At 50.0% G+C, this 60,143-nt stretch overlaps 2 protein-coding genes across 2 annotated transcripts; both read left to right on the top strand.

The window, feature by feature from the left end:
- The first annotated feature begins 15,328 nt into the window (after positions 1 to 15,328).
- On the top strand, positions 15,329 to 16,398 carry LOC115835861 (glutathione hydrolase 1 proenzyme-like). The gene is made up of 3 exons (XM_030815168.1): positions 15,329 to 15,541; positions 16,068 to 16,204; positions 16,393 to 16,398. Exons 1-3 carry the CDS (start codon positions 15,343 to 15,345, stop codon positions 16,396 to 16,398), a joined length of 342 nt encoding a protein of 113 aa, XP_030671028.1. The 5' UTR covers positions 15,329 to 15,342.
- Positions 16,399 to 26,719: 10,321 nt separating this feature from the next.
- LOC100599221 lies at positions 26,720 to 43,298 on the top strand. The gene is made up of 11 exons (XM_030815167.1): positions 26,720 to 26,747; positions 31,166 to 31,224; positions 31,693 to 31,717; positions 33,815 to 33,901; positions 34,418 to 34,479; positions 34,945 to 35,029; positions 37,499 to 37,788; positions 38,318 to 38,339; positions 38,616 to 38,657; positions 42,578 to 42,755; positions 43,172 to 43,298. Exons 1-11 carry the CDS (start codon positions 26,720 to 26,722, stop codon positions 43,296 to 43,298), a joined length of 1,005 nt encoding a protein of 334 aa, XP_030671027.1.
- Positions 43,299 to 60,143: the final 16,845 nt, after the last annotated feature.

The raw sequence follows: 60,143 nt of genomic DNA, 5'->3' as shown, positions 1-60,143 counted from the left end.
ACTCAGCAGGGCCAGCGGGCTTGCTTACTGACTAGGAAATGCCAGCTGGATGGCTGAGGTTGGAGAGGGAAATTCAGAATGAGCTGAGCTGGCTGAGGGTTGCCAGGCCTGAAGCACAGCCCACCTCCTGCTGGTGCTGAAGGGTTCACCTGTCAATCGCTGGCGGGGATCCCTTCCATGGGGCCAATAAAACAGTCAGTGAGACATGGACAGAGGGTGAAGGGAGAACCACCCTGCAGGGTCAGGCCAGATTCCAGCCAGGCTCAGGGCAGGCCATAGACAAGAGGGAGGAGAGAGCTCCAGGCTTCAGACACAGGACAGCACTGCCTGAAAACAGCGGCCCCTCCCTTCCGGCGCCCTCAAGACCAGGGAGTGTGTGCCAAGACAGGGCCTCCCTAGGGCCACGGCAGGAGAGGCTGGCGTCGGGCCAAGGAGGAAGTGGGTAGGGCCTGAGAGATCAGCATAAGGAGTTGTGATGGGTGGGCGGCGCCCCCGCCAGGTCCTGTTTGTACAGAGGAGGGGCCACAGCAGACAGGACAGGGCAGACAGATGCCTGGGCACCACCCCAGTGACCTGCCAGGAGGGGACCCAAAATATCACTAGGCCAGTGAGATAATACTGCAGGCCTTCTGAGGCAGCATCGTGAGGACCTGCAGAGCTGGAGGTTCTCATCTTCTTAAAGGGCAATTATTTTTATCATGGCCAAGGTTGGGCTGCCACTTATGAAGACATTTCCTGTGCTAGGCCCACATGAATCCAAGAAACCAAAACACTGAGCCAGCCGTGGTGGCTCACACCTGTGATCCTAGCACTTTGGGAGGCTGAGGCAGAAGGACTGCTTGAGCCCAGGAGTTTGAGACCAGCCTGGGCAACATAAAGAGACCCCAGTTCCAAAAAAAAAAATTAGCTGGGCGCGGTAGTACGTGCCTGTGGTCCCAGCTATGTGGGAGGCTGATGTGGGAGGATTACTTGAGCTCTGGAAGTTGAGGCTGCAGGGAGCCATGGTCACACCACCGCACTCCTGCCTGAATGACAGAGTGAGACCCTGTCTCAAAAAACTGAGTCCCTTTCCCATGCTGCCCGGCACCGGAAGACATGGTGTGAGACGGGGGTGTCTTCTGTTGTCCTACAAAGAGAGGAAAAACCACCCGACAGCTCAAACGCTGCAAGGCACACAAAGTTCAAAGGGAAAAGAGGGAGGAGCCACGTAGGAGAGGTCCCATGAGGGAACTCAAGGGACCAGTTCCTAAGAGTGGGGGACCTGTTCCCAGCCTCAGAGATGATGAACCTGCAGAGTGGCTGGGTGCGGTGGCTCACTTTGGGAGGCCGAGGTGGGCAGATCACCTGAGGTCAGGAGACCAGCCTGGCCAACATGGCGAAACCTCATCTCCACTAAAAACACAAAAATTAGCTGGGCATGGTGGCACATGCCTGTAATCCCAGCTACTTGGGAGGCCGAGACAGGAGCATCGCTTGAACCCAGGAGGTGGAGACAGCAAGGAAGCTGAGATTGCACCACTGTACCCCAGCCTGGACAACAGAGTGAGACTCCGTCCAAAAAAAAAGAACCTGCAGAGCCAGGGGACCCAGGTCTCCCACCACAGTGATGCCTCAGTAAATGACACTGCCAGGACTCACAGCTGGATGGCTGAGGTTGGAGAGGGAAATTCAGGATGAGCTGAGCTGGCTGAGGGTTGCCTGTCCTGCACGGCAGTCAGCCCGCAAGAACACTCTGGCCTCCTCCCTCGACTGGAATCTGACAGCTGGTGCACTCAGAGCCCACAATACACCAGTGCCTCCACAGCGTGAGGCAGGTGGATGACAGGTCCTCTGACCTGGAATGAGCAAGCCCTGTCGGCAATCCCTAGTCTCTCAATGGCCGGTTCCTGCACCTGAGATGGAATCTGCCATGGGACAGGGATCCTCTTAACTGTAGAACGAGACTGGCTTGCAAATCCTCATGTGTTCACCCAGATGTATGGCTTCTACTGTGCTCCCAGGAAGACCCAACAGCTGTCATTAAAACAGAACACAGTTCAGCTATCTCTTCTTCCCCATCCCATAAAGCCAGAGGAGTGAGAAAGCACTGACCTGCTTGTTTTACCACAGCAAGACCCTAAGGTGTTCCATCAGTGGCCTTACACATACATACCCAGGCTCTGCGGCCCCAAGGACGTTCATTATCACCGTAGTCAACAACTCAGCATCTGGTATTCGGTACCTTACTGGTTCTTCTCCCTATGCTTTATAACAGTGCACTGCTCTCTTTTTATTGAGCGCTTACTATGTGCCGAATCCATCAGACACACTACCTCCTCTAATCCCCACAACAGCTAGCATAAGAAATGTGTGTCTGGGGCCGGGCACGGTGGCTCCCGCCTGTAATCCCAGCACTTTGGGAGGCCAAGGCGGGTGGGCCACCTGAGGTCAGGAGTTCAAGACCAGCCTGGCCAACATGGTGAAACCCTGTCTCTACTAAAAATACAAAATTAGCTGGGCATGGTGGTGGGTGCCTGTAATCCCAGCTGCTCGGGAGGCTGAGGCAGGAGAATCGCTTGAAGCTGGGAGGTAGAGTTGCAGTGAGCCGAGATTGTGCCATTGCACTCCAGCCTGGGCAACAAGAACAAAATTCAGTCTCAAAAAAAAAAAAAAAAAAAAAAAAGGGAAAGAAATGCATGTTTGGTTGCTGCTAAACTTCCTGGCACAAGTTTCAAAAACCCTTGGAATCTCCAAAGGGATAGGGGCCTTTCTTGCATGCTAAGATGAATGAGGACCGGGGGCTGCTGGAGAGCCTCAGGATGGGGGCTGGTTGCCAAGGGAACCAACCATGTTATTAGAGAGTTGAAACTTACAGGCCTCCCCTACCTCCAGGGAGGAGACAGGGGCTGGAGGTTGAGCTAATCAAATGGCACATGATGTAATCAATCATGCCTATATAATGAAACCTCCATAAAAACCCAAAAGGACTCGGTCAAAAAGTGTCCAAGTTGGTGAACATGTGGAGGTGCTGGAGGGGCACCCACAGAGGGCAGGGTAGCGTGACACCACTCCCTGCACCCACCACCCTGTGCATCTGTTCCGCCTGTGCCTTGTATACTTCGTCATAAACAAGGAATACTAAGCCATCTAGGCAATAGCGGAGCCCACAAAGGGAGCGGTGGGAACCTCTGATCTACAGTCAGCCGGTCAGAAGCACAGGTGACAATCCGGACTTGGATTGGCACCTGAAGTAGGAGGCAGTCTGGTGGGACTGAGCCCTCAGGCTGCTGGGTCTGTAGTGTCAGAATTGAGTTAAATTGTAGGATACCCAGCTGGTGTCCCCCGAGAACTCGAGAATTGCTTGATATGGGGAAAACCCCACATCCCTGGTACAAGCAGTGAGGTACTGGGAGCAGTGGCATGGAAGAGAACAAGGGAGTTTTCTTTTTACAGGAAGGCACCCCATCAACCCCATTTCACAGATGAAGACAACGAGGCACAAGAAAGTCACATGTCTGGGTCATCCTCTAAAGGCAGCAGAGCAGGGACAGGGCCACACTCCCTCTGGCTCTCCCCAGTCCTCACTCCCGTTCCTATTATAATCAGTGGTGACTGCACCTGGATTCTGCCCACTGCCTGACACCTGTATGCTCTACCTGGCCGCCTCCTTGTCCGTGCTCCAGACAAGCACTGGGGAGGATGGGAGGGTGCCTGAGGGCTCTGTGCCTCCCCGCTGACCTAAGGAGGCCAAGGTACCTTCTTGCTGAGCTGGTGGTTCTCCTTCTCCAGCTCCCCGCACTTGAGGCCGCTCTCCTCCAGCACCAGGGACGCATCCCGCAGCCCCTGGATGGTGCTCTGGAGGCTCTGGTTCTCCTTCTCCAGCTTCAGGATGCGGCTGGGCGCACATTCGTTCAGCTCAAACACAAACGACTTCCTGGAGGCTGAAGACAAAGTCCAATCAGAGCCCAGTGTTCTGTGGGCCTCTGCTTCCACTCTCTGCCCCAAGCTCTGAGATGGTCATCAGTCCCGGAGTCCAGGGTCTAAGGGGCTGGGGAGGAGCTCCCACAGGTCAGCTGGGGACCCTCCCTCCTGCCCCTCTGCTCCCAGTGCCTGAGGGTTCCTCTGCAGGCTTTGCTGGGGTCTGTCAGGGCAGCAATCCAGGTCTCAAGAAGGTGGCAGGTTACAGTCCAGGAGCCAAAGCAAGGGCTGTGTCACTTACGGGAACCATTTGGCTATCAGGCTGCTATCCTAACTGTCCAATCAAGGATTTTAAGATGCTAATAGAGATGGCACATAGGTGACGTTTTCCATACCCCCCAGAGCATAGTGGACATCTCGGCTGCTCAGCAGGTAGGGGCACATAACTGACCACTCCCGTTGGCCACGGGTGGTAGAAAGCTACACTGGAACACGTGCCGGGCACTTGTCAGCCTGGATGAGACGCTATGCAGAGATTTCTTTCTGTGACTTCACAATTATGTTGAAGAAAACTGTGATAGTAAATGCAAATTTCTTTTAAAATTCTAAGTGAGATGAAAAATAAGCTAAAAATAGTAAAAGGCAGACTATCTACTCTGCTTTTAAACAGCTCAGATGCAAATGGAGAAGGGAACAGTGTCGAGTCAGGCATGGGAGTTCCTGGCCCCCTCCTGCCACAAGCAGGTGCATGATTTTAGGTAAGTCATGGGGTTGTTTCGGGAAGGGGGAAAAAAAAGGTATGCAAAAGCCCTCTTAGGAAGGGAGCCAGGTTCTTCCACCCCTCATTTACCCAACACAGTGCCACATCCTCATCTCTTGGGGCCTTTCCACACTGTTGCTAATATGGCTATTCCTCCCCCTACCTCTTCACCCCAGGGGCTGTGGGTACAGGGGGGTGATGGCTTTCACAGCAAACACATAAATCTGCAAATGTGTGTGTTCAGATCCCCCGGGTGATCATAAAGACTGAACAGCGTCTCATTTCCCTCTGAGTCTTCATCCTCTACCAAGGATAACGACACGGACCACCCAACAGGCCAGAACGCCCTAAAGACCCAAACCAACAACAGGTGAGAAGTGGAGGGGACAGTGTGTCCCCGGCCCCAGCCCAGCGCTGACACACACATAAACACACACGCACTCCACATACAAGGATGGTTGGAGGGCTCCGTCCCAACTAAGCTGTAAATGAAACTAACCTAACTTCAACACCAAGCCTCAAATAAGACTCCGTTATTTCAAAACCTGTGGTCATCTGGACAGTGCCTCTGCAGAATTCATGGGGGGGACCCATTTTTAAAATTACAGAAAAATATATTTAAAAGGTACCATTTTAGCCATTTTAAAGTGTTTGGATCTGTGGCATTAGGTACAGCACACTTTTCTGCAACCATCACCACCATCCCTTTTCACGTTCCCAACCTGACCACAGAGAATAATTTTTAAGGTTCTATGAGTTAAACAATGGAATCGATGTTTCATTTCCTCTTCCATTAAAGTCAGTGGCTTGAAGACTATTAAAATGACACGGTGGTTTACTACTAAAACGCCAGTGTTTCTCTTTTTTTTTTTTTTTTTTTTTTGAGACGGAGTCTCGCTCTGTCGCCCAGGCTGGAGTGCAGTGGCGCAATCTCGGCTCACTGCAAGCTCCACCTCCCGGGTTCACGCCATTCTCCTGCCTCAGCCTCTCTGAGTAGCTGGGACTACAGGCGCCCGCCACTACGCCCGGCTAATTTTTTTGTATTTTTAGTAGAGAAGGGGTTTCACGGTGGTCTTGATCTCCTGACCTCGTGATCCGCCTGCCTCGGCCTCCCAAAGTACTGAGATTACAAGCGTGAGCCACCGCGCCTGGCCTTTTTTTTTTTGAGACAGAGTCTCACTCTCTCACCCAGGCTGGAGTGCAGTGGTGTGATCCTGGCTCACTGCAACCTCCACCTCTCAGGTTCAAGCGATTCTCCTGCCTCAGCCTCCTGAGTAGCTAGGATTACAGGTGCACACCATCACGCCTGGCTAATTTTTTTACTTTTAGTAGAAGGGGGGTTTCCTTCATGTTGGCCAGGCTGGTCTCGAACTCCTGACCTCAGGTGATCTGCCCACGTTAATCTCCCAAAGTGCTGGGATTACAGGCATGAGCCACTGTTGCCCGGCCCAGTGTTTCTTTACTAGTGCAAATCTCGTCAGCACCCCGCAGCAACCAGAGTAACTGGGTATGTCTTAGTAAGAGAGACAAGAAGGGCCGCCCTGTACGGAACACACCAAGGGCCAGAGCCGGGGTTCATGCTCCACTGTTTTCTCTCACTCATCCTCACAGTCATCTTGCGAAGCAGGTTCATTACCCCTATTTTGCAGGTAAGGAAACTAAAGTTTTAAGAGGTTAAGTACTTGCCCTAGGTCACCCAGCTAACCAGTGGAGGAGCCAAGGCTTTATGCCAGGTCTTTCTGGCTCTCGAAGCCACTGGCCCCATACGCTCAGGCTTTGCTTGCACGATGCCATCATTCTAGCAAACACTAGAATGATGTCAGCTCCTAGCTAGGCACTAGGAGTTGACAACACTAAGAATAAATCACGGTATTAACTTTAAAGAGCTCACACATTATACAAAATGGTCTAAATCGGTGAGGCCTTCTCACCAGCCACTATGGTCTCTAACAAATATTTAGTTGATGGGAGACCATCCTAGCTGCTTGTACCACCTCTCTTCTCCACCAGGGGGCACCCCCAACTTGGACTTCCAGAGGCAAAGGATTTGGGGGATCCCCCTTGTGCAGCCCTCAGGCCCTAGAGCTACACACAGATATCAAAGCACAGACAGCTAACTTCTCACACAGATTCACAGAGAAACTGGTTTTAGGCTCGGAACTGATAGGAACCCCAAATACAAGAAATATTCACCTATTTCCAATAACTTTTCCAGAATGCTTAGATGTCTATCAGAATTTTTTAAAGCCACCCCCTAAACAAGCCAAAAGCCCCATCACACCCTGGGAAGTCGAAGTAACTATGAACTTGCACTATCACGTGCACGGGAACGGTGAGCGTGTGCTATTTTCTTTTTTTTTTTTTTTTTTTTTTTTTTTTTTTTTTTTTTTGAGACGGAGTCTCGCTCTGTCGCCCAGGCTGGAGTGCAGTGGCGCAATCTCGGCTCACTGCAAGCTCCGCCTCCCGGGTTCATGCCATTCTCCTGCCTCAGCCTCTCCGAGTAGCTGGGACTACAGGCGCCCGCCACTACGCCCGGCTAATTTTTTTTTTGTATTTTTAGTAGAGACGGGGTTTCACCGTGGTCTCGATCTCCTGACCTCGTGATCCGCCCGCCTCGGCCTCCCAAAGTGCTGGGATTACAAGCGTGAGCCACCGCGCCCGGCCAAGTGCTATTTTCAAACACAGGAACTGGCTCATTGTTTGCCGGAGCTGAGGCTTCCTGCGCAGGGGGCTGAGTGCAGCCCCGCCCACGCTTCCCATGACCGACACCTCTCGGGGCGCGGGGCGGTGGGCAGCAGAGCAAGCCCAGGAGGGAGAGGGAAAGGGAGAGGCCCGGCAGAGGCGCTGAGAACCTGGGTCTCAGAGGCAGCAGCCACTTAGCACCCTCCCCACCCAGGAGGCAGAAAACAGGCTGCCTCCATCTTGCCCAATTATGCAAATGAATGGAGGAAATGACGCCCTGGGTACATTTATAGCAGGGATTCGTGGCCACTGGTGATGGCTTCTGCCATCCAGGGCTTTCAGCCATCCACAGATGGCCTAAGAGAGCCTCTGGGTGTCAGTGCACTATAATCTGGAAGCTCCTGGGAATGTCCATATGGGAATTGGGAAACCTGGCAACACTTAATTTTTGTTTTGCGTCCTGACATCAAGGCTGCCAGACCCCTCGTGTCTTCCCTGGGGAGAACTGTAATGAAACAGTTCCAAGTGGAGCTTGAAGGAAATCATGTTTGCCTGGGATGAATGGATGGGCTAACATGGCAGATTCAGAGCCCAGGACTCAGCTCCCTGGAGGCAGCGGCGGCCACGGCCAGGCTGGCTCTCCGGCACCAGGCGCTACCTACCATCTGACAAGTCTGCATTCTTGGACAGCTGCTCCAGCTCCCAGCCAAGGTGGGCAGATTCGTTCATGCTCTGCTTCTGTGCAATCTCAAGGACCATGTTTTCTTCCAGCAGCTCCTCAATTCATTTCTTATCTGTGTCCCGGTCCTGGGGCAAGCAAGAAGAGGCAAGAAGTGAGGCTGCACAGCTGGGGATCCCTCTGGACAAGCCTCAGCCCCTGTACAGCTACCGTCATGTGCTGTGGATGAAGACGTACTGGCTCACTTCCAAATAAACAGAGCTGCATAGAAACATCCCAACACAGGGCCCTGCTATGAGAGGTAAAGCCACTCAAAGGTACCCTGACCTGGCTACCTAGGTTATGAAGAGAGACCCGAGGTCCCTAACGGAATGCTGTCTGAACAAAGTGACACATTGCACAGGGCTTAAAGCAAGTGTGCAGTGATGGGCAGCTTCGTGGCTCTAGCGAAGCCCTAACAGGCCTCTAAGGCTGTTAAGAGGCTAACAAATCACAGCTCACCCCCACCATCAACACCAGCAAAGACCCTTCTTGCAAAAGACACACACATACACTCATTCCTACAAAAAAGCAATACGGAAGTCAAGTGCTGTTTGTGGGTGTTAAGTGGCACCCACTCAAGTCTGCTGATTTTAGCAAGCTACTCCCCACAGTCAACAAGTCATTGCGGGTAGCGGTGGCAGCAGCAGCGGCAGTAGCAGCAACAAACTCAGTAGCTAAACTATCAGAGAAGGGCACAGCATAAACCTGAACCTGCCCCAATCAGTTTTCTTTCTTTTTTTTTTTTTTTTCTGAGACAGGGTCTTGCTCTGTCACCCAGGCTGGAATGCAATGGTGTGATCACGACTCATTGCAGCCTCAACCTCCCAGGCTCAAGCAACCCTCCCGCCTCAGTCTCTCCCAAGTAGATGGGACTACAGGCTCACACCACCATGCCCAATTATTTAGTTTTTGTAGAGATGGGGTCTTGCTAGCTTGCCAGGGCTAGAACTCCTGGGCTCAAGGGATCCTCCCACCTTAGCCTCCCAAAGTGCTGGGATTACAGGCATGAGCCACTGTTCCCGAGCCCAATCTGTTTTCAGTGCAGTAACAACACAGCCTGCAGTACCAATTCCAGGTCGTGAAGCTTGGATTGCAGCTGCAGGTTCTCCTTTTCCAGCTCATGGACTTTATCGCCCCGGGCCCGAGCAGCAGTCAGCTGTTCCTCCAGCATGGCCTTGGTTTCAATTAAAATGATATTATCTTCTCTCAGCTCCTGGTTAGCAAAAACATACATGAGAACCATCAGATAAAGGCACCTGGGTCATTAGGATGGAATTCTAAAACCAAAACTCTTTCAGGCATCTGGACCCAAGCAAACAATCTAGAGGGAAGTCCGAGGCAGGGAGTTTTTCCTCCACTTTTTTTTTTTTTTTTTTTTTTTTTTGAGACGGAATCTCACTCTGTCACCCAGGCTGGGGTGCAGTGGTGCAATCTCAGCTCACTGCAACCTCCACCTCCTGGGTTCAGCAATTCTCCTGCCTTAGCCTCCCAAGCAGCTGTGATTACAGGCGCCTGCTACCGCGCCCAGCTAATTTTGTGTCTTTAGTAGAGATGAGGTTTCACCATGTTGTCCAGGCTGGTCTCGAATTCCTGATCTCAGGTGATCCACCTGCCTTGGCCGCCTAAAATGCTGGGATTACAGGCGTAAGCCACTGTGCCCAGCCCATCTTCACCCTTTTTAATCGGGCAAGGACAATGGACTTTCTCTAAGAAAAAAAATCCATGAATCAAGATAGGCTGGGAATAGTGCCAAGGCTTTGACGTGCCTAATCTCATCTGGACGGACAAGGGGACCCTGAGCCCATTTCCTTAACAAGGAAGGAGTGGGGTCGAGAGTAAATCCTGGGTTCCAGGTCTGAGTCTAGTAGACCTCTTAATGCAACATTCATTCTACAGATGTGGGGCCTGGAAAAAAGCAGCTATTCGGATAAACTTTCATTCAATACACTGCTCCTATCTGAGTATCTTACAAACGCTCTTAGATAACAAAAGTTCTGGCAGTTTCCTGGAAATGGGGGTCTTTAAGACAGTAAAGTTTCAGCACAGCAAACCACACAAATGTGAGCTCCACAAGTGTATACAGTTGAGGGGTCCGCTGGATCTATTTTTGACACAGGCAGTGATGTGCACAAGGGAAGAAGTCGGTCCGGGGCACACATCTCCACTGTTCCTTTGCTAAGGGCTTTCTTGGTTTCTCTTCTCCTGGGCCCTTCCAAGCACCGCTCGGTATCTGGTGGGGAACTGAGCTTCCCCCAAATGCCTTCGCAGGTTACAAACAGCACACGCCAGGAACCTGTACGCTTCTTTCGGTGGGCAGAGCTGTCTGAGGTTTGTCCCACTCACGAATCACACTGGGAACCAGGCTGGGAGTTTCTGCTTATCCACCATGTGCTCATCTTCCTATGTGGGCCAGAATCCAAGATTCCTGGTGGAGGGGAAGCCACACACTTTCCAGCCAGAGGACACAGCTTTGATGAAAGCCTGGCAGGCGGTGAGGGGCTTGGCCATTAAGTCTCTGGATTCACCTGCGTGCCCTCTCTCTGCCTGTCCGGCAGCCTGTCCGGCCCCAGCTTTGTACCTCACTAGGTTTGTGGCTTTGAGCTCATTATTTTTTCTGAGTTGGTCTTTCATCTGCAGGAAGGGACTGTCCCTGCCTCCCTCTGAGGGCCACTGTGAGTAAGGTAGGACATGTATTGCCTGGGGCAGGGCCAGCTACATAGTAGATGTGGTCTCTGCTGGGGACAGGCAGAGAGAGGGCACGCAGGTGAATCCAGAGACTTAATGGCCAAGCCCCTCACCGCCTGCCAGGCTTTCATCAAAGCTGTGTCCTCTGGCTGGAAAGTGTGTGGCTTCCCCTCCACCAGGAATCTTGGATTCTGGCCCACATAGGAAGATGAGCACATGGTGGATAAGCAGAAACTCCCAGCCCGGTTCCCAGTGTGATTCGTGAGTGGGACAAACCTCAGACAGCTCTGCCCACCGAAAGAAGCGTACAGGTTCCTGGCGTGTGCTGTTTGTAACCTGCGAAGGCATTTGGGGGAAGCTCAGTTCCCCACCAGATACCGAGCGGTGCTTGGAAGGGCCCAGGAGAAGAGAAACCAAGAAAGCCCTTAGCAAAGGAACAGTGGAGATGTGTGCCCCGGACCGACTTCTTCCCTTGTGCTCTCCTCACTGCCCTCAGCTCCTTGAAGTCCACCCTCGAGGGGCTTGTGTGGGTGAGAGGCCCCTATTGTACTAACGACACAAGCCAGAGCACAATGACCGGCTTCAAAGCAGAAAGAAGGCCTGGCCTTTTCTCTCTGGCTACTGCCCCCACTGTTCCAACCAGCATTCCAGCAGGGTCCACCGCCAGCACTCCCCAGCATCACTACCTTCAGGCCCTGAGCAACCACCGCACAGGCTGCCCACTGCTTCACCCTCACAACCAACTCCTATTCAGCCTTCAAGACCCAGCCGGAGTTGTCCCCTAGGAGAAGTGCTTGAGAATTCACTGTGTCCCACCCAAGTCAGGCTTCTGGGCTCCTAGTGTTCCCTGGGTCTGCTCTGAGGCCACAGCAGGCTGGCCTGTTCCTCCCCCAGACCAGGAACCCCAGGCAGGACTGTTGTGCTCTTGCTCTTGTGAGCCTCACATAAGTGTTCAATAACACTAGTTGGCCAAATCATGCCACAAGGAGGAATCAAAGGCGGCATGTGAGGTGGACCTTAAAGAACTCAGAGACTTCCCGGAATGAATGGAGATGGCCAGGAGTGGGAGATGGCATGGAACAGGAGATTTCTAACTGCTACTCAAACATGCCGTGGTTTTCTGGCCGTTTCAACCTCCACTATATATAAGGTAACAGAAACATCTCGAGTGCCCTGCACACCGCACCACCACCTCTGAAATGAGAAGCCAGATCCAGAAGCTGCACCCAAGCTCCCAAAGCCAGCCCAGAGTTCGCTCGGGCACCCGGTGAGGAGGAGTGGGAAGCCCAATTCCACACCTCTGGGTAGCTGTCCAAGGCCAGAACGCCCCACCATGGCCCTGACCACAATTGACCTAGGAGGCTATTTAAAGGCCCGACCCAGCCCAGCAAACAGCTGAGGGGACCAGACTCATGAAGTCACAGGCCAGGCCTGAGGGCTGGTCCAGGAGGCTCAAGAGTTCACTTCTAATCTGCCACTGCGACTTGGGGCAGTGATTAGGCATGGGAGCTAACGGGCCCCGATTCCCGTTACATACATTCTCAACACGGATTCCTCCTTTACAGGACAGGCCTGAAGGCAGGGTGATGCAGAGCTTGGATGATGCATGTGAAATACTCCATGCGCAGCGCCTGAGACCTACAAACTCGCCAGCGGCCATCGCCACCAACTCACACAGACAGAGCACCCCCAGCACTCCCCACGGAGCACCTATCATGTTAACAGCAAAGACTGGCTTCTAGGGTGCCTCCTGACCCCTGAGGAGCACACAGCACCAGAGAGGGTGCGGAATCAAACAAACAGGCAGTGTTCCGCCAGGGAGCTCGGTAGCGACCACGATGCTATACGGTTCCCTAAGGGGGCCACAGCAGGAGGCCAGCCCAGGGCATCCTCAGTCGGGAGGATCTGGGTCAGCTGACTCAGGCCGGGCAGACCTCCTACCCACCCAGGAAACATCACCCCCGCTCTGAACTCTACCTGCTCATCCAGCTTCATGGACATCCCTTGAACTTCACCGAAGACCTGCCTGTTTTTAAACTTCACCCGCTTTGAGAAGCATGGGGGACTTAAACCAAACGTCAGGTCTGTCCTGTTCAACGTCTTAAGTGTGCTGAACCTCATTACAACTCCTCAGCAGTTATTAAGGAACAAGGAAGACACAAAGTCCCAGGTGGGAACAGAAGACTTCCCTGAGTTCAAGGGGTCCTTAGTAAGTGCCCTGAATCTTGACATTCCTTGCTTAAGTATGACATGATGTGTCAGCTCTAACATGAGCTGCTGGAGGCTGGGGCCCTTCCTCAGGCCTCCACGGAGAGACAGTGGCAGCCTCTCACCTCTCCTAGGAGTACCCCTCTTTCAGCACTTCCCACACCCCCTTTTTCTTCCTTCCTGTGAAGGCTGAAGCTCACATTCATTCACAAGCAAGCATCAAGGTCTGGAGGCAGACAGTCATCCCCATCCCAGGTCCCCCTGCTTAGCAACTGCCATGCTGGGCAAGTTATTAATTAATCAATCGTCAGTTTCCTCATCTGAAAAGAGGGGAGGAACTGACAGTGGCTGCTAAACCTGCAGAGCCACCATGAGGCTTCAGTGCGTGGATGCAGTTAGGGCCTGACCCCATTCCTAGCAGGCGGGGAAAGCTCCACAGATACACAGGTCGTTACCACTCACTGAAAGACCCGATTGTGCACCTCATTTGGGCCAGACCCTGAGAATGTGAAGGCCCAGTCAGGCAATGTTTTCAGCTCTGCAGGTTTTGTGAGGCAGGGGCCTGGAGCTTGGCTGTGGCTTTCTTCAGGTAATTTTTGTCGCTGTTTCATGGAGGAGGATGATTAGCGTGTTGACCTTTACCACTGAGGCTGGAAATTGGCATGGCAATACCCTGTCTGTCTGGAGCTGACTCCAGGAGAATTAAGAGCCTCCCTCCCTCCCTCTATCCATTCATCATGAGGAGAAGAGGCCAAGCAGCAGGGACACCGGCAGGAATTCTCTACTTAGAAAAGGCCCTCTGAGGGCCGGGCGTGGTGGCTCATGCCTGTAATCTCAGCACTTTGGGAGGCCGAGGCGGGCGGATCACGAGGTCAGGAGATCAAGACCATCCTGGCTAACACGGTGAAATCCCGTCTCTACTAAAAATACAAAAAAAAAAAATTAGCTGGGCATAGTGGCAGGCGCCTGTAGTCCCAGCTACTTGGGAGGCTGAGGCAGGAGAATGGCGTGAACCTGGGAGGTGGAGCTTGCAGTGAACCTAGATTGCGCCACTGCACTCCAGCCTGGGCGACAGAGCCAGACTCCGTCTCAAAAAAAAAAAAAAAAAAAAGGCCCTCTGAACCAGGCGCGGTGGCTCACGTCTGTAATCCCAGCACTTTGGGAGGCCGAGGCGGTGGATCACCTGAGGTCAGGAGTTCAAGACCAGCCTGGCCAACATGGTGAAACCCTGTCTCTACTAAAGATACAAAATTAGGCATGGTGGGTTGTGCCTGTAATCCCAGCTACTTGGGAGGCTGTGGCAGGAGAATCACTAGAACCTGGGAGACTGAGGGTGCAGTGCGCCGAGATTGCACCACTGCACTCCACAGAGCGAGACTCCAACTCAAAAAAAAAAAAAGGCCGTCTGAGGCCAAGCTTGGTGTCTCATGCCTGTAATCCCAACACTTTGGGAGGCTGAGGTAGAAGTTGAGGCCAGGAGGTCCAAGACAAGCCTGAGCAACATAGTGAGTCTACAAAAAAAAATATTGAGAATCTACATAAATATAGTGGGGGTGGGGAACAAGAAAACATTAAAAATTCAAAGCACAGTGAAAAGAAATATAGCAAAACACAGCCGGGTGTGGTGGCTCACTCCTCTAATCCCAGCACTTTGGGAGGCCAAGGCAGGCAGATCACGAGGTCAGGAGATCGAGACCATCCTAGCTAACACAGTGAAACCTGTCTCTACTAAAAATACAAAAAAATTATCCAGGTGTGGTGGCGGGTGCCTGTAGTCCCAGCTACTCGGGAGGCTGAGGCAGCAGAATGGCATGAACCTGGGAGGCGGAGCTTGCAGTGAGCTGAGATTGCGCCACTGCATTCCAGCCTGGGCGATAGAGTGAGACTCCGTCTCAAAAAAAAAAAAAGAAATATCGCAAAACCCAACAAAAAAATTAAAATTTGCTGGGTGTGGTGGTGCCTTTAGTCTCAGCTACTGGGGAGGATCTGCTGGAGGATCACTCGAGCCCAGGAGTTCAAGGCTGTGATTAAGCCACTGCACTCCAGCCTGGTTGACAGAGCAAGATCCTATCTCTAAAGAAAAAAAAAAAGAAAACACTCTCTGGCCACAGATGAGAGAGGGCAGACAGGAAGCCAGTAAGCCAAGCAGGCAGAGGGCAGGTGGCCCCAGCCCGGCTGTGAGGTGGTGAGCAGTGTCAGGGAGACAGGAGTCCAGGAGCGGGTGAGAGTTCCCAAGGAGGTGAGGTTGCCTGTGGCCCCCTCCCAGGGCACAGTCCCACCCCTCCAGTAGTGCACTGTATCCTCCCTGGTAGGTACAGGCTTTTCCCCACCACCATGGTGCAGCCATGCCTGCCCCTGACACCACTGGTGCAGCTCCATCCTCCACGCGATGGTGCAGCCCCATCCCAGTGCCCATTCGAGCTGCTGTCCCATTGCAGGGGGCATTGTGACAGCTGAGGATCTGAACAACTACCGTGCTGAGCTGGTCGAGCACCCGCCGAACATCAGCCTGGGAGACGCGGTGCTGTACATGCCCAGTGCGCCGCTCAGCGGGCCCGTGCTGGCCCTCATCCTCAACATCCTCAAAGGTGAGTGGTCGCACCACAGCCCTGCGGTGGGGCCTATGACACTGCTTCTCTCTCCCCACGCCCCACCCCTGCTGCATCTCTGCTCGCCCCCCATGCCACGTCTTTCCATCACTGAGCTCCGGAGGAAGTGTCCCTGCGTCACAGCTCACCATGTCCTGAAGGAGGCAGTGCAGAGCGACAGGGCTGAAGTGGGCAATGCTGAAGGGTTGGAGGAGGAACAGGAGTCATCGGGAGGGAGAGAGGTGCAGGAGCTCAGGGCTGCAGGGCCTGGTCCAGAGGGCACCCCTGGTCCAGTGGGTGGCCCTGCCACTTGGTCATTGCATGGCCAGAGCTGATGCGTGATGCGAGGTCCAGGCTCGGGAGCCCTCACCTTACTTCACTCTCACCACAGCCTTCTGAAGCAGCTGCTGCTATTGGTTATTAAACGCTCCTTGAGGTGGGCAAAGTGGCTCAGGCAGGTGTTAACCCTCTGAGCCCCTCAGAGCCTCTGGGGCTCAGCAACGTGCACCTGGCTCTGATCAACCAGGGTACAACTTCTCCCGGGCAAGCATGGAGATCCCTGAGCAGAAGGGCCTGACGTACCACCTCATCGTAGAGGCTTTCCGGTTTGCCTGCGCCAAGAGGACCCTGCTTGGGGACCCCAAGTTTGTGGATGTGACTGAGGTAAGGGGCAGGGGCTGGCCCACTGTGGGTGTGGGGCCTGCTGTAGAGGCATCAGGTGGGCTCCCCAGGGCGGCTACAGCCTCACATATGCTTTATGAATCCATTCCTGCCACAAACTTTGATTGCGGGCCTACTGTGTGCTCGGATGGACTGGTGGGTGACCCCCAGTCTTGGCTTCTGCCCCACAGAACTGACAGTGTGGGGAATTAGTGGCCACCCTCCTACCTCAGGTCCTTTGCACATGCTGTGGTTCTCGAGTACTCAGTGCTGAGATGAGGAACGCATGGGGGCATTGCAGCCCTCGGGCATGGTGAGACGGATGGGTGAAAGGGAGAGGGCCAGGTGAACAGAGACCTCGGCCACCCACTCCCTGTCACTCCAAACTAACGCTTCCCAGATGCCACCCTCAGCCTTGCACCGCCTGACCCACTCACTCAGTAGTTGCCTCAGCTCCATGCTGGGTCCCTATGAGACCCTGTCATATCCCTTCCCGCTGAGGATCCTCACATCCCTCCTTACCTACTCGGGTCCTTGGCATTCCTGGGCAGATCTGCAGACCCCCCCACACTGACCAGTGACCTCCCAGGAGGGACATCAGCTGCCCGGGTGGTGTCTTCTCTTTCCCCGTGAGCATTCTGCACCTCTGACTCCCGCTGCAGCCAGTGACCTGGTGTCTTGTCTCTCTGAGGGGACAGGGCCACTATAGCATGTCCCTCTGCCCTCCCTTTTGGCTAAGGCCAGCTCCTTCATCCACTCGCTGGCTCAGGGTGCTGTTCCTACAATGCTCCTTTCTGCCTCTGACCATTTACTTCTTTATCACGGATTATTCCCGAAAGAAAGGCAGCTGTTGTTGCTCTAGAAACTTCCATCTGCTGCCTCCTTCTGTCCTTTGCTCCTCTTACAGCAAACATGGCTGGGCTATGTCCTCTCTCCCATCAGAGTATCCCCTCCTCTGCTCTATCCCCATGCCACCAGATCGCCATGTCCAGCTTCAGTTTCCCCATCAGGCCCCACTCAGCAGCATCTCACACAGCTCACCACACTCCTCAAGTTTTCATTTTGCAGCCGGGCGCGGTGGCTCATGCCTGTAATCCCAGCACTTTGGGAGGCCGAGGCGGGCAGATCACGAGGTCAGGAGATCGAGACCATACTGGCTAACGGTGAAACCCCGTCTCTACTAAAAATACAAAAAAATTAGCTGGGCATCGTGGCATGAGCCTGTAGTCCCAGCTGCTGGGGAGGCTGAGGCAGGAGAATGGCGTGAACCCGGGAGGCAGAGAGTGCAGTGAGCCGAGATCGCCCCACTGCACTCCAGCCTGGGTGACAGAGCGAGACTCCCATCTCAAAAAAAAGTTTTCATTTTGCAAATTTTCACACCTACAAAAATGTAAAAAAACCCCAAAACTGCCCAAGCGTCAATGATACCTTTCCCTGGAGTCTGTAGTGTAGACGTTTCTGCCGAATTTCCTAACTATCTCCATCTCCACCCACGTCTATTGGGATTCATGTTTTTCTGAGGGATTCCACAGTAGGTTACTGATGTCACACCTCAGGGTGTGTCTCAAAAGTGAGACTTGAACATAGCACAGCAGGATGTTGGGGTGACACAACCTGCTGTCCCTTCTCTTTACCTACAGTAGGCTCCCTTGGCTGTTTTGTTTTTGTTTGGATAGAGTCTCTGTCATCCAGGTTGGAGTGCAATGGTGTGATCTTGGCTCACTGCAGCCTCAACCTCCAGGGCTCAAGCAATCCTCCCACTTCAGCCCCCTGAGCAGCTGGGACCAGAGGCACCTGCCACCAAACCTGGATAATTTTTGTATTTTTTTTTACAGACAGGGTCTTGCCATGACTAGTCTTGCCCAGACTGGTCTCAAACTCCTGGGATCAAACTATCCTCCCACCTCAGCCTCCCAAAGCACTGGGATTACAGGTGTGTGTGTGTTTTTTTTTTTTTTTCAGACAGAGTCTCGCTCTGTCGCCCAGGCTGGAGTGCAGTGGCGCGATCTCGGCTCCCTGCAAGCTCCACCTCCTGGGTTCACGCCATTCTCCTGCCTCAGCCTCCCAAGTAGCTGGGACTACAGGGGCCCACCACTGCGCCCAGCTAATTTTTTGTATTTTTAGTAGAGATGGGGTTTCACCGTGATCTCGATCTCCTGACCTCGTGATCCGCCCGCCTTGGCCTCCCAAAGTGCTGGGATTACAGGCGTGAGCCACCGCGCCCGGCCTGTTTTGTTGATTTTTAAAGCCCGGGGCAGTAGTCTTGGAAAATGTCCCACATCCTGGATTTGCCTTTCTGTTTCCTTGAGGGCAGATTCAGACAGAACACCTTTCCCTGGGATTGGTCAACTAATCCGTGGGGTGTTGCGGAAACTCTTTTTTTTTTTTGAGACGGAGTCTCACTCTGTCCCCCAGGCTGTCCCCCAGGCTGCAGTGCAGTGGCGTGATCTTGGCTCACTGCAAGCTCCGCCTCCCAGGTTCAGGCCATTCTCCTGCCTCAGCCCCCCAAGTAGCTGGGACTATAGGCACCCACCACCGCGCCCGGCAAATTTTTTGTATTTTTAGTAGAGACGGGGTTTCACCGTGTTAGCCAGGATGGTCTCAAGCTCGTGATCCGCCCGCCTCGGCCTCCCAAAGTGTTAGGATTACAGGCGTGAGCCACCGTGCCCAGCGTTGAAACTCTCTTGAGGCATTTTCTTCGGCCTTCGGGTCCATCCTCTCTGTCTCCTCCTTAACCTCCTCATCTCCTCCTCGCCACTGCCTTGGGGACCTTGGCCAGGCTCATGGCATCCAGCAGCCACTCAATGTCAATACCTCCATGTTCATCTCTCAGCCCGCCCTTGCCTGTGAACCCATGCTTTTTTTTTTTTTTTTAAATAAGTGCACCCATGCTCTTCAGATCTGATGAAGTATCCAAAATCAAGCTCCTGACCATCCCCAAACCTGCCCCTTCTGCAGGGTTTACTTCCCTAGTCAGCACCATCTTTGATTCTTCTCTTTCTGCCACCCAGGCCATCATCTCTCGCCTGGTTCATACCCACAGCCTCCCCTTTGGTCTTTATCCTTATCCCCGTCATAGCTGCCAGAGGGACCCTGTGAAAACACTCCCCAGCCTGCTCATTCCTCTGCTCTAAGCCTGCATGGCACAGAGCAAAAGCCAGTTGTTATGGGACCTAGGAGGTCCTATGGGATGGGCCCCAGCCTGCATCTTCATCCTCTTCTCCCCCCCTACCCCATTCACTCTCTGCCTATCGCTCACCAGCATATACCACCTGCCTCAGGGCCTTTGCACTGACCATTTAGGTCGCATTCCAGGCTCTTTTCACACGTTGCCTCTTCCGAGAAGCCCTCCCTGACCACTCTGACCATACCTCATGCCTCTTGATTCCCCTTACCTGGCTTGTGGTTTCAGCATTTTCCCTGTGTGTGTTTGTTTTTCTTGGCATGAAGGCAGGACCTAAGTGTCTGTTCCCTGTTGATTCCCCAGTGCCAGGCATGCAGTGCAAACTCTAGAAATTATATATATATATATATATATATATATATATATATTTTGAGACAGAGTCTTGCTCTGTCACCCAGGCTACAGTGCGGTGGCACGATCTCGGCTCACTGCAAGCTCCGCCTCCCAAGTTCATGCCATTCTCCTGCCTCAGCCTCCCGAGGGACTACAGGCGCACACCACCATGCCTGGCTAATTTTTTGTATTTTTAGTAGAGATGGGGTTTCACCTTGTTAGCCAGGATTGTCTTGGTCTCCTGACCTTGTGATCTGCCTGCCTCAGCTTCCCAAAGTGCTGGGATTACAGGCATGAACCACCGCGCCTGGCCGTTTGTGAGTTTTATTTTTGTCTTTGTTTTTGAGATGGAGTCTTGCTCTGTTGCCCAGGCTGGAGTGCGGTGGCGTGATCTCGGCTCACTGCAAGCTCCACCTCCCAGGTTCATGCCATTCTCTTGCTTCAGCCTCCTGAGTAGCTGGGACTATAGGCACCCACCACCACACCCCGCTAATTTTTTCTATTTTTAGTAGAGACGGGGTTTTACCGTGTTAGCTAGGATGGTCTGGATCTCCTAACCTCGTGATCTTCCTGCCTCGGCCTCCCAAAGTGCTGTAATTACAGGCGTGAGCCACTGCAACTGGCTGTTTTATTTGTTGTTGTTGTTTTCGAGAGAGAGTTTTCCTCTGTTACCTGGGCTGGAGTGCAGTGGCACGATCTTGGCTCACCACAACCTCTGCCCCGTGGGCTCAAGCAATTCTCCTGCCTCAGCCTCCTGAGTAGCTGGGATTACAGGCATGTGCCACCATGCCTGGCTAATTTTTGTGTTTTTACACATGGTTTCACCATGTTGGCCAGGCTGGTCTTGAACTCTTGACCTCAAGTGATCTGCCTGCCTCAGCCTCCTAAAGTGCTGGGATTACAGGCGTGAGCCACCGTGCCTGGCCGCAGTTTAAAACACACTTAAACTACTTTTCTGTACTTCTCCTCATCCCTCACTGCACATCTACTTAGACACTTGCTCCTGGGCCCCAGAATTACCTTCCCAGGCCTGTTCCAGAGTCTGCAGTGTTCTGCCTCCAGTTCTCCAGCTCATCCTTCTAAAGCTAGCTCAGATGCCAGCTCTTATTTTTTCTCACCAGAAAGAACCTCTCCCTTCTCCCTGCCGCGACAGAAGCTATCACTGCACTTGCATGCAAGGGCCTGAACTGGAGTCCTGGCTGTCAGGCTTTAGGCAAACTGCGACTCTCTGGAAACCAGTCCTCCGCATTGTTCCATAAGCACAGCGTCGTGGGCCCCACCCCCAGAACATGTAGAGTAATACTTGGGTAAAAGTGAGCAGTGGCCAGGCATGGTGGCTCACGCCTGTAATCTCAACATTCTGGGAGGCCAAAGCAGGCAGATTGCTTGAGCCCAGGAGTTCAAGACCAGCCTGGGCAACATAGTGAGACTCCTATCTCTACAAAAAATAAAAATAAAAATAATTGTTTTCATTATTCTGGCGCGGTGGTACACACCTGTAGTCCAGCTACTTGAGAGGCTGAGGCAAGAGGATTGCTTGAGCCCAGGAGGTTGAGGCTGCAGTGAGCATTGATCACCACTGCACTCCAGCCTGGGTGACAGAGTGACAGCCTGTCTCAAAACACAAACAAAAACAAAAAAAGTAACCTGTGGTGTGTGAGGTGCCGCTCGATTCCCACTGCTTGATGGCAATAATAACAGCAGCCCCGTGGACAGGCCCTCTGCTAAGGGAGTCTTACAGCTCCAAAGGACGGGAAAATGGAGTTATCCTTTTTCTGTTATAGGTGAAGAAGTTGAGGTTTAAGGAGGTGAAATTACAAGTTTGGGACTTCCTATTAATTTTTTTCTAAGAGATAAAATTTTAATTTTTTTATTTTAATGAACATAACAATTGTATATGTTTATGGGGCAGAGTGCGATGTTTTGATCTGTGAATACATTGTGGAATGATAATATCAAGCTAATTAACATCTCAATAACATCACAAATGTATCATTTTTCTGTAGCGAGAACATTTAAAATCTACTTTTTGCCGGGTGCAGTGGCTGACACTTGTAATCCCAGCACTTTGGGAGGCTGAGGCGGGAGGATCACCTGAGGTCAGCAGTTTGAGACCAGCCTGGCCAACATGGTGAAAACCCATCTCTACTAAAAATATAAAAATTATCGGGGCATGATGGTGTGCACCTGTAGTCCCCAGCTACTCAGGAGGCTGAGGCAGGAAAATTGCTTGGACCTGGAAGGTAGAGATTGCAGTGAACTGAGATTGCACCACTGCACTCCAGCCTGGACAACAGAGCTAGACTCTGTCTCAAAAAAAGAAAAAAGAAGGCCAGGTGCGGTGGCTCACGCCTGTAATCCCAGCACTTTGGGAGGCCGAGGTGGGCAGATCATGAGGTCAGGAGATCAAGACCATCCTGGCTAACATAGTGAAACCCCGTCTCTACTAAAAATACAAAAAAATTAGACAGGTGTGGTGGCGGGCACCTGTAGTCCCAGCTACTCGGGAGGCTGAGGCAGGAGAATGGCGTGAACCCGAGAGGCGGAGCTTGCAGTGAGCCGAGATTGTGCCACTGCACTCCAGCCTGGGGGACAGAGCAAGACTCCATCTCAAAAAACAAACAAACAAACAAACAAAAAAAGAAAAAAGAAAAATGTCAGATATTATCTACATTTCTGAAAAAGGAACAGATCAGCAGGCCGATGAATAAGATCGACGAGTCTATGAATAAGATCTATGAAATAAGCAGATGCCAAATTATTCCTAAGACCTCTTTGTGATATTTAAAAAATTCAGTAAAATATGTCTCTTTGAGTTGACCAAAAGGTACAACATTTGAGTTATATGGGAGGAGTGGGTTTTTGAGATGTGTTGCACAGCAAGATTATTATTCATTAGGAATGATAGTTACTAATAATGTATATTTCAAAATTACTTCAAAAATGTATTTTGGCCTGGACCGGTGGCTCATGCCTGAATCCCAGCTCTTTGAGAGGCTGAGGAGGGCAGATCACTTGAGGCCAGGAGTACGAGCCTGGCCAAGATGGCAAAGCCCTGTCTCTATAAAAAATACAAAAGATAGGGCTGGGCACAGTGGTTCATGCCTGTAATCCCAGCACTTTGGGAGGCAGAGGTGGGCATACCACGAAGTCAGGAGTTTGAGACCAGCCTGACCAACATGGTGAAACCTGATCTCTACTAAAAATACAAAAAAATTAGCTGGGCATGGTGGCACACACCTGTAATCCCAGCTACTCAGGAGGCTGAGGCAGGAGGATCACTTGAACCAGGGAGGCAGAGGTTGCAGTGAGCCAAGATTGCGCCATTGCACTCCAGCCTGGGTGACAGAGCAATACTCCGTCTCAGAAGAAAAAAACAATAATACAAATTTAGCCAGTTGTGGTGGATGTCTGTAGTCCCAGCTAGTTGGGAGGCTGAGGTGAGCGGATCACTTGAGCCTGGGAAGTTGAGGCTGCAATGAGCTGTCATCGTGCCACTGCACTCCAACCTAGGCAACAAAGCAAGACTCTGTCTCAAAAAAAAGTACATTTTATTTTACTTTTTATTTTGAATTTTGTATTGTTTTGAGACAGTGTCTTCCTCTGTTGCCCAGGCTGGAGTGCAATGGCATGATCTTGGTCACTGCAAACTCCGCCTCATGGGTTCAAGTGAATCGCCTGCCTCAGCCTCTCCAGTAGCTGGGATTACAGGTGCACACCACCACACTTGGCCAGCTATCCAACATTTTCCTGATATCCTTGATTTTAGCTGCTGTGTTTTGCTGAATCAAAGCATCTGAATCTGGTAAACATTTGTAAATCAAAGAAAATTCCTGAGGTGTGTCTGTCATTTTTAAGAGGTTATTTTGCCAACGTTAAGGATGCAGGCCGGGGAAAAAAGGAATGAAAATCACAGGAAACATTTGTGATGCACGCTTTTTTTCCAAAGAGGGTCTGGGGACTTCAATAGTTAAAGGGAAAAAGAGGCCAGGTGCGGTGGCTCATGCCTGTAATCCCAGCACATTGGGAGGCAGAGGCAGGCAGATCACCTGAGGTCAGGAGTTCGAGGCCAACCTGGCCAATAAGGTGAAACCCCGTCTTGGGCTCACGCCTGTAGTCCCAGCACTTTTGGAGGCCAAGGTGGGCGGATCACGAAGTCAGGAGATCGAGACCACCCTGGCTAACATGGTGAAACCCTGTCTCTACTAAAAAGAAATACAAAAAAATTAGCCGGATGTGGTGGCAGGTGCCTGTAGTCCCAGCTACTTGGGAGGCAGAGGCAGGAGAATGGCATGAACCTGGGAGGCGGGGCTTGCAGTGAGCCGAGATGGCTCAAAAAAAAAAAAGAAGGAAATTTCCTCATTGCCTTTGAAGCCCCAAATATGGCTGCTTTTCCATTTGATGAGAACTTTAATTTGTTCTCTGATTCCAATTAATATTTTTTCTCATTATCTTTCTCTGCATGGTTTTGCATCCCTTTGATTTTGTTACCACTGTTCTAGTGCAGATCTTTAGATCTCTTCCTAAAACAGTCTTTAAGTCTTCACATGATCTCTCTTCTCATTTCTTTTTTTCCAAAACTATGCCTGTTTCCTTTTACCTCCTCAACTCGGACTGTTTTCCTTTCTGTTTTTCTACGTTGAATAATCTTCTTGATAGTTTTGTGTGTGTGTGTGCCCGCCACCATGCCAGGCTTTTTTTATTTTTATTTTTATTTATTTATTTTTTTTAGTAGAGACGGGGTTTCACCGTGTTAGCCAGGATTGTCTTGATCTCCTGACATCATGATCCACCCGCCTTGGCCTTCCAATGTTTAAGAAGTTATTAAATATTAGTCTGAAACATTTTGACTTAGTCAATCTGTGCATTCCTGCAGATACAAGAAGCTTTTAGAAATTACAGAAAAAGGCCGGGTGTGGTGGCTCACGCCTGTAATCCCAGCACTTTGAGAGGCTGAGGTGGGTGGATCACGAGGTCGGAAGATCGAGACCATCTTGGCTAACACGGTGAAACCCCATCTCTACTAAAAATACAAAAAATTAGCTGGGCGTTCTGGCGGGTGTCTGTAGTCCCAGCTACTGGAGAGGCTGAGGCAGGAGAATGGCGTGAACCTGGGAGGCAGAGCTTGCAGTGAACTGAGATCGCGCCACTGCACTCCAGCCTGGGAGACAGAGCGAGACTCCGTCTCAGAAAAAAAAAAAAAGACCAGCCTGGCCAAGATGGTGAAAACCTGTCTCTACTAAAAATACAATTAGCTGGACATGGTGGAACTTGCCTGTAATCCCAGCTACTCGGGAAGCTGAGGCAGGAGAATCACTTGAACCCGGGAAGCGGAGGTTGCTGTGAGTCGAAATGGCCACTACACTCCAGCCTGGTGACGAACAAGACTCCCTCTCAAAAAAAAAAAAAAAGAAAAAAAGAAAAAAACTGGACACCTATTTTTCACCATATGCAAAAATTCACTCAGGTTGGATTAAAGATTTAAATTTAAGACCTCAAACTACAGTAATCCTGGAAGAAAAACTTCAGAAGTACCATTCTTGACATGGGCTATGGGAAATAATTTATGACTAAGTCTTCAAAAGAAATTGCAACAAAACTTGGCAAGTGGGACCTAATTAAACTAAAGAGCTGCCATACAGCAAAGGAGACCATCAGCAGAGTAAGCAGACAACCTACAGGATGGGGGGAATTATTCACAAACTATGCATCCAACAAAGGTCTAATATCCAGAGTCTATAAGGGACTTGATTCAACAAGCAAAAAACAGTCCCATTTGAAAAGGGGCAAATAAACACTTCTCAAAAGAAGACATACATACAGCCAGCAATCATGAAAAAATGCTCATCATCACTAATCATGAGAGAAATGCAAATCAAAACCACAATGAGATATTATCTCACACCAGTCAGAAAGACTATTTAAAAAAAAATAGCAGATACTGGCAAGGATAAGGAGAAAACGAAATGCTTATACACTGTTGGTGGGAATGTAAGTTAGTCCAGCCACTGTGGAAAGCAGTTTAGAGATTTCTCAAAGAACATAAAACAGAACTAACGTTCAGCCCAGCAATCCCATTACTGAATATGTATCCAAAAGAAAACAAATCATTCCACCAAAAAGACATATGCACTCGTGTGTTTATTGCAACACTATTCACAATAGCAAAGACATGGGATCAACCTAGGTGCCCGTCAACAGTGGACTGGATAAAAATGTGGTACATATAGACCATGGAATACTACGCAGCTGCAAAAGAATGAAATTATGTTCTTTGTGGGAAAACGGCTAGAGCTGGAAGCCACTAAGTGAACTAATGTAGTAACAGAAAACAAACGCCTCATGTTCTTATAACTAGGAGCTAAACTCTGAGTACCCATGGACATGAAGATGGTAACAATAGACACTAGGGACTGCTAGGAGGGGGAGGGAGGAAGGAAAAGGTTGAAAAACTGCTGAGTACTATGTTCAGTACCTGTGTGTTGGGATCATTCATACCCCAAACCTCAGCACCACACAATATACCCAGGTAACAAACCTGCACATGTACACCCTGAATCTAACATAAAAGTTGAAAAAGAAAAAAACAGAATGGAATCTCTGCTTGTTTTCAGAATATCAGTTGTGCCCCTCTTCAATGTGAAATTCTCACTATTGGCTATATCGGGGGTGCCCTATATATGGATGCCCATCTCATAACTTATTTTAAGAATCACAGAATAATAATGTGTGGCCTTGGGATTCAGTTTTTGCAATAAAACACTGAGCCTTCTATGACCTTCCTGTACATGTAAAAGCACACCTGTCTGCATGGCAGCAGTTGGACCGCACAATGTGGATTGTGCCTTCACCTTGGAAGGTCTATGATGCCCCATCACCATGGTGATGGGATTAGGGATCTCCTGCACTCAGTCTTAAGTGCCACTGTCTGTGCTGGTTTTTCGAAGGTCAGAGCAGACTGAACCTTTGTGCTTTCATTTTTCCTGATTTTGATTTTTCTTATGGGGAACCACTTTTCCTGCATTCGAGGTGTGTTCATACTGGCTTGTCAAATGCTGTCTTTTCAAATTACTAGTTAATACTTTCAAAATATGTTATTTAAAAAATTATCTTCTGTATTTTCCATATGCTGTTATAAATAAGTTTTGTGGTTATGTTTTGTTCCTCATTTTATATATTTGATTCTTGTATCAAGCAGGGTGCCTTTGAACTTTTTCTTCATTTAAAAAATATGTATCATCTCCTTTTACATCCTGCACCCTTCAATGCTCCCCGCCCCAAATTAAGTTATTCCCTTGAGGAGAATATGGCAAAGTGTATTTTAATGTAGTTTTTAACCTAATTAAGAACCTATAAAATCATTACTTTCAAAAAGTTTGGAGAAAAGCCACAGTAGTATGGATGGGTTTGAGGCTTTTCACACAATAAAATGTACCTCTCTTTGTTTTTGACATGTTTTTCCTTCCTCTCTTCTTTTGTTGTGAAATGTGTATTTAGTTTAATAAATTTGTAGTAAATCATGTCCATTCACATATCAATTTTAAATGTAATAAGAATGCGTATTGTCTGTGTGTGAAATAAAAAACACATTTATTTTTATGCTTTGGGAGTTATCCAAAATCATACAATTGTCAATTACAGTTAATCACCCAAACTACTCACCTTTCCAGAGTAGTCTTAGTCAAATATTTTTTGTTTCCCAATGAAATGCAGTATTTCAACACAGAAAGATAAATAGAATGAATTGGTAGAGACTGTTAGCCAAGAACATACAGTTTTATTTATACTCAGAGACAAATAGATCATGTACATATATATGAAGATAACAATTAAAGGGATAATTGTGTAAGTTTGCACATAGAAAGCTTTGAAAACCTGTTTACTTGTTAATGCTGTTTTGATGTATTGTGTGACTTAGTTCTCCTGACCCATCATCCAGAGCTCTCTCCAGGAGCTAAGTGCTCATCAGTTCTGTGACTTGGAAACTAACTTTAGAGGCACTTGTATTTGTTAGTAAATAAGGCAACACGATATTCTTTCACAGGTTTTAGTGCAGAAGACTGAATAGATAAGCTGCCCCACCCAGTACACTGGTGTTCATTTCATGGTCACCTCATCTGTTGACCGTGGATATGAAACACTTATCTTCAATGACCTTCCTGTACATGTAAAAGCACACCTGTCTACATGGCAGCAGTTGGACCTCACAATGTGGATTGTGCCTTCACCCTGAAATGTCTATGATGCCCTCTCGCCATGGTGATGGGATTGGGGATCTCTTGCCCTTTGCTCTGCCACTGTCTGTGCCAGCCAGGCCACTGGATCATTGTGGCAGACAGTGGTATCCTTTGTCAAGGGAGTCGCAACCAGGGTGATACATGAGACTAATGATTAAGTGCTATTTTGTATTCTTGTCTTGTCCCCAGGTTGTGTAGCTCACAGACTTTTTTTTTTTTTTTTTTTTGAGACGGAGTCTCACTCTTTCACCCAGGCTGGAGTGCAGTGGCGCGATCTCGGCTCACTGCAAGCTCCGCCTCCCAGGTTCACGCCATTCTCCTGCCTCAGCGTCTCCGAGTAGCTGGGACTACAGGCGCCTGCCAACACACCCGGCTAATTTTTTGTATTTTTAGTAGAGACGGGGTTTCACCGTGGTCTCTTCTCGATCTCCTGACCTCGTGATCCGCCCGCCTCGGCCTTCCAAAGTGCTGGGATTACAAGCGTGAGCCACCGCGCCCGGCCTCACAGACTTCTTTTTAACATTTTTTTTTTTTTTTTTGAGACGGAGTCTCGCTCTGTCGCCCAGGCTGGAGTGCAGTGGCGCAATCTCGGCTCACTGCAAGCTCTGCCTCCCGGGTTTACGCCATTCTCCTGCCTCAGCCTCCCAAGTAGCTGGGACTACAGGCGCCTGCTACCACGCCCAGCTAATTTTTTGTATTTTTTGTAGAGACGGGGTTTCACCGTGGTCTCGATCTCCTGACCTTGTGATCCGCTCGCCTCGGCCTCCCAAAGTGCTGGATTACAAGCATGAGCCACCGCGCCCGGCCTCTTTTTAACATTTCTATAGCGGTCATTTGAAGTTCGTGATGCCATCAAGTGTCAATAAAGGTTCTTCCCATTATTTATCGTGGAGGGCACTGAGTGTGAGCTTACGCAGACACAGCACTTTCGACAACTTTATCTGCTTCTTTCAAAACTGGGTCTGAATTATGATAAAGTGGTTGGGTTTAGGCCAACCAGGTGTATTTCACAGAACAATGGGTTAGGAGTTCAGAATCCTGGACTTGAATGAGTCTCTGAGCCTTATTAAGCTGTGAAATCTAAAGCAAGACATTTCACTGATAATTAAGCCTCATGAGCACTTATACTGTACACTTTACCTACATCGAATCATTCAGCCATCACCACAGACATATGGCATGATTGATTTACTATCATCTTTTGCTGGGCAGAAAAGACAGAGATGAATGTGTCCAAGCTTATGAGCCCCTAAGCAAGAGCCAAGATGGGAACCCAAGCATACGGCCCCAGTGCTGAGGCTCTGAACTACTGACCTGCCCTCAGCACTCAGCCGTGGGATCATGAGTCACTGTGCAAGGGACTTTCAACATCTGCATGTATGTCTGGAATGATCTGAGCCTGCAGAGTTCCTACACACTAGCCACATTATAGGGTGGTGTCCATGGTCACATAGCTCAGGGCAGGTATTAGTATATGAATAACTTAGGTATGTCATAGTCTTTATGTGAAAGCCACATAAAAGCCCAAATACTATCGAACTGGTTGCGGATTTTGAATTGGAGAACAACACTTGGGACAACCGGTCACATTCTTTCAGTGCTCGGCCACTCCTCTCAGCACATATGTCAAAGCGGATAAGTAATGAGAAGACCCTTTATTGATATTTGATGGCATTATGAACTTCAGATGACCGCTATAGAAATGTTAAAAAAAAGTCTGTGAGCTACACAACCTGGGGACAAGACAAGAACACAAAATACCACTTTTTGTGTGTGTGTTTTTTTTTGTTTGTTTGTTTTTTTGTTTTTTTTTTTTTTTTTTACCATCATTAGCCTCTTGTATCACCCTGGTTGCAACTCCCTTGGCAGCTGGTTTGAAGAGCCTCAGTGCTCACCAGGGGCCATCTCCCCGCTATGTCCTCTCTCCCTGTGGATTGCCTGGGCTGAACATAGGCAGCCCCTCACACGATGACTGCAAACACAAGGCAAAGGAAGACTAAACGGAAAATGTATGGTTATAGTGGTTATTTTAAAATATAAGTATTTCAGTATTTTCTAATCTTTAACAATTGATTTTTTTTGGGGGGGTGGCTTTTTTTTTTGGCGGAGTCTTGTTCTGTTGTCCAGGCTGGAGTGCACTGGCACAATCTCGGCTCACTGCAACCTCTGCTTCCTGGACTCAAGCAATTCTCCTCCCTCAGCCTCCCAAATAGCTGGGACAACAGGGGCGTGCCACCACGCCTGGCTAATTTTTTGTGTTTTTAGTAGAGACAGGATTTCACTGTGTTAGCCAGGATAGTCTTGATCTTCTGACCTCATGATCCGCCCACCTTGGCTTCCCAAAGTGCTGGGATTACAGGCGTGAGCCACAGCACCCTGCCTGTTTTTTTGTTTTTTTTGTTTTGTTTTTCTGAGATGGAGTCTCACTCTGTTGCCCAGGCTGGAGTGCAGTGGCACAATCTCAGCTCACTGTAGCCTCTGCCTCCAGGTTGGAGGGATTCTCCTGCCTCAGCCTCCTGAGTAGCTGGGATTACAGGCACATGCCACCATGCCTGGCTAATTTTTTTTTTTTTTTTTTTTTTTTACTAGAGACGGGGTTTCATTATATTGGTCAGGCTGGTCTCAAACTCTTTACCTCAAATTATCCGCCCACCTCAACCTCCCAAAGTGCTGGGATTACAGGTGTGAGCCACCACACCCAGCCGATTATTTTTATAACAAAGAAAATAAATAAATATAATTAATGCTGGTGCATGGAATTAAATCTAGTTTTTAAAAAATTCACACATAAACAAGCGCAGAACCCCATACCCTCAATGACAACTGCAGTAGCAGTGTATGTGGGTCTGTGAAGGTTGAAAGGGACTTGGTAGATGTCAAGAAGGTAGTGGCAGTCCTGTGGGCTTTTAAAGCATCTGAAGAAGTGACAGGACACTGTGGTTGAATCCTAGCATGTATTTTAGTATTCGTTCATTTGGAGTTTGTTTATTTCACGTTGCTTTCATTTGCCATTACCTGGAAAGCCAAGGGCTCTACTCATTTCCTTCCTGCTCTTTCTTTGCCTTCCTTGGTCCGTGAAAAGGATGGTCCAGGAGAAGCTCAATCCATGCTTGTCAACCAGGCACACCCCTAAGTTCTAGTCCCTGAGTCATTCATGAGTAGCACCACCAACAAACTGACAGCCATGCTGTGTCCTTCCACATCCCCTAGGTGACTCGAAGAAGCCTTCCAAAAAGTGGGTGAGAAGGAAGCCCTACTCTACTACCACGGTAAAGTAGCCTGTCTTTGCCTAAGATGTAAATGTTGTTTTCTGGGTTCCTTTATTTTTCAGTTGATATCAGCTATGGGAAAATTATCCCCTACATTATAGATGTTAGATAATGTTTCCTTGGGGATGGAGGAGGTGTGTCTTACCAACTGACACCTGATTCTAGAGGAAATACACAATCGGCAGTGTCAGATAGTACACCGCATGTTAAGGGATATTTTCTTCAGGAACAAGCTTTCCACTTTAGATAAGAATTCTGTAATTGCTACCCAAAAATTATCTAGACAGAAATATTCTTCAAGAAAAGCTCCAGTGCTTTCCTAAGGGAACTCTACTCTAGAGTTGGGGCTTTTGACTTGAACATTCTTTCCCACCTTGGTTACCCATAGTTTCCAAGTGAACAAAAGACCTGTGGGAACCATCCATAGCATAGCCTGATTCTCAGAGTGTTTTCCTTCTCTACTTACAGGTGACTTCATCGAGCACACTCAGTGGTACGTATTCTGGAATCACTCACTGGCTGTTAGAAAAAGATTCTGTAGGAAATCTGGAGCCTAACTCTTGGCTTTTGTCTGGAGAGCCTCCATGATCCAAGACACCTGGTGGGAATGAGGATGTGGGGTATAGTAAAAGAAACTGGTTTTCCAAGTGACAAACTCTTTTTACCTACGTATAGTTCCTGGAAACGTGTTCACATTAGGTGGTGTTCACATTAGGTCGTGTGTTGGGGGGTGTGTATTAGGGCAGGGGTGGGGTGGGGTGGTCTGTGTGCAAGTCTGCTTGATTTGCTTATGAATGTGTGTCCATGTGTGTTGCCCCTAGGAAAAAAATGTGTTTACCCAGCACAATTCTCAGTGCCATTTTTCTTAATTTAACAAATCAGACCACATACTTTACTTACATTAGTTCAAACCTCATCATGGCCATATGTTGTGAGCTTGTTTATTGAACCCCCATATCAGATGGAGAAACTAAGCCACAGAAATAAATGTGCGCCACCTCACTTGCTATGAAGTGAGGAGCCAAGATGTTTACTCATGGGGTCCCATTGTTGAAGGCCTGAACTACAACCTCTATTTATCAGCCAGTGAAGGGATCACTATTCACCGTGCAAGGGAGTTCCAGCACCCTCTATGCCTGCAATTACCCAAGCCTGCAGACATCCCAAATGCCATCCCTCACATAAGAGAGCCTCAGTGATCTCATAATGTAGCTATATAGGCATCTTCCTGAAGGTGTCACATAGTCCTTAGTGTGAAACCAACATAGAAAGCCCATGTTTCTGATCAAATCACAGGTTCTGAAACACTAAGGGAGTCACTAAATAGGACAGTGTGGTGCCTGCGTGTCATAGCTGGGTCTCCTCAAGACATGGCTCAAGTCCGATAAGAATTGGGGAGATGCTTTACAGTCTTGGCCACGGTTCACCACAAGCCCTCTGAGCTACACACTTTAGGGATCATGATCATTGAGTACTCAAATTACCACTCGGTGGTTATCCGGGTGTCTGACGTCCATGGCAACTCTCTTGTGAAGCTGGCGTGGAGAGCGTCAGTGCTGGAGCTGTGCCTCCCTTCTGAATGGACCCTCCCTGTGTTAGCAGGTGGGTGCAAGCATGGGGGTCAGCACGCTCAGTGGATTTACACACACAGCATTGAACAGTAAGGCTGGGCTTCATTATTTATACATTTTCAATAATTGATGATCTTCATAATGTAAAATCAATGATTTACTACACTAGAATACTGTCCCTAGTATTGAATCATATCTCTCAATAAAGGATTGCTTAAAGTCACATGAGAGTTCTCATTCAACTGATGATGATCTGCCCGCCTTGGCCTCCTAAAGTGTTGGGATTATAATCATTCAACTGATGATTGCTGCCATAGCAGCAATTAAAGCAGTCATTTGAAAAGGCTTTTACTGTAAACTTATGCATGAGCCTGAAGTGGGGGATAAAAGAGGTGATCGGCTCCCTGTGCAATGTTTCTATTATATGCCTGCTGGAGGACAATTAGGAGGGTGATGGAGGGAACACAGCAAAGGATTGGACAGGTCCATTGAACCCATAAGACTATGGTGAGGTTAGTGAATGAGACTGGTCATTTTAGGTCAAATTCTACCTCGTGTGTTCTTTCCACGCTTTCTTCCAGTAGTTCCTTCTATTTCTTACTAACTAGGTCACTGTTGCTAAAATCCATACTAAAAGAGGGCAAAGCTTTGTAATAACATAAAAGCTAGTAAAGCTGTGATAGCTCAAATTTTACAAAATACTGGGGGCTTTTGCCTGAGACCTGGATGACATAGTTGTGTAAGAATGGGGAGTTCCTCTGAAGACTATTGGACTTCTGAGAAGAAAGATCTAAGTTGTCTCTGTGTGATATGGAGTCAGTCTTCACTGCCCACGAAGTCTGTCTGATAGAGGTGTTGAGTGCTCAGTGAACTCCGTGATCTTCCTGAAACCCAACTTTGATTCAGCGGGCTCTGCTTGGAAGCCTTTAAAGAGCAGGATCATAAGATTAAACTTGGAACACATTATCATTATTTTCCCTCTCTATTGTAAATGCATTAACCAGCATCTTCTCTGATAGAAATTTTGAGAAGATACAGCCTGTACACCACCCAGCACGGGAGGCATCATGGCTTCTGGAGAAAGAAGAAGGTAAACCCACAAGAAGGTACTGTGGCAGTTCATTGATTAAGTTGATTCAATAATCGCAATTGGTGAAACCCCGTCTGTACTAAAAATACAAAAAATTCACCGAGTGTGGTGGCAGGCGCCTGTAGTCCCAGCTACTCAGGAGGCTGAGGCAGGAGAATGGCGTGAACCCGGAAGGCGGAGCTTGTAGTGAGCCGAGATTGTGCCACTGCACTCCAGCCTGGGCGACAAAGCGAGACTCTGTCCCAAAAAAACAAAAAAAAAGTTATAGCGTGTGCTTCAGTACCATTTGTAGATGGACTCATTCCCGTTGTCTTAAGTTGCCATCAGCAAAATGCCAGGGACTCTGTTTCTCACTCCTCAGCTCCTTGTTCTTCCTGTCTCTCCACAAGGGAAGATTTTCTAGCAGCAGCTCAAGCTGTGCCTGTAATGAAACACATCCACACACACTCCTGTTGTCCACATTAAGCGGAGCTCCCTGAATATCTCATGAACAAAAGCATCTATGACTAACTGTTGCTCTGTGTTCTTCTAGCCTCTAGGGAGTCTCCAGCTCACAGGGGCAGAGAAGTTGGAGAGAGGCCGGTCAATGTGAGGGTAAGGTTGCCTTGCTTTCCCTGAAATAGAAATTTTCCTTTCTTGGCGTCTTTCTTTTTCAATTGACTTTACATTTGAAAAAATGACAATGTCCATTACAGATAGTAAATGCAGTTTTCCGAGGGGACAGAAGAAGCGACTCTTAGCAACTGATATGTAAGCCAAAATGGCATTTAGCTATGATGGCTTCAGGTTGTAGACTGCATCCTTGGGGTCCTTGTCCTTGGAAGCAATGTCTTCTCCTTGGATTCAGTATTTTGCACTTGCCAACCTATGTGGACCTGAGAGATCCACCATCCAGAAGCTGATATCTTTTCTAGTGTGTATCCTACCCTTGTTTGGGGGGCCTTGAAGTTGACTACACTTTCTGATCAAGTTTTCAATATTTATTGAGAGAAACAGAGCCTTGTGCCAACAATCCACAACACGACGTACCCCTCATAAAGTCTTGTTTCTGTATTGCAGGTGGTGCAGGTGGCCCCTCTGAGGTGTGGCTCTAGTGAGTATTCTGGAATTACTCACCAAGAAAACAATCTGGATGCCAAGAAAGGTGTGGCATCCTTGCAGGTTTCAATGTGAAGAGCCACCCTGATCCTGGGATTGTGATGGGAATAAGCATAGTAGAAGTGTTTTTTAAAAACCTGAATTCCCCAGGGAAAAGTTATGGCCAATTTTTGAGGAAGCAGCTGTGCTCCCTTTTGGGTGGTGCTGAGCTGGGTGCTTGAGGATTGGTGGTGTCTTGTGTGAGGGTGCATCATGTGGTGTGAATGTGTGTGTTTCTGTACAGGTGAGGCTGTGTGTTTTCTCAGGAGAGATTTCCCATTTATACAGCCCAATTGCCAGTGTCTGCTTCTAAAAATAAAATCCACCCCCACTCTACTCTCTCTGTACAGTGACTCCTCCACCCTCAGCAGAGCCATCCCTGGCTCTGGCTTATTATCCCCACTGCTCAGGTGGAGAACCTGAAGGGCCAAGGGAGTGGCCCCAGCTCCCGAGTTCCTGAATGAAAAAGTGAAAACAGGAACCTGGGAGCATAGGCCAGTGCTGACGCTGACATGCCCTTAGTCATGGGGTGTTCACCACCACGCAAGGAGTCCAGCATTCATGTATAAGCCCTAAAGCACCGAGCCTAAGAGGTCCCAGACACTGCCCATCATTATAAAGTGGCCTCCGTGGTCACACAACCCAGGGCAGTTATAGGCACATCTCCCCACGGACCGGCATAGTCATCGGTGTCAAAAGCACAGTCCCCAGGTGTTTGGGGCAGCTCACAGATTCTTTTTTTTTTTTTAACTTTTATTTTAAGTTCAGGGGTACATGTGCAGGATGTGCATGTTTGTTACATACATAAACGTGTGTCACGAAAGTTTGTTGTACAGATTATTTCATCACCCATATATTAAGCCTAATATCAGTTATTTTTCCCCATCCTCCCCCTCCTCCCACCTTCTACCCTCCAGTAGGCCCCAAGCTCACAAATTCTAAGAGGAGTGGGGGACCACGCAGGCCAGTGTGGCCCACTTCAGTTGTGAAGTTAATTTGCTCAGCAACTGGCCAAAGCCTATAAGGATGGGTGATGTATTTTAGTAGATTTAGTAATACTATCTTCCCAAGCCCTAAAATGCTGAAATCCTGCCAGCTGAAAATGGTGAGGAGGGACAGATAGGAACTCTGTGCAGCACTTGGTTATTAGCCTGGCTTCCATCCCCTCATGGCAACTCCCTTGTGCATGTGGGTTAAAGACCCTCAGCCTCAAGCCAAGCCTCCTCCATGAGGAGCCATCTCACTATTGACTGGCTAGTGCAGTGTATGGCCACCAGCCCAACTGAAACAAAATGTTGCTTTAAAACAAGTGTAAATCTCATACAACAGGCAAATGCAGAAGCAGCATGGTCTTGCAAGTTGCAAAGAGGACAGTTACAATTTCACTGGACTTCAACCTGGGTAGAAGACATGAGGGAACTCTGTCACTGAATCACGGCAGAGTTCAAGGCCACTTGTAGACTATTGCATGTTACAGAAGGTGGCCTTTAGCTACTAAGCAAAGGCCTCTGTTTCTCATTTCTTCCCTGTTCATCTTCTTGGTCATCCTTCTTCCACAAGAGAAAAGAGCCCAAGCAAAAGGCAGTTTCAATATTAATCTGACCGAGGTTTTGTGCAGTTTATTATCATCCAGGTAATCAGGTGCAACCTGCTCTGCCTACTACCACCCCCACCCCTGCTCTGTGTTTTCATTTAATAAATATTTTGGTCTATTTACTATGTGCTAGATTTTCTGGAGACCACAGAGTAAATGAGATAGAATCTTTATGTTGACAGCTAAGTTAGATTTAACATAACTGGCCGGGCGCGGTGGCTCACGCTTGTAATCCCAGCACTCTGGGGGGCCGAGGCGGGAGGATCATGAGGTCAGGAGATCGAGACCACGGTGAAACCCCGTCTCTACTAAAAATATAAAAAAATTAGCCGGGCGCGGTGGCGGGCGCCTGTAGTCCCAGCTACTCGGAGAGGCTGAGGCAGGAGAATGGTGTGAACCTGGGAGGCGGAGCTTGCAGTGAGCTGAGATTGTGCCACTGCACTCCAGCCTGGGCGACAGAGCGAGACTCCATCTCAAAAAAAAAAAAAAAGATTTAACATAACTGACAAAAATTAAAATTTCTGATTTCTTGTAGAAATATTTTGTATGTGTGAATGCATACTGAATGTAAAGTGTTTAACAAAAAAAATCACACTTGCACTCATGGAAGGCTTTTCATGAATTTGTCAAATTTTATTTTTTCCTATTTCTGCACTTCACTGGATAATGCATATCTGAACCTGGAAACTGATTCCCACTGCAGAAAGTGTTCTGAGTCCTGTTCCTTAGCTTCACAGGCACAGGTCTACCCAGAAGGATGGCCCAGCATCAGCTTGGCCCACACTGTGATCAGCCACCTCCATGCACCACAGCAAGCAAGTTCCCTGGGTGATTCAAAGCCTCCACCACCAGGGCACTGACCTTTACTCTGTGTTCTCCTAGCTCCCTGTGAGGACGCTGTACATGACATCGTTAATGAGGACGCTGTGCATGACATCGCTAATGACGCTGTATACGACATCGCTAATGAGGATGCTATACGTGACATCGCTAATGAGGACGCTGTGCAAAACATCACTAACGAGGACGCTGTACGCAACATCACTAATGACGCTGTACATGACATCTCTATTGAGGACGCTGTATATGACATCGCTAATGAGGACACTGTATACGACCTTGCTAATCAGGATACTGTACAAGACATCTGTAAAAAAGAAGAGGCTGCCAAGGTAAGACACTTTCCTTTGTCTTGAACAGAAATGTTACTTTCCTGGCTTCTTTCCAATCAGACATAGATATGAACATCTGCCAATGTGCATTATCGATGTCATCTGCAATTTAATCAAATGTAGACATGAACATCTGCCAATGTGGATTATTTATGACATCTGCAATTCCCTTGGTGTGGTGCTATTGATTGGCAGCCTCTCACCAACCCATGCCGGGCACAGTGGGGCGTGGTAGATGGCAACATCCACGATCCACTGCAATGCAGAGGTGTTTCCCTCCACAGCAGTTTTCCCCCGTGGATTAAGAGTTGTGAAACTGCCAATCTTAGTACACTTTAAAGATAAATTCTGTGGGAAAAGATCTTGTCTTTTCCACAGGTGTCCTCCGTGTTAGTTTTGGGGGACTTCGACCTTTGACTCAATCACTATACCCCTTCTAATTTTCTCAAGTTGTTGAGAGAATATCAGATCTGTGTGACGTGCTTGGCATCATTTCACCCTCCTAATGTTTTCTTTTCTATAATTGCAGGAGTCATTTATACTGGAGAATGGTACGTACCCTGAAATAACTCACTTCCTGAGGAAAAAACGCTCTCTCTAGGGTACAGAAACCTGATTCTGGGCTCCTTTTGGGAAGGAGGATTTGGGGTCTGGTGAGAGTAAATGATTTTGCAAGTATAAAACAATGTCTAGAGAGGTTGTAGGGATGTCTGTGAACCAGAGGAAACATCAGGGGATCCTGTGTGAAGCACAGGGGCTTCTGCTGGGGTGGGAGAAGTGGGTGGGCCTCTCTCTAATGACTTATCCTGATGTTTGTGTTTCTAAAGATTTGACTGTGGAGAGCATATCTGATGATGACGATTTTGCAGGTAGGTAACTACTTTCCACGTAAGATCCCATGGGAGAGAGTTCCCAGGGCCTTCGGGGTATCCATGCTGCTTGAGAGGTTGAGGGAGGGGGCGTGAAATCAAAACAAAAAAGGAAATATGTGTCAAATTGGATTTGGTCTTTTCCAAGTTTATTGGCATAATAGTAAGAACTGTCTCTCTGGGCTATGAGAGTGCTATGTTATTTGAAGGTGATCTTTCCCGGAACACCTGGCCTTTTCTTTTCTGCTTCTGCCAAACATCACAGCCTTTGGGTTGGATTAGTCAGCACCCCTTGGGATTGTGCAGAAGAGGTTTGGGGTTGCATCGAGTGTCACCTGTGGTGAACTGAATCTGAGGGACACAACTCTCTCACAGGCACTTACTTCAACCTGGAGACAAAGTTCTCCTGGTGTGTGCCCAGGGGTGCAGGAGAAATTGACAGTCGGCCTCTGAACTTTTAGGACTTTAAAAAGCACTCATGTTTCCATCCTTGCTGTTGACTCCTAGCTTAAAGGGAGCTCCCGGGGTGAGTGACAGAGGCGGGATCGGACCCTGGCAGTCTGACGGCAACACCTGTGTTCCTCTGCACTGGGCCATGGATGACATTACACACCTTGGTGAGAATCAGGAATTGAGGCTAATCACATCTGAAATTGAGATGGGCCTTGAGTCATATAAATAGTTTGGAAAAAATGCATTTTATTACCCTATTGAAAGAAACTGTTTATGGCCAGGCGCCGTGACCTGTAATCCCAGCACTTTGGGAGGCTGAGATGGGCGGATCACAAGGTCAGGAGATCGAGACCATCCTGGCTAACACAATGAAACCCCGTCTCCACTAAAAATACAAAAAAAAAAAAAAAAATTAGCCAGGCGTGGTGGCAGGTGCCTGTAGTCCCAGCTACTCGGGAGGCTGAGGCAGGAGAATGGCATGAGCCTGGGAGGCGGAGCTTGCAGTCAGCCGAGATTGCACCACTGCACTCCAGCCTGGGCGACAGAGCAAGACTCCGTCTCAAAAAAAAAAAAGATTATCATTATTGCTATCATCTTTGTCAAATTCTCAAAACAATCTAAGAATATATTTTATATAAATGTGCTTGGCAACATAGCTGAAAAAAAGCATTATCAGTTAAATACTTTTATCAGTAACAAAGACATAAATTTTAAGGGGGAAAAACACTTGTACTTACAACACAATGTCAGAATTAATGTAAAAATTCTGCTGGTCACGTTGGACTATTTAATTGCCTGGGGCAGGGTTTAGTAGACAAATGAGCATCTGTGGAGCACCTGAAGTAGGGGAATCAACAGAACTTGGGTTTCAAAAGTTATCTGGGTTTAGAGTGTGAAACTTTGTTGGATGACACACACCTTGCGTGAGCGAGGTGCCTCGGTGTGTGTGTGGACGTGTTGGAGGTAAAGTATAATGGTGGCTTCCTCCAGAAAGGGACATCTGGGGTGGATTCATTCCATCTGGACAACACAGCCTGATGTGGCATGGACATGAATGGAGGTGAAATGGACAGTAGCTGAGAGGATCAGTCCTGACACGGGCCGAGGTGAAAAACCCGGGAACCCCTTCAGGTGCACAGTCTTCAGCTGAAAAAGGAGGTGGTCACAGGAAATACTGAGATGGATCAGCAATGCACGGGAGGGAGAGTTCTTGGCCCTGCGGAGCAAGTAGTGTGGATTCTCAAGTTTTCTCCTCTTTCCATTAATTTCTCTTCCAAATCAGACGACTTCGATCATAAGCTTCCAAGATACCTTGAGCGATCAGATGAGCCTCGGCCTACTCTTGAAGCTAAAGGAAGGCTGCTAGCAAGACTGGCATCTGGGCTTGGCTGTGCATGTTTTCTATTGTGGGAAAATATACATAACACGATACTTCTCATTTGAGTGTTGTGTGCAGGCAGTGGCATTCAATATACTCACTTACACTTAAGGCACAATGACAAGGCAGCAGAGGGCCGTTGGGTGATTAGTTCACCACACTTGTTGCAACTGTTTGTACTGCAGAGTTAAAACACACCAGCATTCACCCCATGTCTCCTCTCTTGAAATAAACTGTCCCCTTTGCAAGGGACCTAACTCTCCATTTATGGAACTCATTGACTCTTTGCCTCTTGCAGGGGAAGTCCCCGGATGTCAGCCTTCTCGTGGGAATATAAGAATTATGAGCCCCAGGCCTCCTTGAGTCTCTCCCCAGCCAGAGTCCACATATTTCCCCCCATGTTTTTTGGGTGAAAAGGCCTTTCAGAGCCCTAAATCCATCCGGTTTATACTTGTTGCTGGGCTCCGTCATTCAAGTCAGAACCTGGGAGGACGCCACCATACCTAGAGAAGGCCATGAGGGTTTCACCTCTAACATTCTGTAGATATGGCCTGTTTATTTTGTCTACTGTGAGCTCCTGATTCTGAGTAGAATTCAGGCCCAGGGACTGTCATCTGCTTCGTTTAATGAATTATGCCAAGCCACAAGAAAAGCGATGCACAAATGAGGCGTTTTGTATGTGCGTGTTGAATGAATGAACACCAACCAGAGCCTCTCCAGATGTCTTGAGTGTGCCTGTGGCTTATATTTCAGCACCAAGGGACCCTTCTTCTGTCTGTGTCAAGGAGAAAGACAAGCCAGAAGGAATCTCAGACCTCCTTTAAAAATGTGGCCATAGATTTGCTTTCTATGTGCTTTTCCAAACACTGAAGGATATGGGCCATTGAGGCAGAATGCTGTGAGCTGCTTCGGTGAGGGGGAAGAGAAAAGTCATTAACATGAATCACAGCACCCCAAATGGAGTTCTTCATTCAAGGTCCAAGGTATGATTCCTGCCTCATTACAGTTACTGCCTTTGAGGGCTGGAAAAGCCCCAGAGATCCTAGACCTCGTCCCTCATCACAGAAGTGAAGCCATGGAGGCCCTGGGGGAGGAGCGGTGAGATGAGGACAGAAGAGAATCTAAGGTCAGGCTGTTTCCTGCAAAGAGCACTGGGTTCTCCAGGTCGCACCTCCACGCTCACACTGCCCTTTCCTTTCCCAGCACCACCCCGTTTCTGCAACTGGATGCTCAGAAAATTACTCTGCAGACTGAAGTCTCTGACCGTGAAAGCAACAATCTGCTTGTCATTTCTTTTTCATGTCTTTTTCCTCCTCTTTCTCCCTCATTTTCCAACTTCTCTCTTTCTTACTCATGGTCTCTTTGCAGTTCTGTCCCATTCCATCTGTCCCTCTGTTGGGATCCTTGTCCTGAATTGCAGAGGTGAAGGGATGAGGTCCTGAGATAGCACGGCCGAGATGAGGGAGAATTGAGTTCTGAAGCTGGGCTTTAAACTGCCAGGACCATCAGGGCCCAAGTTGCCATCTCAACTCTAACCCTACCCTTTCTTTCCCCAAGGCCACCCCATTATTGTCACAGCTCTTATACATGCCAAGGCATGTGATATAGAAGATGAAGATACAGATACAGACAACAGCAACCTGCATGCTATTTTTTCCTACTGGTGTCTCTTTTATATTCTCTTTCTTCTGCATACATTCCTCTTGGTAGCTGTGCCCCATTCCCTCTTTCCTCTTTTAGTATCATCATCGTGAAGGGCCTGGTCCCACCCAGGTAGCTGACTTCCTTGGATCTTCACTGTCTGTCTATAAAATCTCTCACAGCCCTCCTCCCACTGCCTTGGCCCTGCCCTGGTTTCTGACCCCAAGCTGCAGCATTGAATCCTGCTGAGCAGCCCTGAGTGTTCCAGGCAGGGAGCTGGGCTGCAGGTAGCAAGAGCTGGGCTCACTATGGTGGAGGGACCCCGGTGAAATCTGGGTCTGTGCTGTGAACCCCCATCACAGGGCTTTTCCTGCACTGGGGGGCTCTGGACATGCACAATTCTTCTCTTTCTTTCAGAAGTCAAGAAATTCTCTTATTCTCTATCCAGGTCAAGATATGGAGGGCATAAAAGATGGAGAAGAGGGGTATGCAATGGAGTGTGGAGCAGGCAGCATGAAGAAGGGAAGCAAGGAAGTGCGTGTGGTCCTGTTCCTTCCCTCACTTTCTTACGGACCCATCAGAAAAACCAACACATCCCGGGAGAACACGGAGCGGCTGCTCATGGGGTGATCACACAGGTGCCTTGAGCAGCCATGCAAGCCAGTGAAGGGTGCCCTGAGACTCTCCTCCCACAGCCCAGTGATTTTCCTTTTAAGTTAAAAAGTACAGGCAATTTGGCTGGGTGATTAGAAAGGAAAAATGATCATTAGGGAAAACAACAAAGAGCTCCAGGAAGCTTTCCATGGGATGTGCTGGTTCCTGACCCCATCATCCTGTTGAGGGTCCTGGTGAGGGGCAGGGTCACCTCCCCCACCCCTGTGTCATCAGACCTCCTACCCTCTCAGGGCCCAGGTGCAGGGGACTCTGCCTGTTCATCCTGGAGACCTGGAGATCCCCCATTTCTCTGTTTCAGTATCCAGGGCTGTTCAGTATCTCTGGAGGGCTGCCCATGTGTGGTTCTAGTTTATTTTGCTCCTTGCAGGACGTTTATAAGCACCCTCTGTGGACACACAACACCCTCAGCAGAGGTCCTGGGAGCAGGAACCAGGCCTCAGTGCCCTGTGGATCTGACCCAGGGACATCAGCACCAGGTCACTTTAAGGCGCTGAGGAGCCTTCTGGGTCCTGCACACCCAGCCCAGCAAAGCCCTCCTCCCTCCCTCTCTGGCCTCCCCAGTGACTTGTGTCTGTGTTGCAGATCCCTGTCCCAACACCCAGGAAGGCCGTGACGTGCAGATCTCACCTAGGCCCAGAGAGGATCTGGAGTGCGACACGTTCTGGGGAGATGGAGTCAGACCGGAGGCTGCTTCACCTCACTTAGACTTCTGAAAGTCTAACATAGTTAGTGTTTGAATATTATCGATTTGGGATTCGGTTTAGAATTATATTCTATATTTAATGTTGAACATTTTTACATTAAACAAAATCGATTGCTAGTTTTCAATAGCTTCTATAAAATAAAATATAAATATATAAATATAAAAAGCTGGCTAAACAAAGGCAGGCCTTGGTGAGCTGTTCTGGGCACTATGCTTTGTGCAGTGTGCCTGTTTCTCTCTGTGGACCGGAGGAACTTTCTCTCAGCTTCCTGGCCTGCCCTCAGACTCCCCAACAGAATCCCCCAGCACCTCTGTTGGCTTCTTCCAGCTCTCCTGCTCTGCCAGCAGCCTTCTGAGGGTGCTGCCCCACTCATTCTGTGCTAACTACATGTAGTCTTGTGCTCGGAACATACATGGAGTAACTGGTTTAGTTTAGGTGTGATTCCCATCTGCAGCCACAGCAGGCCACCAGGGTGCTGGTGACATTCTGTGTGTTTAAACATGTTTATAAGAAACTGTAAGACTGTACACTTAATATCTGAGCACTGAACCATGGTTAAAACCAAATATATCAACAGAAAAAAAATTGCCACAAAGCCAATTTCAGAGGCCAGCACAGTTTGATTCCTCTGATGACTAACAAATGTTTAAGGGAGAAGAATGCCAATCTCCTACACACTCTTCCAGAGACTGGATGTGGGGACGCATCCATGCTGCCTTTGTCAGATTAGGAGAATCTCGACACCACCTCAGCAGCAGATACGGCAGGGAGGGGAATCTCAGACCAAAGGCTCCTGTCAAAATCTGACACCAATCTTCAGCAGCCTCGATTCAGAGATGCTCGGGAAAAAAGCAACTGAAATTTCATGGTGGGATTTGCATGGGGTTGATGAGGATAGGACCACTGGCTGTTTGGTGCAGCTGGGGAGAGCGGTGAGAAAGAACAGTGCCATCGGGTTAGTGGAATGCACATTTGGTGACAGAGGGAAGGAGGCTCTGGGTGGTCCTCAGGAAGGATCCTGGGCTGGAGGTCTCCAGGCTGCGGCTACGGACAGACCCTCTAAGAGGAGATGGATTCTGCCCCTGTCTTTTCAGAAGTCTAGGGGAGGAAGGAGGAGTTTGTAGAGACTGATTCTTGGTGAGGAAGGATGTGAGCAGGAAGGTGCACGCTCTGTGCTGGAACAGCCACTGCCCCTTCTCAGCCAGGCCTGAGCCCAGGCTGCTCAGCAGCTGCTCAGCTCTTCAGTCCTTGAGACCCTGGGAGCTTGTGGGCTTCACTCACCAAACCCCCCAAGCACCAGCCCAGCAGGCCTCCTCACCAGTTAATTCTCCTGCCCTGCTCATAAGAATTTGTGAGTTTTGGTGAAACTAATGTTTTGTGATGCTGTCTTAAGGTTGTGGCTGGCTTGCAGCCACATCTGTCTTTAAGAAAGAAACCAGTTCCTCTACTTGTCGTGAGCTCTGAGGCAGTTGGGAGTCAAGCAGCCACTAGTTATTCAGGGTGGTCGCTGGAGCACTGGACACCTCACCTTGAGGCAGCTCACTGTGTGACGGTGCTGGGGGAGGAGTGACACAGACTGGACACCCTGATCCTTCAAGGGGCCTTTGTTTGGGATCAGCTGCATCATATTTTGGGTCCGGGATTAAAAGGCAGTGGCGGAAGGCTGGGTCAGGCACCTCCCACAGGACATCAGCTCTTCCCAAAGGATTTGGGAAATGGAGTGAGGGAAGCCCTGGTTCAGGGGCCCAGGGCGAGACCTAGAGGGCCTCCGCTTCAGGATCTCCAGCTCCAGGGAACCAATTACATTCCTAGCTCCAGCCCATCCCTCCTCAGTGTTGTGGCTTTGGGAAAGTCACTCAGCCCCTCTAAATTTCAGTTTTCAACTGTAAAATGTGGGTCACAGCCCTGCTCCGCCCACCCCACAGGGCTCATATGAAGGTCACAGGAGAGATGACAGCAGATCCCCCTGAGGAGCTATAAGGCATCCTGCCCATATAAAGGCTGCAAAGAGACCTTCCACCTTCCACGTCTTGTAGCCAACCAATTTTCCTCTCTGGAGGCAACCACTGCTATGTGTCTGCCTTATTCTTGCAGACGCTTCACATTTGAACACTCTTATAGCACTTATGAAGTGCCAGTCATTTTTCTTCAGGCTTAATATGGATCTGCTTAGAGTAAGCTTCAGAACATAATGCTAATAGGCAGGCCCCATTGACATCTCTATATCACACAGCAGGGAACTGAGCACAGAGGGGTTAGTCACTTTGTCACTTTCCCAGGGTCACACAGCTTCTAGGTAGGATCTGAGCCCAGGCCATCAAGCACCTGTCCCTTCTCTCAGTCACTGAGTTCAGCTGTCCTCCTGAATTGTCTGTCTCCTCTCATTGGAGTAACATCCTGACACAATCAGCCTGTTGTGTATTTTAAGTGCCCACCACACCGCAGACCCCCTCCCTCCTAAGCCCAACTTTGACGCAGTTGCTCCCCTAGGCAGCTGGTGAATCGAAGTGTGGCCTGGGAAGATTGTTAACACTTGTTCATGGTCTCCTGCCATCATCATTTCAAGAGTGGTCTCTATTTTGATCTTTCCTTTCCTTTTTCCTTTCCCCTTTCCTTTTTCCGTTCCTTTTTCCTTTCCTTTCCTTCCCTCTCTCCCTCCTTCCCTGCCTCCCTCCTTCCTTCCTTCCCTCTCTCCCTCCTTCCCTGCCTCCCTCCCTCCTTCCCTCCCTCCCTCTTTCCCCTCCCTCCCTCTTTCCCACCTTTCTCTCAATCTTTTTCTCTGTCTTTCCTGTCTCTTTCTTTTTTCTTCTTTTGTTTTTCTTTCTTTCTTTTTTTTTTTGAGTTTCACTTTTTTTTACCCAGGCTGGAATGCAATGGCATGATTTCAGCTCACTGCAACCTCTGCCTCCTGGGTTCCAGCAATTCTCCTGCCTCAGCCTCCTGAGTAGCTGGGATTACAGGTGCCCACCACCACACCTGGCTAATTTTTGTATTTTTAGTAGAGATGAGGTTTCACCGTATTTGCCAGGCTAGTCTTGAACTCCTCACCTCAGGTGATCCACCTGCCTGAGCCTCCTAAAGTGCTGAAATTACAGGCATGAGCCACAACGCCCGTCCTTGAATATATTTTCTTAAGATTATGGCCCAAAGATACAACAAGATCATGAAGGTTTAAATACAGGATACACCAGAAAAGTGATCTAGGGTCAAGGAAATCTCCTGCCCATTCCCAGAGGCATCCCATTCGGCACCTGGACAGACAGCAGGTTTAGCCCCGACATCACCCCCTGCCAGTTACTGCACTGAAGGCACTGCAGACCTGAAGCCGTTAAAGAGATTGGAGTAGTTGCTGTAGTTTGTACAGCAGGGCCTGAGTTTTGGTGAAGAAGGGTAGGAGCAGTGAGGCACCCGCTCAGAGCTGGTGCAGCCACTGTCCCTTCTCAGCCAGGCGTGAGGCCAGGCTGCTCTGATCAATAGGCAGTGAGACCCTGGGAGCTTGCAGACTTCACTCCTTGAGCCATCCGAGCACCAGCCCCGCAGGTCACTTTTTCAGTTAATGAATCCTATTAACTGCCCAGCAGCCCAGTTTGGTCAGTTGGGAGGTGAATCTAATTCTAAGGGCAACTGTCACATGGGCACTTGGTTTGGAATGTCCTGGGTTCTGAGTCAGTTGAAAGTCAAGAAGGCTGCTGGTCATTCAGGGCGGTCACCTGACCACAGGGAAGCCTCCCCACAAGGCAGCTACAGAGTCAAGTGCTAGGGCAGATAGACATAAATTTGGACCCCTGGCCTTCAGCAGGGCTTCTTCTGGGGAAAGTCATTGCATTTTGGGTCAGGGGTTGAAATGTAAACCCAGGAGGTGAATCAAGATTTGGGCCCTTCTCTTGGGCCAAGCACCTTCTCCAGGCATCAGTGTCTCCCTGCAGCAGCCTTGGGGGTGGGAGGATTTGGGAAAGGAGTGAGGAGGGTCCTTGCTTTGGAGTCCAGGGCATGGACTCCTGGTCTCAGGCGCTCAGGGATCTCCATCTCCAGGGAACCAACTAAATTCCCTGCCTTAGCTTCATTACTCCTCAGTGTTGTTACTCTGAATCTCTCTAAATTTCAGTGCCCTGAATCATAAAAGTCTCAACTCCTACTCTGCCCAGCCCACAGCACTTACTTATAACTGATTTTTTTCCATGAACTGTAAAGCATTATGTCCATGCCATGTGGAAAAGTGGGGCCCTATCCTCCCCGGCCTTCCATGTCCCCTCTCATGGACCTGTCTTGATGCTGCGCATCTTTATTCTTCCAGATGTGTAGTCATTGAACTTATGTGGGCAGCACTTAGGAAGTGCCCGTCATTTTTCTTCAGGCTGTGTATTGATCTTTAGCCTCATAGCATGATAGTAATAAGCAGGCCCTAGTAACGTGTTCACATCCCAGAACAGGGAGCTGAGGACAGAGGGGCTGAGTGACATTCCCAGGCACACATGGCTTTGATTTCAGGCCATCAGACACCAGCACCCACGCTCCAGTCACTGTGTTGTGCTTACTTTCCACATTGTATCATCTAAAGAAAGCGACTGTTCCCACACAATCCATCTGTAGGGTATTTTATGCACCCCAAACTGCAGGATCCCACTTCCTATGCCCCACTTTCATTCAGGTGGCTCCACTACACAGCTAATGAGAAGGAGATGCAAAATTTGACCTGGCAATACCTCTTTCTCTCTTATACATGCATTTGGACAAAGAGAAAAATACAATAGATTCAAATAAAGGATGTACATGGGGATGGATCCTTGGGGAAGAAAATGTAGCCCCTGGTCCACAGCTGTTCAATGCCTCAAAATAGGCTCTGGGCAAAGAACAAGGTTAAGCCTCAAATAGCATCGCATACACCCCACTCCATTAAAATCACTGTGGGAATTGATCCTGGAGTTGATTCATCAGTAATGATTGCAGGTTATTCAGTGCACCATATTTAGAGACAATAGATAAGTTTAAGGTCGTATTCTGTTGTATCGAAATATAATTCACATTCCATAAATTACCTTTTTGAAGGATACAATTCCATGGTTTTTAGTATATTTTAGTCTTGCCATCATCCCCACTACCTAATTTCAGTTCATTTTCATCACCCCAAAAAGAAACCCCCTGGTCATACCAGCCAACCCCATTCTCCCCACCCACCCTGCCCTGGGAACCCCTAATCTATTTTCTATGGATTGTTTTATCCTGGACATTTCATACACATAGACATTTCATACACATTCATACACATAGAACCATACAATGGGTTCTTCTTGCTTCTCCTTTTGTGTCTTCTTGCAGTAAGCAGAATGTATTCATGTGCATTTGTGTTGTGGCGTGTGTTAATTGCATTAACTGCACAAATTGTACAGCATGTGTGTTTGAGCCATATGAAATGTGGGCACCTTGAAAAAAAGAACAGGATAACAACAATTGTTCAGAGAATAAGAGAGATAACCTTAAACTCCGACCACCGGTGAGCTGGGCAGAACAGAGCCATATTTCTCTTCTTTCAAAAGCAAATGGGAGAAATACCGCTGAATTCTTTTTCTCAGCATGGAACATCCCTGGGAAAGAGAATGAGCACCTAGGGATAGGTCTATGAACTGGCCCCCCTGGGCGTGGCCTGTCTCTTATGGTCCAGACTGCAGAGGTGAAATAGACTCCAGTCTCCCACAGCACTCCCAGGCTTATTAGGAAGAGAAAATTCCCGCCTAATAAATTTTGGTCAGACCGGTTGATCTCAGAACCCTGTTTCCTGATAAGATGTTATCAATGACAGTGGTGCCCGCTAACTTCATTAGCAATTTTAATTTCGCCTCGCTCCTGTGGTCCTGTGATCTCGCCCTGCCTCCACTTGCCTTGTGATATTCTATTACCTTGTAAACTACTTGATGTCTGTGATGCACACCTATTCGTACACTCCCTCCCCTTTTGAAAATCCCTAATAAAAACTTGCTGGTTTTTGCGGCTTGTGGGGCATCACGGAACCTACTGACATATGATGTCTCCCCCGGTGGCCCAGCTTTAAAATTTCTCTCTTTTGTACTCTGTGCCTTTATTTCTCAAGCTGGCCGACGCTTAAGGAAAATAGAAAAGAACCTAAGTGAATATCGGGGCAGGTTCCCTAATATCTGAGGACAGGGAACACACTAACTTATGTGCCCAGGACAAGAGCTGTGGGGTCTGGAGAGGACTTCTAGGCCAGCCTCTGCAGTCTTTCCTCAGGTGACATGGCTTCCCCAGACCCACTTCCCCCTAGGTGCCCTCTCTGCATTCATGGGGTAGAGGGCTGACTGGGACAGAATGTGACACACTCAGCATGAGAGGAAAAGCCTCCTTCATTCTGTAGGCCCTACCTCTATTAACATGGCCTTTGATAAAGTGCCTCCCCACCTGTCTCCCCTCTCTGGAATCCTCAGCTGCTGCCAGGCTTCAGCTGTGCCCCATCAAAGGCAGCTCTGTCTCCCTACTTTCCCCAGCCCAGGGTTTTCCTTTTGGGGTCAGCTGTGGAGGTCTGGGCCATCCTTTGCCCACTCAGACATTCTTCCTGCCCACCTGCTGCTGTGAATCCTGCATGTCTTATATGCTCTCAGGCAGAGAGGAAACTGCTGAGCAGGGCAGGGGACAGAGCCCTGTGGCTCTCCACTTTAGACCCCTCCCAGCTGACTGCCGTGGAATGCAGCCACTTAGCAGAGCCAAATCCCCTGATGTTCCTGTTGGCTGTCTAGCCTTCAGGGACAGGTCATGGGGCCTTGGTTCCTGCCCTGTCATCTTCCCAGTCACCCTGATCTTCAGGGGGAGGAATAGCCTGGGAAAGGGCTTGGCCATAGCACCTCCACCCTAGGGCTATTGAGGATCTCACAGTTGTGTGTCTGGTGGGTTCTGTCCAGAGCCCATTTGAGAGCAGTGGGTGACAGGACAGGCCTATGTGACCCAGGCAGGCAGCAATATTGGGTCAGCCTTCATGTCCCCTTCTGTCAGCTGGGGCAGCCTGGAAGGATGATTGTGGGGTAGGTGTTATGGGCATGGAATAGACCTCAGGTGGAGGCTGCAGGGGCTCTTCGGCACTGTAGGCACAGGAGGCCCAGGAGCAGGGGAGGGAGCCATGACTCAGGGAGACTCTGGCCCATATCCTTGTCAGATAAGGGCCACAGGGGAATGGACAGAAGTGTCCAAAGTCCCCTGGGCTGGGCCCGCAGCTGTTCCTGGCTCAGACTTCTTGGTGGGCTGGTCAGAAACATGCAGTAACTTGGGGCAGTTACCAAGTGTCCAAGCCTGCACTGCTGGGCTGTGTGAGCTTGGGCCAGCTCAGGCCCTCTCTGGGTCCTGCCTTTCTGGGCTGTTCAGGTGGTTCCTTGGGCTTGGGGTGCTAATGTTTCTGGATGGGCAGCAGAACCAGTCTGCACTCAGGGCCCCAGACCATGTTCCCAGAACACACTTTCAGCATTGACAGCAGGGTGTGGTGAGGCCCCTTAGGCTGGGTTCTGGTCTAGTGCCAGGTGCACCACTACTCCACCCCCTCCAGAGCCATCTCTGGGACACTGGCTGTGAGTTCAGATGTTCTGAACAGGGACAGGGAGAGCCAGAGAGGGACCCAGCCTGGGGCTCACTGGAGGGGCTCGTGGGCAGACAGCGCCCTTTGGAGGGAACTGAGCCTGGGAAGCGGGAACCCCATTCCCCGGCTCACAGCACCTCCCACCTGGGGCCCTCCCAGGGCTGCGTGAACTTTAGTCACCTGGTGACAGGCTGAGTTACCGTGCGGAGTCACTGTGCGCCTCCTTGCTGCTGTGACGTCAGCCTCCCCATCCTCCTGACCAGGCTGGACCTCTGTGAGAGGCCTGCCTGTCCTGCACCCTATGTAGATGCCTTCCACTGTCCCCCAGGGCTGCTGGGCACCCCCTGGCTGGCCTCTTGCCCCCTCTGGACTAGGTAAGCTTATGGGTTCTCTGGCAGCTCCTGCTCCTTCCCTGCCTCTGCTCCTCCTTGGAGGCACCCACCCCCAGGACTGGACAGCATGCACACGTTCTGGGAGGTGGGAAGGAGACACTGGGCTTGTGTTTCTGAGGCCCGACTTTAGACTGTGCTCCGTTGGGGAGGTGCCAGGGAGTGTCTGAGGCTGGGCCTGACCCTGCTCCTTGCCCCGTGGATGCAGCAGAGCCGTGAAGATGAAGTTAGTGGTGCTGGGTCTGCTGGCCGTGGTCCTGGTGCTGGTCATTGTCGGCCTCTGTCTCTGGCTGCCCTTGGCCTCCAAGGAACCTGACAACCATGTGTACCCCAGGGCTGTGCAGCTGCAGATGCCAAGCACTGCTCGGAGATTGGGAGGTGAGCAGGGCAGGTCATGGGGGCATGGGTCCTGGAAACTGGGCAAATGGACCTTGGCAATACCTTAGCCCCTCTGAGACTCAGTTTCCCCACATGTAAGCAGGCTGCCTGGGCATGGGGTGTGCCAGGTGCATAGAGCCACCTGCTCTTTGCTTGGACTCTCTCAGTAGCCTCTGGGTAGGGGACGGTGACCCCGAGAGCAGGGTGTGGGTCTCCTAGAGCCCAACAGGGCCCTTTTTCTCAGTTCTAAGAGTCTGTCTCTTTGGATAAACTGCACTGTTTTGTTGTTTGATTGTTATTTTTACTTATTTCTCTTTTTATTTTTAGTTATTTATTTATTGTGAGACAGAGTCTTGCTCTTTCACCCAGGCTGGAGTGCAGTGGTGCAATCTCAGCTCACTGCAACCTCCACTTCCCGGGCTCAAGCGATTCTTATGCCTCAGCCTCCCAAGTAGCTGGGATTACAGGCATGTACCACCATGCCCAGCTAATTTTTTTTTCCCGAGACAGAGTCTTGCTGTGTCACCCAGGCTGGAGTGCAGTGGCGTGATCTCGCCTTGCTACAGCCTCCTGAGTAGCGGGATTACAGGCATGTGTCACCACACTCGGCTAATTTTTATATTTTTAGTAGAGATGGGATTTCACTATATTGGCCAGGCTGGTCTTGAACTCTTGACCTCAGGTGATTCACCCCTCTTGGCCTCCCAAAGTGCTGGGATTACAGGCATGAGCCACCACACCCAGGCGACTTTTATCTTTTTAGTAGAGACAGGGTTTCATCCTGTTGGCCAGTCTGGTCTTGAACTCCTGACCTTAATTGATCCACTTGCCTCAGCCTCCCAAAGTGCTGGGATTACAGGCATGAGCCACTGCACCTGGCCTTTAGTGGTGATTTCTGAGATCTTGTTGCACCCATCACCCAAGCAGTGTACACTGTACCTAGTGTGTAGTCTTTTATCCCTCATCCCCCTCCCCTCCCACTCTTCCCCTTGAGTACCCAGAGTCCATTATATCATTCTTTTTTTTTTTTTTTTGAGATGGAGTGTCACTCTCTTCCTAGGCTGGAGTGCAATGGTGTGGTCTCAGCTCACTGCAACCTCCTCCACCTTCTGAGTTCAAGTGATTCTCCTGCCTCAGCCTTCCACTAGCTGGGATTACAGGCACCCACCACCATGCTTGGCTAAATTTTTTTGGTATTATTAGTAAAGCCAGGGTTTTACCATGTTGGCCAGGCTGGTCTTGAACTCCTGACCTCAGGTAATCCACCCGCCTCGGCCTCCCAAAGTGCTGGGATTACAGGCGTGAGCCACCATAACCAGCCTGCCCTGCATAATTTTTGCTGTCGATGATCCGAAGTGCACCCACTCGCCATCTCTGGTGGCTGGGAGGAGCAGGTTTTGGGGTGAAGGTGAAAGAGCCGGAGTTGGGGACGTGTGTGGCCAGGGGGTACAGGTGCGACCACTTTGCAGTCCACTCCTGGGAGTAGGGCATTCCTGAGGGAGAGGAGGCCTGGTTAGCCCTGGGGCTCCTTCAAGGCCTGGCCCCAGGCCTTGGCACCTACAGCAGCCTGACAGATGTGTGGATGGACCACTAGGCGGTCCCCTTAGGAGGGTCTGTTCTAGCAGGGACCCCAGCTTGGGTGACCATCACCTCCTGCCACACTCCAGGATCTCTGTCCCTGCTGGAAGCCGGGCCCAGGGCCATGCCAGCTGTGCAGGGGTTCCGCATGAGCCTCCTCCCTGGGAGCCAAGCCCCATGCAGCTGCCCCCTCCCACCTGCCTGACCCCTCTGGCCTGCACTTCCCTCCATCCGAATCCCCAATCTCCGCCTGGAATTCTCTTTCCTCCTCAGCCCCACTTGGAAACTCCCATCCTGCCCCGACACAGCTGGGACTCCCTATCTCCCACCTCTGGGGGCCCAAAGCTCTGGATGCCACCCCAGCCCTCAGCTGGCCTCACCTGTCTCCTCGTAGCCCCACAGCTCAATGGTGACGGTCTGCGTGGGCAGCGACTTGACACGCCAGGTCAGGCTGAGGTTGCCTGAGGTGTCAGCGGTGCCGTAGTATTGCCAACGCGTCTCGTTCACCAACTCACTCTTCTCCATCATTGACACTTTGTTGGGGTGCACTGGGCAGGGGAGGTGAGGGGTGAGTGAGGGCCTGGGCCCAGGGGGTGCAGGGAGGAGGCCCTGAGGCTTCAAGGGCTGTGGGAGCCTCCAGGGCCAATGCATGGCAGCAGCTGGGTGATGGTCTCTCTGGTGCTCACGGCAGAAAAGGGCACTGAGGCCGGAGAGGCAGGGGCCTGCCCTCCCTCCACTGCCCACGCCTCTAGCCTCCACCTGGCTTCTCCCCTGCTCTGGCGTGGCGGAGCTCAGTGGATAGGCACTGGCCCACCTCTCTAGGGACCCCTGCAGCTCCCACTCACTCTGGGCTGGGATCGCTGTCTGGATGCCAGGGAGTGGAAAGGAGCTGAAGGAACTCTCCCAGGCGGGCAGGCCTCCCAAGGGACTGGTTCAGCCAGAGCAGCAGGGCACGGAAGAGCCAAGTCTCGGTGTGCATAGATAACGCTGGGGAAAGTCCCCGTGGGGACAGGCTGTGGGCTGGGAGGAGGGCTGAGGGCTCACCGGCCAGCCAGGTGCCCGCGTGAGGGAAGGAGTGGCCGTTGTCCAGTGAGACGGTGAAGGGGATGCGGCCGCTCTCATAGAGCAGGGGCGACATGAAGTGCACTTGCCCGGAGGAGTCCACATGGCTGAGGATCTGGATGCTGTCCTGTGGCATGCAAACCTGTGGGCGTGGTGGTGGTAGGAGGGGCTGGGCCATTGCAGGTTGAGCCTCTCGACAGTCTGGGCCCCCAACCTCCCTGGGGAACCCATCCAGCCAGCTGTCCCTGTGCCCTCCTGCCTGTCCTGGGTCCCACGGGCTCCACTCAGCCAGTCAGTGGGTCTGAGCCCTCAGCATGCACAGGGATGGGGGCGTGGGGCCCCGTGCCCGGCCTCCTGGGCCTCCCAACCTGCAGATCACACTGGAGTCTGTGGGGCTGGACATCTTGAAGCGCCGCACCACAAAGTCCTTGCCGCCCATCATGGAGCCTGAGTAGGGCAATGTCTCCAGGCAGAAGTCCCGGAGATCCAAGCAGCAGGTACCAAGGCCGGAGCACGTCGGGTGGCAGGAACACGGCCTGCCCAGGGCGCCACAGCGCATGGAGCAGCTCTCTTGGGCATCTGGAGGAGAGGATGCTGAGGGCCTGGACCAGCGGGTGCTGGACTGGCTGCCCCATGTGCAGGGCCTGTCTCTGTTTCTCCCACAGCCCATTAGACAGCAGCATCCCCAGGAGAACGCTGGCCAGGAACTGCACTGGCCACCACGTGGACATGGTAGAAAGCCACAGGGCCCGTGGGGATGGGATGAATCTTAGCACAGACCATCTGACTGTTGCCCTGACTGACGGGCTAGAATGCAGTGAGAAGAGGCAAAAGGCTGCATCTGCTCAGCCCTGCAGGGTCAGGAGAATTCTCCTGGGCACGACTGCCCTTCAGCCACCAAGTCCTCTATCCCACAGACAGAGGTCCTCAGAAGGCCACGGTAGCTGGAGCCCTCGACCTCTCTTGGCTCCCCAGGGTGTCTGTGGACAGTGCACCTTCTGGGGGCCCTGAAGCCTGCAGAAGAACCCCTCTTGCTTGCCTGGACTGGGGTGGGGGTTATGGCTGCCAAGAGTCTCATTCGAGGCCTGGTAGGGAATGGTGCAGGGTCTGAACCTGACCCTTCTCACTCTCCCAGGGGCTGCAATTGAGACCCCAAAGAGAGCTCCGCCCTCAGGGCAGGAGCCCAGGGCTGCTCCCCTCCTTTCTGGGGAGAGGAGGGACATTTCAAGCAGGGGTCCCAGCAGTGGGGAAAGGGAAGTGGGGGTGCACACCACGAGGGGCTGTGGCGCCGGGCCCAAAGCATCTCCTATGGGCCATGAGACCTGCGGCAAGGCCATATTTCCAGGGGCTGGCATGGAGGAAGGGTTGCAGGGAGGGACTGGGGCGGGTGCATGCCCAGCTGGGGGCCCAGAAGGGAGACAGGTCCCATTCCCAGGCTCCAGAGATGCCACCATCCTGGGGAGCCTTGCCTAATCCTGCCACTCAGAGTTTGCATAATTTAATCAGTGTTCCCCTCCCCTTCTTGAACAGATGAAGAAACTGAAGCTCAGATGCAGACAGGCAAGGCCGAGCCAGGCCCTTGGTGGCTTCTGGGAGCCCCTGCAGCCAGGGCAGGTGGTAAGGGCTGTGGCCTGGGACTGGTCACTTGGGCCCTGCCACCTGGTTTGGACGTCCAGACAGGCAGGTGGTCCTCTCCCAGCTGCAGCTTCTCAAGGTGTCCAAAAGGGACTCTTGCCACACTTGCAGGGAGTCAGAGCTGGCCCCAGGGCATGAGCTTAGGGCATCTGGTCTGTGATCTGCCCCAGCGCTTGCGGCCAGGCCAGCCCATTGTTCCCCGGCCTGTTCTCTCTCTTGCCTGGGTGGTGCCTGCTGGGAACCACAGGGTGTTGGCAGCCACCTGTGGCTCCAGAGAGGTGGCCCCTACTGAAGGTGTTAGAGGCTTGCACTGGGGGACTTGGCTCCTGTCCCCACTCGGAGCTGTTCCAGGGAAGTCACACCCGTATTTGATGTCTTCCCACCTCCCAAAGACATTTGGTGAGAGGCCCCCAAGACCTTCAGCTTCTCAGGGACTGTTTCCAGAGGGGAGAAAGTCCCTTAACCCACACCGGTGCTCAGGGCACCTCTGCAGGTGAGTGTCCTGTGAGTGGACACTCAGGTGCTGGGTCAGGGAGAGCCTGTCTCCTGGCCCCAGGCTGGCGAGGGCACTCATCCCAGGCCCAGGGCTGAGGTTGCTCCCTACAGCACGGGGTGCAGGGGAGGGTCTGAGGTGTCCGTCCTCCTGTAGGTGAGGCTCCAGGGAAGGGTGCTGGGGGGTCGGCTGAGACGGTTCCCCGGAACCGAAGGAGGGAGAGCTGCTGCTTTCTGTTTCCGGCCTGGGCACCCTTGCTGCGCGTGTCTGGAGACAATGGCAGTGCGGTAGGAGCTAGGTGTGCAGTCTGGGAAACTCCACACCCCAGGCCCTGCAGGGAGGGGGCGTCAGCTGAGTAACTGGGGCCAGCTCATCTCAGCCCTCTGAAGGCAGGTTCAACCAGACCCATCTGGGGCTGCCAAGCCTCTGGTTCCAAAAGGGTGGTGCCCAGCCCTTTACGCCTTTCTTCCTGGGTGTGGGCGTGTCCAGCCCATGAGGGCAGTGAGGAGGGTCCCCATCTCCATCCTGGACAGAGAGCCCGCTCCATGGGAGGTCCCGGGGCCAGGAGGGCCCCTGCGGTGCTGGGAGGGGAAGAGAGTTGTGAAGGGTAGGTTTGGGTCCCTGGAACCTGTGCATCCCCAAGACAGATGGGCCTGGAGCCTTTGGGGGCGGGGCCAGCTCTAGGGGCTTGTTTAATGCTCTGTGGGGGCTGCCTTAAAATCCTTAATCATTTTTGGTCAGGCACAATGGCTCAGGCCTGTAATCCCAGCACTTTGGGAGGGCAAGGTGGGTGGATCACTTGAGGTCAGGAGTTCGAGACCAGCCTGGCCAACATGGTGAAACTCCATCTCTACTAAAAATACAAAAATTAGCCGGGTGTGATGGCGTGTGCCTATGATGAATTTTTAAATTTGCCTTCCCGCCATCGGGACTCTTTGACTCCCCCACCAATCCCCCACCCGCAGAGAAGCCTGTGTCCCCTCCTGTCCATCCGGTCGCGACCACCTGACCAGGGGGGAGGGACACCCAGATGCGAGCCTGACGGGGACTTGCCCCTGATGACGGCGATGCTGAGGACCTGGTTCTCTCCATGCTGCTCAGTGTTATGTCACCTGTGCAGAAATGTCTGTGCAGGGTCCCTGCCCAATTTGGGGTTGATTATCTTGTTGTTATTGCTGCTTAGCGCTGTTAACGTATTGCATATTTTTAATAACAACCCCTTAGGAGATACATGCTCCCCCCAAACTTTCTCCGCATTTGTAGGATTCCTTTTCATTTGGTTCATTGCTTCCTTTCTGTACAGAAGCTTTCCAGTTGGATGTAGGCCCACGTGGTTGTTTTTGCTTTTGTTACTTGTGATTCGCTTTCCCAATTTAAAAAATAAATATATTTACAAGCCATTCCATTCTCCACGAGGTTTTACCTTTCTGTTTTCTTTTTTTTTTTTCCATTTTTTCTTTTCCCATTTCCAACCTGTGAGCTTTAGATGCAAGTTGCCCCAAAACTAAGTGCTCCATCATCTCCCCCGACCTTTTTCCTTACAGGTGATGGTGAGATATAATTTCAGGTCTTGTGTTTGGGTCTTCAGTCCATTTCGAGTTGATTTTTGTGTATTGTATACCAGAAGGGGCCTATTTCATTCTTTTTCATATAAACATGAGTTTTCTCAAAACCATTTAATGAAGAAAGTCTGCTATCCCCAGTGAGGCTTTGTGATCTCTGATACTGTTTTCATTTGCTTTGGAGATATACCCCATAGTGGGATTGCTAGATCATATGGTAGTTGCATTTTCAATTTTTTGAGGAATCTACAATTTTTTTTTTTTTGTTGAGACAGAGTCTCGCTCTGTCATCCAGGCTGGAGTGCAGTGGCACGATCTTGGCTCACTAGAAAGTCCACCTCCCGGGTTCAAGCGATTTTCCTGCCTCAGCCTCCCGAGGAGCTGGGACTACAGGTGCATGCCACCATGCTTGGCTAATTTTTTGTATTTTTAGTAGAGATGGGGTTTCACTGTGTTAACGAGGATGGTCTCGATCTCCTGACGTGGTGATCCGCCTGCCTTGGCCTCCCAAAGTGCTAGGATTACAGACGTGAGTCACCGCGCCTGGCCTACACCTTTTTTCCATAGTGTATATTCTAATTTATCTTTACAGCAATAGTGTATAAGATTTCCCCGCTATCTAAATCCACACCAGCATTCTTTTTAATTTTTAAGATATTTTCAGTAACATGGATTCCAGTAGGTGTGAGATGGTATCTGAATGTGGTTTTGGAGTACATTCTTTTCTGATGAATAAGAATGCTGAGGACCTTTTCTCTTATGTGTTTGTGCATTTTATGTTGTTTTTGCAGTGATGCCTATTCAGGTTTTTTGCCCAGTTTTAGTTTGGATACGTGTTTTTTTATGCTATTTGATATATATTTTTTTCTGTGTACGTGTTTGATAACAACCAGTTGTCACTTCTATGATTCCCTCATATTTTCTCACAATCTTTTTCTTTTTTGAGACAGGTCACTCTCACCCAAGCTGGAGCACAGTGGCATATCACATGACCATGCAGATTGGAATACTGGCTACCTACAGCTTGCAACAAAATTTGAGATCAGGAATTGTGAGTCTTCCAACTTAGTTTGTATTTCTCAGGATTCCTTAGATGTTCAGGGCTGTTTGTGGTTCCATGTTAATATTAGCATTGTGTATTTACATTTTTTTGTTGTTTTGTGTTTGGACAGAGTGTTGCTCTTCGCCAGGCTGGAGTGCAGTGGTGCGATCTTGGCTCACTGCAACCTCCACCTCCAGGGTTCAAGCGATCCTCCTGAGTAGCTGGGACTACAGACGCGTACCACCATGCGTGGCTAGTATTTTTTTTTTTTGTATTTTAGTAGAGATGGGGTTTCATCATGTTGGGCAGGATGGTCTCGATCTCCTGACCTCGTGATCCACCCGCCTGGGGCTCCAAAAGTGCTGGGATTACAGGCATGAGCCACCACGCCTGCCCACTTTTTTTTTCTCTTTTAGACAGAGTCTCCCTCTGTCGCTAGGCTAGAGTGCAGTGGCGTGATATCAGCTCACTGCCACCTCCGCCTCCTGGGTTCAAGCAATTCTCTGGCATCAGCGTGTTGAGTAGCTGGGATTACAGGCATGCACAACCATGCCGGGCTAATTTTTGTATTTTTACTAGAGATTGGGTTTCACCATGTTGGCCAGGCTGGTCTCGAACTCCTGACCTTGTGAGCCACCATGTCTGGTCTAGGGTGCATAGGATGCCTTCTCTTTGGGTTCATTTATTCTGTCCTGTGCAGAGGCTCTAATGTTGTACTTAGTCTCTCAGGTTTATATTTGCATTTGTTGGCAGTGATTTATGTGTCCCGTACAAAAAAAGAGATTGTTAAGCCATTTTATTGTCTACAAGTATTTATCCCCTCATTTTTCCTTCTCTTTTTCTTTTTTCTTTTTGCAACCTATGTGCACAGGGCCACGTTTCCCCCAAATATATGCTAATCCCATGTTTTCTCCTTGGAGTGT

Source organism: Nomascus leucogenys, chromosome 7b (genome assembly GCF_006542625.1).
Source record: "Nomascus leucogenys isolate Asia chromosome 7b, Asia_NLE_v1, whole genome shotgun sequence".
Taxonomy (NCBI): domain Eukaryota; kingdom Metazoa; phylum Chordata; class Mammalia; order Primates; family Hylobatidae; genus Nomascus; species Nomascus leucogenys.
Note: the sequence above shows the minus strand (reverse complement) of the source record. Positions and strands in the feature narration are given on the sequence as shown.

Coding starts and splice junctions, on each gene's coding strand:
- LOC115835861 (XM_030815168.1), top strand. CDS start 15,343: ATGGTGCAGCCCCATCCCAGTGCCCATTCGAGCTGCTGTCCCATTGCA. Junction 15,542..16,067: donor CATCCTCAACATCCTCAAAG/GTGAGTGGTCGC, acceptor CTGATCAACCAG/GGTACAACTTCTCCCGGGCA.
- LOC100599221 (XM_030815167.1), top strand. CDS start 26,720: ATGGGGAACCACTTTTCCTGCATTCGAG. Junction 37,789..38,317: donor AAAAAGAAGAGGCTGCCAAG/GTAAGACACTTT, acceptor CTATAATTGCAG/GAGTCATTTATACTGGAGAA. Junction 38,340..38,615: donor GTCATTTATACTGGAGAATG/GTACGTACCCTG, acceptor GTGTTTCTAAAG/ATTTGACTGTGGAGAGCATA.